The following is a 55872-nucleotide window of genomic DNA, read 5'->3' on the forward strand; positions in this document are numbered from 1 at the left end:
TTTAGACTCGATTTGCAAAACGGGGGGAAAACTAGCTGAGTGGAAAATGTTCGGTTGGAAATAAACGGGGGCTCTTCATGTAATGGTACCACTGGTGTGTGTGCGTGCGCGAGTGTATATGAGTGTGTTAGAGAGAGAGTGTGTGTGTGTGAATGAGGGGGCGAGAAAGGTGTGTGTGTGTGGGAGACATACAGCAAATGTGTGTACGTGCACGCGGTAAAGCGTTCTTGATAACGTGCACGTGCCATGTAAATTTCTGTAGTGACCAAGTAAGCATTGTGATGACGGGACGCTGTTTACCCTGCAGCAGAATTTAGGCTGACAACAAAAGGCTGTGTGGGGATTTTAGGTTAAGAAATGAATTGTCTATAGCGTTTTAAATCAGTGTGTGTGAGTGTGTGAGGCTTTTTCGGGCGGCAATCAGGAAGCGGATTCAGTGTCAGGTGGAAAAGGTGTCTGCATGAGTCATATGCATGCTTGTGCGTGATTAAAACAGAGAAGGATGGTGTTTTTAATGCATCGTTTTAATAATAAAAAAAAAGCCATGGGTCTAGATTTTCCTAAAGATCTGCAGCATCTTCATTCTCACATTTTTTATTTATTACCTTTTATTTATTTATTTTTAGTTGACAGCGCTGGTGTTGCTGTCTGCTAATGCTGATACTTAAGTAGGATTTTCCCCCTCCTTTTTGATTTTACCCCGGAAGGTGGGCTGTGGCCGGCGGGAGCAGCAGAGCTCTGGAGCCGGTCTACCCCCACAGGAATGCGGATTGTCTCGGATCTCCGTGCCGCCCCCCTCGCCTCCTTTCTGCCATTCAAAGCGGCTAATTGTAGGGGACATAAAGCGAGAGAGACTGCAGAGTGTCTGCTGCAGGAAGCGGGCCTTTTATTTCCAGGGAACCTGGAACCAAAGGCACTCAAACTGAATCTCCTTTAATAGATTTTAAAGTAAAAGAAAAAGATCAGCCTTTAAACAGGTCAGGTGCAGCATAATAATAATAATAATAATAATAATAATAATAATAATAATAATAATAATAATAATAATAAGGTTTTCATAGATTAATTCTTAAAGCGGAACATAGACGCATGTCATCATAAATTCTTATTACAATTAACTAAATTTTCTCTTGCAATCTTAATATATCGCCTTAATTTATTTTTAAATACAGGACTGAACCAGTCTTCCCTTCTCTGATCCAAATTAGATCTCTCACAAAGCGTTTGGCATTTTCTTCATAAGAAATATCTAATAAAACTGAGAAGGAAATCATAAATAACAGGACAAATAGGTAATAATTGCAAATGAAAGCCGTTATAATTACATTAATCTGAATATCTTGCAGATGAGATTTACAGCCTTGTGAGAAACTGTCACCTGAGGCGTTTGAGTATTGTTTAGCCTAGGTTTAGTCTCTGTGGTTATCATCAGCGTAAATGAGGTTTGAAGTGAACAGAGGCACTGAAGGGAGGCGGGAGGTTTCAAAGTTCCATTGTCCATTTAAACGTTTAATAGTCTTCCAAAAAATGCAATAAATTACATGCACACATTTACACATTTTAGACGTTTCCTCTATGACTGGCATCAAATACATTGCATATTCCTCTGAAATGTGAACACGAGTCCCATAGAAGAAGAAGAAAAAAAATGAAATGAACAACAGGGTGTTTATTTTTCCTTTCTTTTGTTTTTTTCTTAATATAACGTCCCAGCTCCGAGAGCCAAAGAGTGCTGTATCGAGTTCGGCGTCTGAAGGTGGGAAGTCATGGAGGTGCCGGGGGACGTGTACCACGAACCCGTGTTTTCCAAAAAGTTTGAAGCCGTCGTGTTGATGTTTTGTGGCTGCAGGCTGTGCGACCTGGAGGGGCCCTGCGTGTCCCAAACGGCCGGGGATTGTGGGGAGTTGCAGGCCATGGGGTCGCTGGAGCTGGGGCTGTGCTCTGGTGGAAGCTCGCCGTTTTTCATGATCTTCTTAATTTTAGATCTCCTATTCTGAAACCAGATTTTGACCTAAAAAAAAAAAAGAAAAAAAAAAGAAAAAAAAGAAAGAAATTTAACATTTAGCATTTTCACCTGACAAGCAATCGACAACAAAACTAGAACAGTCATCATTTAAGTTTGTATTCATTTGAAACATTATCCAATATCAATATAATTTCAATATCTTTTTAAAAAATTTAAACCCCACCTGTGTTTGCGTGAGTCCCAGAGAGGCTGCCAGCTCGGCTCTCTCCGGCAGCGCCAGGTACTGCGTGTTCTGAAACCTCCTCTGCAAGGCGGCCAGTTGGAAGCTGGAGTAAATTGTTCGGGGTTTTCTCACTTTCTTCGGCTTGCCATTCACCATCCTTACCTCAGGCTCACTTATCTCCTTTTCTGTTGAAAATATCCAAAGAAAAATAAGCATGAGTGTCTATACATGATAAAAAAGTAATAATAATAATAACGCTTGTGGGTTTAACATATCCCAAAATTAATAAAAAAAATGTTTTTTTTAAATAAACTTTTATTCTATTTGTGTTCATATATTATAGCATTTGAATTAATAACTATCTTTGAATAAATACATAGATTTTTCCAAGTAACTGGCTTTCGTTTCATATTGTTTAAATGTAAAGAAACAATCCGATGGGCACATAAATAATAAAGTCTGATTTAATATTGCTGGAGGGATATTCCAGTACTTCATTTAAATTTTATTTTATTATGAAAAACGTTTTGGCCCGTACCTTGTGGGCTCGGCTGGGCTTGCACTCTGCTGTAAGTCCCGGCATACTGGTGGTAAGCAGGAGTCGTATACGAACTGTAATCACTGTAGGATTTTGTCGAGTAATTTCCAGCAGATCCGTTTACACCCGGGTACTGGTACTGATAGGCGTTGAGAGGCTTCCCGTACGAGGTGGAGCTGGGCGAGCAGTAGCCGTGAGTGACTCCACTGGCTGGACTATAGTAGCCAGAATCCGTGGCTGAGGATTCGGGTAAAGTAGGAGATTCCTGAGATGGATGATGCATGGTGGAGAGTTGAAAGGAGCTCTGAAAATCTGCAGGTTTTACACTCGGGATCCTCCGATCGAAAACTCCAGTCATGCTTCGAGACGGGTCGTCGTGGGTTTCTTTTTTTCAGTTAACCAAAAGAAAAAAGAAAAAAAAACACAAGGCAATCTAACTCCAAAGTGATATGAAGACTACACTCTCATTGTGTCGAGACGTGCTCAGGCCGTCGGGTTCTGGTGAAGACTGCAGCCAGCCCCGCAGCAAAGACTTGGTTAAATCCTAAATCGCGCTCTTACGCACTGCAGGGAGGATCTGGTTCGATTGGCCAAGGCGCGCACAGACACAGCTACACCCAATTCACTCCGCCAGCTTTCTTATGAGGAGGAAACCACTCTGGCTACTTGTCTTTGCGTGTTTTTATAATATTTATTAATGGAGGGAATTAAAGACCACCAGTTTATCAGGGGGATAAATCAAAACGACAAAACATCTTTACTTTAAAAAGGTTCCGGCTGCATAATTTGGTCTTTACTTATATATATATAAGATTTTTATATTACAGAAAGTGAGAGCGGGAGAGAGAAAGAGAGAGAGAGAGAGAGAGAGAGAGGTTCTCAATGTCTTTCGGCTTATTTAATCAGGCACACGTTAAATGCAAATTTCACGATTTTCTTTTATCATTTTCATCGTTTGACCGTATTTTCAATTTTAACTGGCATAAAACTTGCTGGGAATTCTAACAGCTCTTTAAAGAATTCAGTGAATCTAATATATTATAATTACATCTAATATAATACATGTGCTGTGAAGCTATACATGCATAATTAAAGTTTTTATTTAGAATTTCTTAGCCTTGAGGCAGTAGGTTTTTACCCCCCAAAATATTTTCAACCTACATATTCAGTGGTGAACAGCGCCGACCAGTGGGAAAACCGAGAGGTAGCAATGAGGTTTTATTAAAGCACACAATTAAATATTAAAAAAAAAAAAGTAGGGCAACAGGTGTGTGGATATTATTACAGTGCATTACATATTTTCAGCATTCCTAATGAAGACATTCTAGCTACGAGCCAGTGTGTTTTCATAATCACTTTGGATGTGTGTCTTATGCACAAGCCATTGTTTAAGGACAATATACCCTACCAAAATATTTAAAAAATAGCCTATAATCGAAATTTGTCTATAAGCCTAGCGTTTCTCGACTACGTCAAGCAAAGAGTGAATGAAACTGAACTACTCTGCCTTGTTGGACATTTTCTGGGTCATATCAACAACTGAAATAAACGTAAACGAAACAACAACAACAAAAATCCCCTTTGGCAGTTGACTCCATTTAATACCCCGGAAATACTTCCCCTGCCGGGTCTGTGAACTTATTCCTGTGGTGGTTTACAGTATATTTATCTGTCATATTATTAAGTCACACATATAATACCAAGCGCATGATGTAGCGCCTATATGTATTTAGCTGTTATGATAAAAAATAAATAAATGCCTTTGAATCCCGATCGACGCTGAAAGCGCGCAGCGTGCGTCTGACGTCACTGAAGAGTTTCACCAGTGAGAGGAGTACCCCCACGATCTTCCATTAAAACGTAAACGATCCCAGAAAGTGGATTAGCAGTGTTTAAGCATTTAAAATGGTAAAGTAAAAAAAAAGAAACAAATTTATTGAGTAAGTGTAACACAAAATTTGATCTACATAAAGCGAAAACTACCATGCATGATAGGCATTCCTTTTAAAATTTTTATTTTGTTATTATTTTTATTATTATTTTCGTTATTTTTATGTTCGCTTTACTAAGTGTAACAAAAGACTTGTTGCTATATAACTTTAAAATAGCTCACCTGGCCGGATGGACACTTTTTCTATGGGATAAGAACAAGGTGGCATCTTCAAATAAAAATATTTGCGCTCACTAAACGGAAATGGCCAAAAGCGGAAGTAAATTGGAGGGAATCATCTTTTTCTCTCACAGGTCTTTTCTGTGCTATCTTTGCTCTCGGCTCCCGTTTTGTGTGGTGGGGGGATGGGGTCGTGCCTAGGATGAGAGACTCCAAATAACTATATATCTTTATTTTCGAACTGTGTTTCCTCCGCTTGTGTTGGACATCTAAATACTTGTCGGCTACGCATGAGTTTATGTGAAGTTTAGCTTATATAAAGTGGAGTATCTGTACGTCCACAACACGCGCTTAAAAAGTCGAGAAAATGTATTCTGCTGGAGGTAAGTGCTGCAGCTAACATTAGCATCAGCTAAGTGATGGAGCTAGCGAAAATTTAATCACTAAGTATGTGTTGTGCTTTTTTGCTACATTGCAGGGGGACGTTGCTTAAACATACTCAGTTCTTTGGAATGCAAAGCTCTTGTTTAGCTTAACTCGTTATTTTAGTCTTTACAAATCTTTTTACGAAGATAACGTCCTTGTCTTAAGTTAAGACATAAGTACCAGAGTCAAGCTTAGCTAGCGTTCAGCAACAACAAGCTGCTGTTAGCCAAGTTAGCTCCACCTCGTTTTCCCAACTGTTTACCAGTTATTTTCATTCTGTAATTAATCGAAGTAAAGATTATTTTCACCAAAAAATACAAATGTAAAGACTTATATATATTTTTTAACAAAGAAATAATAACATTGCGTCTAAACACTTGACATTTATTAATATGATATGGAGCGGCCGGCAATGCTACCTAATCTCGTCACCAATCCTACCCATGGTCAGTCAAACACTACACAACTTCAATTTTAATTCGAATAGTTTGAAAGCGGTATGCGTTCTTATACACGATCAAACCACATCGTGGTTGCACAATTAAATTTATACAATTGAAGATTAACCGTGTAATTTAACCTTCTAAAAAACGTAATAAAAACGTGACGCTCTGTAAAATGTAAACAAAACTAACTGGGTATTGAACTTTCTAGCTGACTTTTACTCAACTGTGTGGCCAATTTTATAGGAATAGTGCTGCTTTTGACATTACTATTTAACTGTTCTTTTTCAATATTTGACTTTTTAGGTTGTTTTTTTTTTTCGATGGTGAGGGTTAAAACAGTGGCAACAAAATATTTATAATTTCACAGGGACTGTTTTTTGTGATACAGAAGAACTCTCATTGCACATTGACAAGTTGAACGTATGATTTAAAGCCTAACACTATTATGGTATTTCCAGGAGAATGGGTGGCTTCATCCTTGTTAGATTGCCAGCTTGTCCGATACTCTCTGTGAGCATATTGATAAGGGCCCCCTGATTGTGGGAGATGGTGCTGTGGAAGTGATAAGAAACTAAGTGTTCAGAATATGAATATCCAGTAGAAATATGAAAAGGTATTTGTACAGCAGACTATAGCACATAAGGAAAATTATCTTAACTTTTATAATAGTGAAACTAGATTTCTAGTCTATGTTGAGTGTGCACCACCACCACGCCTGTGTAAGTACAGTATGCTTCAAACAAAGTGAATTTTTAAACAATTGTAACATGTAATTTTTGTCCTCTGTAGCTGCTGAGATGCTTGAGGGACCCCGTTCCTCTGGGTCAGTAAGCTCTGGTAAGCTTTTCCCATATTTGGACTTAAAGGCCAAATAGATGTGGTATAAATGGAAACACAATGTTTTTATACATCATTCAAGCATCAGTGTGTACTTGGATGAAGTACAGTTTAACCTTTTGACTCAGTAATGAAATTATCCAGAAAATAGGTCACAGGTTGTTTTGTTGTTGTTGTTTGTGTGCGTGTGTGTGGAATACTTCTCATTTTGTGCTCAGTTGAAGCCCATTCGTGAATTTTTTTTATTTATTTACTTTTTTAAAAGGTCAACTATACACTAATAGGTTTAAACACCTCACACACCAAACAGATGGAAAGAACCAGCAGCCATGTAAGCCACTCCTCTGTCTTCTGTAGTTGTCTGCATCCGGACAAAAAACGACACCAACACAAATGTATCATCTACTTCTGCAAAAGACAATATGGGAACAAAGCAGTATTTGTATAAAGTTAATTTATTATTTATTCAGTTTTTAATATTTTTGTTTTCACTCTAAAACCGACATTTTAGTTTAAACTTGCATATCATATCGGTATTTTACATATTTGTATTTATTAGGAAATTTAACCGTGGTGCATGGAAAAATAACACCAATTATTGTTAGTTAAAGCTAATTCATAATGCAGAACAGCCAGTAAGAGTGATCTGTTTGACTATCAGACCCCAGGTAAGTTCAACAATTTGAATGTTTTGATATGTTGATGGTGATGCAGACGGTGCAGGACGCACCAAAGACCAGCGGCAAAGACATTCACCAGAGCCTTTATGGGTGTTCATCCATTTGAATGAACAGAGCTGGGATACAAAAATAAAAATATATGGTTAGATTGTGCTAATACTGTGACATACTGAAATACCTCACCATACTGAAATGTGGAACTTCTCAGATGAGCATGGCCACCAGCAATGGAAATTTTGGTATGTCTTTTTCAAGAATAATTCAAAGACGAAACACAGCTAAAGTGTCTAACAGGAAGAAGGCTCTCATTTGCAGTTAGGAAAAGAAAATACTCATGTACTGCTCTAAGATAGCTGGCACAGCTGAAGTTTGAAATGCACTGCTGATAGAAACTAACTCAAAAGCCTACTTTGATACAGAATAGATGTCTGAAACTTATATTCATATGATGAAGTGAGTCAGCCAGCTGGAATACCAAACATTTAAAAATGTTTGTTTGAATGATGATGCTATAACTCACTTAATAATATTTGTGAAAATTTTAAACCAAGACAAAGAAAACTGTTAAAAGCACTGCCTCAAAATTCTACTAGTTAAAAGCCAGTGGTTGAGTCATTTGGCCAGTGCCCATTATTCATTGTCCAGATTCAAACAAATTCTTTAGTTTAAGAATTTATCAGGTGTTTGATTTGTGTTGTACATGGATAATAATTTCCTCATGAAATACAAAAGGCTTGGCTCATATTTCTTAATGCATTATAAAGTCCTGCTCTATGTGAGACTACATAAGATTTCTACAATATTTTTCCAGGCATTGCTCTAACTTGGGAGTATAGAATGCATTTATTTTCTATTGTCTTTAGAAAAAATACACATTTTCAAGACAAAACGATAATATTAAACACATTAATTGATCTGTAAGGGGTGTCTGTCTTTCTAATGTCGTTCTAACTTTGAGATTTGTGGCTTTCTTTCATTTGACTCACATCTTTTTAGACCCCCCATCTTCCCCAGTGCCAGAATATGTATTTAAACCACCATCACGACCTGACTTTGGCACCATGGGCAGGACAATCAAGCTCCAGGCTAACTTCTTTGAGATGGAGATCCCCAAATTGGAGGTCTATCACTATGACATCGACATTAAGCCTGAGAAATGTCCAAGGAGGGTTAATCGGTATGTCTAGACTACATTTAATGAGCAGATGGGTAAGCGAAATCTTCTGTACATTGTAATGATTTATCTAATTGTGTTCACAGTGAAATTGTGGAGCACATGGTCCAGCACTTTAAAACTCAGATCTTTGGTGATCGAAAGCCAGTATATGATGGAAGGAAGAATCTCTATACTGCTATGCCTTTGCCAATAGGCAGAGACAAGGTCTGTATTGTACACTGCAACCTACACATTAAACTTCCACAATGCATTTAAACAGATCTGTTTGAAAACAGCCATCTGAAAATATCAGTATGATACATACATTTTGTTCTTCTTCACACAGGTGGAGCTTGAGGTGACAATTCCGGGTGAAGGCAAAGACCGCAGCTTTAAAGTGTCAATCAAATGGGTGTCCTGCGTTAGCCTGCAGGCTCTGCATGAGGCGCTATCAGGACGTCTGCCCAGTGTTCCCTTTGAGACTATTCAAGCGTTGGATGTGGTCATGAGGCATTTGCCATCTATGAGGTAGGTTGTAGTTGTTGCTGTTTGTATTGTCATTAGCAGTCATAGCCTAGTGTCCAGATTGGCTTCAGATAATTCCTGTGTAATGCAAAGCCAGCTCTTAGTTTGTTAGATGAACACATGGAGTGGCTTAGTTTTGAGCATTTAGTACAGATGTAGTTTATTTGACCTTTTTGCTTCCTTAAAGCATTCATCAAATAGCTAAGTGTAAACCTGCAAGATTAGAAGCAATTCAAGTCCATCGAAAATTTGGCCACAATAAATGGGTTGTATTCAGATAAACGGACTGCATACAGATGATTAATGTGCTTATCAGTGTTTCTGCTGCCATTATACCACCAAATAGAAACATGCACAGCTGAACAAGCTGAACCTACCATCGTTGTTGTAATTTCTGAGTTGTATTACAGCTTAAAATAGATCCAGTATTCTTTGTAGGTTTTATTGAGACGTTATCTGCAATCTGAACTTTATGCATATTTAGACCGACTCTACTGAATGAAACTGTTTCATCAGAACATGTAAAAACTTTAACTGTTTTCTGTGCAGTTTGTTTTGTTTTGTTTTTTAATCACTGCTTTTCGGTCATTTATAGAAAGTTTAAGCAATTTAAGTTTGGATATGTGGTGGTATAATGAAGACCCGTGAATGTGTTGAGTCTTTCTAGCCAATTGCGTCGCCAAAAGTGTCATTACTTGAGGGCCCATTTAACTGCTCATTTGGTAGTACTGACTTCTGCTGATCATTTGATGTCCAGCAGTCCACATGTCAATATGTAAACTACACACCGATGGATATGTAAACATAATGATGCAACTGTGTTGTAAATTAATCTATAAATATATTAAAATTAAGTAATTATCTATCGATCGATCGATTGCAGATTAGTTATATCTTATGTTATTGGAATATATCATATCAAAATATTCCCAAACTGCTGATGTCTTTTGCTTTCTTCAGTGTTGTATGTGTCACCTCGAATTACACAGAGCATTTCTTGCATTTTCTGCGGCTTTTTCTGCAGCTCAAATCACACAAGGCATTGGTGTGAATTAGGAAAAAACGGGGCCTTATTTCTCTTTGGTCACGTGATACTCAGGAAAATATTACGGGCCCCGCTGCCGACTACGTTTAGATGCTTTACACAATGCAGACTTTGGGGCTTTGAAATGAATGAAATGAATGAAATGAAATGAAAAATACTTTATTAATCCCAAAGGGAAATTCAATATTGTAGTAGTAGTAATTTTTTAGTAAAACAATCACATTAATTAATTAAGGGCTTTGTTCTTCAGCCTGATAGCTGCTGGAAGGAAGGATCTTCTGTATCTCTCTGTCTTGCATCGGACTTGAACAAGCCTCCCACTGAACACACTCTGTTGTTTCGTCACGGCGTTGTGTAGAGGGTGTGAAGGATCTTCCATTATCTTCGTCAGCTTGTACAGAATTCTTTTTTTGATGATCAACTCCAGCGGCTCCAGAGTTACTCCAAGCACAGAACCGGCTTTCTTGATCAGTTTGTTAATTCTTTTCAAGTCTCTGGTTCTGATGCCGCTGCCCCAGCAGATTGCTGCAAAGCTGATTGCACTTTCAACAACAGACCTGTAGAACATTTGCAACATTTTGGTGCAGACGTTAAAAGATCTCAGCTTCCTTAAGAAGTAGAGTCTGCTCATTTAAGAAGTAGAGTCTGCTCTACTTTTGTGTCAGACGTAACATCACTACTTTATAGCTGAGTCTAGCTGTCACGTGATGTATAAATATGGTTATTTGTCATTATCATGCATCATATTTACACTGTAATGCTGTAACAGATAGGTTATCTGTTATAGCTACAAAGTTCATGAAAACACGACTCAGCAGAGCTGTTTTTAAGGCTGAGATTTACACCTCGTTTAATAAGCTTGAATCTGAGTGCAAGTCGAATCAACTGAAGTTACAGCTGTGAAACTGTGTCAAAACAGAGTCATTGTTATTTATAAATGGATGGATGTGAGTTGGGTCGGTGAATGTGAAGCTGGGGAAAATCCCTGTTTGTTGTAGCTTCTGTTTCCTAAAACATGTTAATCACGTTTTACCACAGGTATACCCCAGTGGGACGCTCTTTCTTCACTCCTTCTGAGGGATGCTCAAACCCACTTGGGGGTGGCAGAGAAGTATGGTTTGGTTTTCACCAATCTGTCAGACCTTCACTGTGGAAAATGATGCTCAACATTGACGGTAATCTGAATGTGGTTTGGAGAATGACTAAAATTAAGTTGTTACCATTTATTTAACAACTTTATGCTTGTTTTCTTTGCAGTTTCAGCCACGGCTTTTTACAAAGCCCAGCCTGTAATTGAGTTCATGTGTGAGGTTTTGGATTTCAAAAGCATTGAAGAACAACAGAAGCCTTTAACAGACTCTCAGCGAGTGAAATTTACTAAGGAAATCAAAGGTAAGTAATAGTCAGGACAGAGCCTGATTGTTAGTGGCTAGTGATGTCTGAGTATTTTAGTAGTTTTTTATCAATTTGTCTTTTTCTCGTATTTATCACCTGATCTGAATTGTTAAAAAAAAAAAGATTCTTGTCTTCTTAATGAAGTCTGACATTTTTCAGTTTCCTTTTAATTTCTTTTTTAGCTTAATTTGTGTTTCAAATAATCCATTTGTCTGATCGCCATTTAAAATGTCTTTTAATTTTTATACAGCATGTTTGACCTCTGTTATCCTTTGTGTTTCACCCATTTAGGCCTGAAAGTTGAGATTACTCACTGTGGACAGATGAAAAGGAAGTACAGAGTTTGCAATGTGACCAGAAGACCAGCCAGCCATCAAACGTGGGAATACTCTCATATTTTTCTTTAATCATGTCATTCCTTTAGCTGAGCACACAGTTTCACATGAGCTACGAGAAACCTGTTTTTGAATGAAAAGTGAGATGTAATGCATACTGGGGTAGACTTTTCTAAGTCATATTTACTATTCACAATTTTAAAAAGCATAACTTTTTGTTTCAAATGACTTTGCAACAAAGGAAGTTAAGTTGTGACATACAGATGGGAAAATTGTCCCACCAATTATTTAAAATGTCACATAGCACAAGCATGCTGAGTTTCTTCTCTTTATTCCATTAGATTCCCCTTGCAGCAGGAGAATGGCCAAACTATTGAATGCACAGTAGCACAGTACTTCAAAGACAAGTACAAACTCATCCTGCGATACCCTCACCTCCCATGTTTACAGGTGGGACAGGAGCAAAAGCACACCTATCTCCCTCTAGAGGTAAACGTCGGACTATTGTGCTTCCAGTGTTTTATTTAGTAAAAATGACCCCAGTCACTATTGATTTCCTTTGAACATATTTTACACATTGCATTTCAGGTGTGTAACATAGTAGCAGGACAGCGCTGTATCAAGAAGCTTACAGACAATCAGACCTCCACTATGATCCGTGCCACAGCCCGATCAGCACCAGACCGTCAGGATGAGATTAGTAAATTGGTAAGTTGAGTAATAAATGTTTAATGAATCCAGAAGAGACATCTGGTATGTGCTTTAAAATCATTATTTACAGACTTTAATTGGCAGCAGTTTTTAAAAACAGTGATCTCCACAAGTTTTATTCAGTTACGGCGACCGTATGAGACAGGAAGCAGAAAATGTTTGCATTTTACTTTAAGCTACATGGCAGGATTAATCTGTCAGTTTTAGTAATTTGTAGTCAACTGCTGCTTCTGCTTTAATTTCTCCACCCTAGATGAGAAGTGCCAACTTCAACACTGACCCTTACGTTCGTGAATTTGGAGTGATGGTAAGGGATGAAATGACAGAAGTGAATGGCCGTGTCCTCCAAGCACCTTCAATACTTTATGGCGGCAGGGTATGTAAATAATAAGTTTAAGTGTATTAATGGGTGTATGAAAATACACTTATTTTTATTTTTATCTTTTTTAAACAAAATGTTCTTTATCAGTTATATAGTGATAATCACTGAGATTTGTCGGTCATACAATTTCCAGAACAAAGCAATAGCTACACCAATCCAGGGAGTATGGGACATGAGGAACAAGCAGTTCCACACTGGTATTGAGATCAAAGTGTGGGCCATTGCCTGCTTCGCCCCACAGAGACAGTGCACTGAACTCCTGCTCAAGTAAGTGAGAGTCTCTGAGTGTGTCTGCTCCAGTCTAGTGCACATGTATTTAATTTCTTTCTTTATGTCATTGTTATCATTGATAGCAAAACTGAATCATTAGCAAGTGGTGTCGGTGGAGTTGGTCATTGGAGTGTATGCAAAGTGTGTGCAGCAGGCGCCGTTCAAACACACACTTTCTGAGCTGCCATATTAAATATACACCTGTATGCTTATCTGTTCTTCATTCACATGCCAAGACTATTTGAAAGCTACAAGAAGCATTTGAAATTATTCAACCCAATCTTAATTCTTTAAATTAAGTTCTTTAAGAGAAGGGACAACTAAGAACAAATTTGTCTCCACCTCATCTGTGTTCTCTCTCTCCCCCTTTTTATGTATTTATTCATATTTTTTACAAGTTTTCCTTAAATTTTTTTCTTAACATTAGATGATTACTTTAGTTGTAATTATAAGTTCAATATTTGATAAAATCTAGACCTTAAAAATGGGATAATTTGTGCTAACCTTTTCCTGCTCAGTGCCCCTGCCTTGGCCCCCCCCCATCAACATTTTTCTAGACCCACCCCTGTATAAATCCTTCCTACTACATGTCAGCTATGTTAGAGAAGGATCCTGACAAGAACAATACTTTGGGGGTAAATTTGTGCAGGTGTGAACCATTAACCACAAGTTTTCTCCTTATATGCTGAACAATAAATGCAGCAAGAGAGACGCTGCAACAAAAAAAGAACGATCAGTTGATCACGGAAAGCCAGACACAGAACAACCGGATAAGGAGGGGGAGAAGAGGAGACCAAGCAGCCACGTTTATGCAAAAAATTTTTTTAGATTTCTAAAACGTGCAGTAAAAGTGCAGGTGTTGAATCTTCTCACAGGGAAAAGTGTGGGTGTTAAAACACCATCATCCTCTAGAGGTGTGACACCTGTGGGTTGTTCCATCAACGTCCTTTTTATACCCAAAGCCATCCATAGAGCTAGACACCTCCATGTCCCGCCATCGTAACGGAGAAACAAGGGATGTATGTGTTAAAAGTGTTGACACAGTTAATTACATAATTAGTTTCTGTTGTTAATGTGTTATTTTTGACAGCTTTAATCTTTTAATTTCAAAATCTCGTTCTGGGGGGTGAAATCTGTAGTTCTTGGAATTGATTCTGTGGCATTGCACCACACATCGGTGTATGTGTGGGGAAACCCTGCTTTCATTTTTTTCAGTTGAAGTGCAAAAATACATTGTACTTTGATTTGTTACCTCTGAGATTTCTAAAACAACGCACTTGGGGTTTTTTATTGTTAATCGGCTTTTACATACAGCTGTTTATCTATTTACAAAAGCAAAGCTTTCTTTGCTGAATTCATGTCCTCAACTGGATGTTTGCAAGTCAGCAGATTGTTGCGTCGTGTGAATTACAGCTATGACTGGTAGGGCTTATTTTTATCAAGCTCTGAAGAACTAGCCACAGGTTCTTTAGTTAAAATAAACATAATTATTAAAGAAAAAAATGTATTAGAGTGAAAAATTAAGATGAGGAATCTCATGCCGCCTTCTTGCAGTGTGTGCAATTTAGTCTCTGCTTTTAACAGTCTTTCATCTACTCTCGATTTTGTTTTTATGTTAGTGCATTACATCAGTTGTTTTTCTTCAAATTCATGGCTCAAATTTCAAATGTGTTTCAACCTAAACCTCTAAACCTTTTTAATGAACAAACAACATTTGTCAGAGCTTTTACAGATCAGCTGAGGAAGATCTCTCGAGACGCAGGGATGCCCATCCAGGGTCAACCTTGCTTCTGCAAGTACGCACAGGGGGCAGACAGCGTCGAGCCAATGTTCCGACACCTCAAGTACACCTACCAGGGCCTCCAGCTGGTGGTGGTTATCCTTCCTGGGAAGACACCAGTCTACGGTAAGGGGTTCACTCACACATAATCTTATGACACAAGAACTGATGGTTTCCTGGTTAGTCCTGTTACTATGTTTTGTTATTGTCCCCATAAGGATGTCTCTGTTGCTCCTTAAAACAGACAATAACCATTGCCACCTTTCAGGTAACCATAGCAATAAAATGTGAATGACTAGTCAAACTGTCTTGGGACTGCTGGGACTACCTGGCATCAACTTTGGACCTTCTTTACAGAGACTTTGAGCTGATTTGCTGCTTCATTCCCAAATTAATGGGACTTCTTTGTGATTGTTGAGGTCCCCACAAATATTTTAAAATTACTGAGGAATAAGTCATACAGATCTATTCATTTATTGTCTTCCCAGGTCTATCCTGCCAACGAACCAAATAAAATAGAATTTAGGTTTTATTTTTATTGATATATCTCCTCTTTTGTCTTTTATAGCTGAGGTGAAGCGTGTTGGGGACACGGTACTTGGAATGGCTACACAGTGTGTGCAGGTGAAGAATGTACAAAAGACAACACCACAGACCCTCTCCAACCTCTGTCTAAAGATCAACGTCAAGCTGGGTGGCGTCAACAACATCCTCCTCCCGCAGGGGAGGTAAGTGGGAATCAGAGTATAGAAATTATTGTACAGTCATAGTTAAGACGTCAACACTCAGACACAATTAAGATCTGTTGTTTGTGTTATTTTTTTATTTATTTTTTGGGGGGGCGGGGTCTACATCTGCTCTGTGTATTCCTGTTCAGGCCGTTGGTATTCCAGCAGCCTGTGATCTTCCTAGGCTCAGATGTGACCCATCCACCTGCAGGAGATGGAAAAAAACCTTCCATTGCTGCTGTAAGTAACATCACATTGTAGCATGAAAATCTGTTTCATTAAAAAATAAAAATATAACAATGCATATTACAGAATAGTACTGGGATCATTAGATAATTATTGTCAGCTTTTGCACCAACCTTGAAAGCGAGCTCACTGTTAAAATTTTAAATTCTCTTAAAGATGGGGAGCTGTGCAACCATTTTCACTTGCCATAATTAAAGATATAGCTGGTTTTACTGATATAAGCTTATTCAGCTTTATTCCATCTTATCATTTGAAGGAGTGCAAAGTGAACCGTTTTGCTCTCAGAATGATAACCTTTTTTATTCCATTGGTCAAGCCTGAAGCTAAGGTTGACATTCAACTGATTTATTTATTTAATTTACCATTGCCTGAGTTATACCTTCATTTTGATGAGCGTTGCTCTGCTGCTTTAGGTGGTAGGTAGTATGGATGCCCATCCCAGTCGATACTGTGCCACAGTTCGGGTTCAGCAGCACCGTCAGGACATTATTCAGGACCTGGCCAACATGGTGAGAGAGCTGCTTATCCAGTTCTACAAGTCCACGCGCTTCAAGCCCACCAGAATCATCTACTATCGAGATGGCATCTCTGAGGGCCAGTTCAGCCAGGTAATATGCAGATTAAAGAAGCTGCAGACTAAAATAAACTAGAATGTCAAAATATTTGGACAATTTTATAAGAAAACTTTTGAAGCTGGAAGTAAATGTTGATTCGCTGCATGTGCATGAATGTTCATCTTTGCTTTAATTTGTGAACTAGGCTTTTAAGATTTTTTTTTTTTTTTTTTTTTTTTTTTTTTCCCCCCCTCATGCAGGTTCTTCAGCATGAGCTGCTGGCGATCCGTGAAGCTTGCATCAAACTAGAGAAGGATTACCAACCTGGTATTACCTTTGTGGTTGTTCAGAAGAGACACCACACAAGACTTTTCTGTATGGATAGAAACGAGAGGGTCAGTATTGTAACCAGTTGAGTTTAGTAATGAGAGCAAGTATACAAGTTTATAATAACATTTTATGTATTTATTGATGGTTACCTACTAAATAGAAAGACATGTTCAGATTTATTAAAGCTATAGTCAAGTACAGATGTCAGCAAACCACCTGCTGTGGTCCCCCAGTAATTTGATCCTAGCATTTATTTACCCCCAACTTTGTCATTCCAGCCTTTAGAAATCAAATTCTATTTTTCAGACTACAACAGGAACGTCCATTTAGACAAAATCAGCTCAACAGAGAATTTTAATGTGAATTATTTTTCACAGGTTGGTAAGAGTGGGAACGTTCCTGCTGGGACCACAGTGGACACCAAAATCACTCACCCGTCAGAGTTTGACTTCTACCTTTGCAGTCATGCTGGCATTCAGGTAAGAGATGGAGTGTGTCACATACAGCAGCATATGTTGTGTTGGGTGTCATGGGTCAAAGTTTGAGAACCACTGAACTAAAGGCCCATCTGTCTGCATTTTATTTATTCAGGTAGAAAATTCTTTCGTATGCACATATGTAAAACTTGTCATCCATTATTATCCTTTGCAGGGAACCAGCAGGCCGTCTCACTACCATGTGCTCTGGGACGACAACCACTTCTCATCAGATGAACTGCAGGTTCTCACTTATCAGCTCTGCCATACCTATGTGCGCTGTACCCGGTCTGTTTCCATCCCAGCACCAGCCTACTATGCCCATTTAGTGGCTTTCCGGGCCCGCTATCACTTGGTGGACAAAGAGCATGACAGGTACAGATGTGGACATTGTTTACTTGGCAGACTTTTGTCTCTTAACAGCTCTGTGCACATATTTTCAGGAATAATCAAATTTTATATTAATTACCACTCTCTCACTCATACTAATTTTTTATTTTTCTTTTCAGTGCTGAGGGCAGTCATACATCAGGCCAGAGCAATGGGCGTGACCACCAAGCCTTGGCCAAGGCCGTTCAAATCCACCAGGACACCCTGCGTACCATGTACTTCGCCTGAGAGCACACAACCCCAGGTTGGGGTGGGTGAGACCCCACTGATGGAACATGTTACTCCTTGCTGTCTCACGGTCAGCTGTAGATAGCATCACAGTGGCTTTGGATCGTTATCTCCCCTCCCGGCAAACCTGTTAGTTACCCATAAGGCTAAAATTCTACTTTAGCCCTTAAATCCACCAAAATCAAACCAGCTAATAGTGTGAGATGCAAAAAGATGCATATAGCTGGGAGAGGTTTTTTTTGTTGTTTTTTTTTTATGTGTTGTGTATTAGTGTGTGCTCATTTGTTGCGGGGGAATATGTTGGTAGTTATGAGAGGAAATGGCAAAGTTTGTACACTGCTTAAAGAAATGTACCATTTCTAAACTAGTGGGCAATAACATTATACAGTGGGTGTTACAGTTTCGATGAAGCCACTCGCCATCCTCTTCCCTTTATGTTTGCTAGGGCATTGGTGCTTAAAGGGAGAAGAAAATTGAAAATATGAGGGTGTCCATTTACTCTTCATATGCCTGATGATTTAATCCTCTGAAGATGATTTATCAGCCAATTAAAGCAAAGTGCACTGACCAGATGGGTACTTCAATCAGGACAAAAGTACTTAATATATTGAGATTTTCTATTTTTGTTGTTTTGGCCCCTCCTCCTTCCTCCTCTCTCCTTCCACATAGGGCACTATGTGATGAAAAGTGCCATGTGAGACTATCTTTATTTTGTCACTTCTGTAAAAATCAGTTAATTATTTGGCCCACATTTTTCTGGGTGTTGAGTACTTGTCCTTGATTGCCACCAATGAACATTTCTGGTGACAACTAGAGGATTCTTCTCATCAGATTCAGTCATTCATTCCTTGAACCAGTACTCAGTTAATTCTGGATGAGGGCATTTAACGTTTAGAAACTGAAAGAACAGCTGTGTTAATCCTTTGTCATATTCATTAATCTGAACCAAGAAAGTCACACCAGTTATTCTCACACCCAGAAATGGTGTATGGGACTGGTTCCCTATGAGGACACCTTTCTAATGTATTCTGAGCCGTGCTGATGAAAGACACATGATTTAGAAGTCAACAGCAAGGAACACAATGAAATATTTTTGGTCCCCTTTGTTTTTATAGTAATTTTTTTCTTTTTCTTTTTTCCCCCCTCAGTCATTTTTCAGAAAAGTGTGCATGTAGCTGACTTATGTTTTAGATGTATATGCGTTTGTAATAATTGTTTATTTTTTTCCCTTAATACCCATCAACCCCACTTGTATTTTGTATTGTATATAGCATCAGAAAGCAGTATCATTGTCAGAGCAGGGTGTTTGTGTGACTTCTCAATAGCCAGGCATTCGGTACAGTGGGGTTAAAGCAACACCATTTTACATTTGATCTTATTGAAATTCCCTTAAAAAAATCTCTTTAGAGTTTGCTACAAAAATGGGTAGGGCTTAGAGTTTATGCAAATTACTTTTTGTGAGTCTTTTTACTATATAGTAATGTTGCTAATAAGATATATTTTGAATAAGCTCTCAGCAGAGGCTGCTGAAAAATTTTAATGGACTTTTTTAGAAGACTGGCCCACTTGTCTAAATTAACTATTTGTATACATATTTTAAATGAAACATTCTCTTGCCTTCTAAGACTGTCGCAGTCTTATTAATGAAATGAATACATAAAACATCCTACTTTAGCGACTACGGTGTCTGCAAATGTTCAGATTATCTTGATTGGAGGTGAATATTGTATATTTTCTAACTATGCATAATTTTTAACAGAGATTTAGCATCCTACATGAATTTGAGTCATTTTTAGAGGTAGACAATCAGGGCTTTTGTTTTTGTTTTATTTTTTCATATTGTATTGCATTTAGTAGCGTCTTTTAGTGCTTATCAGCATCTTCATGCCTTTCTAATAGGATGAAGTATTTATGTGGTCATTTGTAACATTGTAGATTTTTATAGTGTGTCCTTTTGTAACTCATAATCTTTCCTAGCCAGACAAGATTACAAACTTTTACATGATTAATAATCAAAAGAGATAGAAGCACAAACGGACATTTTAATTCTAGGTGCTAAAAAGTTTCACTGTAAACCACCTTAAATTCTCACTGGACTGGCCAACAAGGCTTTTTATTTTTTAATTGCGTGTTTAAAAGATGCTCCATCATTTTGAGGTTCATTTCTCTCCATTTGATGACCTCGATGTTTCCCTTTTTACTCATTACCTGTAAAAAAAAAAAAAAAAAAAAAAAATCCGACTGACTGTGTTTGTGGGGCATTCTGAAAATGATGTACTTGATATTTACTGTTATGATGTCAATATTGTTCCTATCGGTGCTGGTCTCACAACATGTAAATTTGGATGCACTTTTGATAGCAGAATATTGGTATGACTTCTACAGATGTGTATTTCTCAGTTGAAACAGGAGGCTCGGCCATATTGTTTGGTGTAATTGCATGGAAATGGCCGTGTGTTCTACCTCTTGTTACCTGTTTTAAGTGTTATGGTAACATCACACTGCAGGCCATTTCTGTATAATTACCCCTGCTATCTATCTAATTGGCATTGTTTGAGTCAGGCATTGACAGTAAAGCTTTTCAATGCTTAGTGTGTGCATGAACACCTTTTCTCACATCATGTAGTTGCATGATTTTTTTCCTTAATTGTTTTACTGAAGCTAATGAGACAGAATGTTTGTTTTTTTTCTCTTAAATTTTGCGCATTGAGCTGTATGACCAAATTCTTGAACTGTGTTCATAACTACACGAGGCTTTCCCTGCTTTTACGTCCTTTTATTCTATGCACCACTAAAATGACACTTTTTTTGACACCTTGGTTTTCTACCTGAGCAGTAAATGACAAATGCAAAGCCCTCATTGGTCAGGACAAAATACACGTCCCAGTGGTGCTGTCAGTCAGACTGCAAAAGTTGCTTCTAAGTCTAAAGGAAACTCGATAGAAAACGCCATGTAAAAATTATTTAGTATCTGTGAATAGAAGCTGAAAAAAAGTTTGTAAGGCAGAAAAGTGGAAACGTGAATGGCTTTGTTCCTGTGCGAATGCAGGTCTTTGTAATGTTGCTACATTCATCTTCGCTTTGACTCTCCAGCTCTTAGATCATCTCTCACAGTGATACTTGAGTATTTAGCATATTAGACAGTAGATATCCACTGTGAAGCGTAGAACTTCTATGTGACAAAGTCTAACTTTTTCCTTGCAACACCTCGTGCATGAAAATCAAACTGGTTTGACAACTTTAGTGAGTCATTTGGAGAAGATGGGTTTGCATTTGTTGTTGCTGCTTTATGTTTTACATTACCTACACCAGCACCTTATAAGACCAGATCAGAATGGCTTTGTCTTTCCAGTACATGAAACCAATTTTTGACAATGTTAGTTTTTGCACTAAATAACCAATAATGGACTTTGTAGCTATTCATGCATTAAGTATATTTATCAAGGGGACAGACTTGCTACAGTTTCTTATTTAAAATTTTCTTTCTTTGGCATTGATGGCTCTTAAAAGATGCAACCGGGCTCATTGTGTGCACTCGCCATTCAGAGATAGCCAATCTGGTAAGATTCCATCTAGCAAGCCAGCATTCAGTATGTCATTTTACAGAAATAACCTAATGCCTTTAAAACATTACTAAAAGTGTGATATATTTAGTTAAGTGGGTGGGTTGCCTTTGTACAGTGATGTTGACTATAAAGGTGTTTTTATGCAAAACAGACCAGAGTTGAACGGAGCTGATAAGCTGTGGGTAGTGAGACTGTTGTGATCCATTCCTGTTGGATGCCAAAGTGCTGTGAGAGGATAGACTGTACTGGAAGTTTTGATGTGGTTCTCGTCAAAGACTTCAATGTGCAAATAAATTCGCACTCCAGATAAGCCTCCTCAAGCCAAGCATCCCTGCTAACTAACTAATACATATCAAAACTCAGGGGAGGCTTTTTGTTTTCACTGAAATTTTTGTTAGAAGTTCAATCAAGAATTTTTTATGAAAGCAACAAACACCCCTAGTCTGGACGAATGTGGCACCGCTTTACAGGTAAATTGGTGCACAAGTTGCTTATTGATGCATTTGAAACGCCTGAAGTAGTAACATCTGTAGACTTTACAGGATTTTATTTTCTCTTTAATATGTAAAAACAAAACACACACATTTCTCCTCAGTTTGGAGTGGCCATAATCTGGACAAAGCAGGTTTTTGAAATGTAAAGGAAATAGCATATCATAAATTAAACCAATAATTTAATTCTGTTTTTATTTAAGCAGGCTTTTCTTTTATGGTGTGTGCAAAAAGTTTTTGGTTAAAAGGTGCTGAGATAAAACACCTTGAATTGTAAACCAGCCTGCTTTTTTTTCCCTCCCACTTTTAATTTGTGTTTTCAATGGTCTTAAGATAAAGAAAAAATTATAAAATCTATTAAAAACTAATACATTGACTTATTCTGAACCATTATCCTGTGTATAACCATGTCGCTCCTCTCTGCTGCTTATGTCTCTTGTAGAGAAACTATTGCTTACTTAAATCTTTTGTAGATTAGAGCCTATTTTCCCAGCTTCACATAATGATGAATGTAATTAGTCAGTGTGGTTTGTTATATAGTGAAAGTTTGCTGTCTAGTACATTTACACTCAGCTTTGCATCTTGTGTACAGCTTTTTTGTGTGTTTTCTCTTTATTTATATTAGATAATTCATTAACTCATACACCACTGCTGATGTTGCTGATCTGTCCATCGATCAAGTCTTGTTTAAGAGGTGAACGTTTTTTACAATGGTGCAAAGAACATACCATCTATTCAGCTCATACATGTAAGGTGCTGTAACAGAGTGATGTGTGCGTGTGTGTGTACATATACATAAGTATGAGGGTTTCTTAGGTGTGCAATCTTGTTTGCTGTTAGATTTTCTGCTTGTGCTTCTGCCCTCAGTCTAATATTCCTACCCAGACCTTGCAGAGTTGTCCTGTAAAGTCCTTTTGAGTTTGGATTATAGTGCAGTAACAGTGCCATGTGAGAGAGAGAGGAAGCTTTTTCTTTGATCGATGCTTACATTTCTTACACACGTCAGTTGTATTGTAACCTAGCTAGTTTTACAGATGCATAAGTTATCATTTGATTTGCAGAGTACTTTCCTGGCTTTTGCAGGCGTTCCTACTTTTATCTGAACTTTTCTGAAGCATCACTTAGTCTCCGGCAGTTATCATACCCAATCACCGACAGCCATAAGATGGCAGTGTAGTGTTGACAAAATCTGCAGTTAAATTCTCCAGTGTTAATGCATTTTGCTGGAAGTCTCAACTATAGAGGACAAGCTGAAATGGGATACTGACATACCTGAGGGAAAGACCTGTTAGCCGTTACAGATGCTGGATGCAGCTTGTGTTTTGTTGTCTTTGGCCTATCACTAAGACGTAGACCATCTTTTAGTTACCTGTTTGACATTAACCACATTTTCAGAAATGCTAGCAGGATGGATTTACAATTGGGGCACCACCTAGTTTTTGACCTTAATATCTCAACAACTACTAGATGGATTACTAATCATTTTTCAGGCATTCATGACCCCAAAAAACAGTTCATAATGAGCTATTAGTAAGCTAAAGTGTCACACAGAATTTAACTACATCACATCCTTTCTGTGCTTTGTAATTTCTCAGTCTATGATGTTTGTGCAGACAATTTTAGCCCCTCAGAAACACGTGCAGCTATTTAAGGAGAGCGGGCCAGAGGAAAGGCATGAGTGAAAATGAGAGCTAGAATATGATGCACCTGGTGGACGTTTGGGGTTAGGGTTTGTGATGCAATGGATCAGATTTTTGCTTAGAACTGTTACAGACCTGCAAACCAATGCCATCAAGCTGATCTAATCGTACAAAGCCAATGTGGGTGTTTGTTTAAAATGTATCTTTTCAAAGCATTTTAGTCCCGGGAACTCATCTTGGCTTTTTATTTACCAACTTGGAAATTACTACCTCAGAGCAGAGTCGGGTGCTTGCAAATATTGTCCCTAATTTAAAAGGATGGTAAAAAACAAAAATATTGTAGTGACCAAACCAGCACAAGCCAATGTCACAAGAAAGCGCCGTTTTGTTTTGTAAACTTGTAATCAAAATAAAAGCCAACAAATCACGTATGATTGGTTGGTTGTTGTAGTTGGTTACAGTTGTAGGGGACCAAAGTTTTATAATCTGGAGTCATTTTTTTTGTGAAATTTTTTTTTTTTAAAAGACAGCAACAAAAAGAAAAACCTGCACAATCTCAGACACATTCATGTGATTTCTAAGCATAGTAATGATTGGATCTTTTTAAATGTGCCATCATAATTGTAATTCATTTGATGATCATGTGGTATGTTTGTAGTGGCAGCAAAGAATTAATATAGGATGGATGTAAAGCAGATAATGCTGGCTAATGAGCTATGGATCTTTTGGTACTTTGGGCCTCTGCGGTGTAACAGTCTCTTGATCAAACCAGTAATGTGACTCTTAGCTGACAGAAGAAAATAGCTTTGAGGTCTTGATTTTAGAACCAGCTTCTCACCTCTTTAGTTTTAACCAAAAAGCTTTGGTTTTATAGTAAATACAGCCACGCTACACAACCAGGTGTATTCTTCTGCCGTATCAACCCAAAGCTGCAATAAAAACAAGTATTCAGTTCTCTTCTACTTTTCTGACAAGTAGCTACACTAGACATAATTTTGTAAGGGTATAAGATAACTAACAAAGGGAATATAGACTTTACAGCGTATCAGATCATTCGACGAAAGGTACATACTTTGAGGTTGTGGGTCAATTAACTACAGAATTAGCCTAAAGTGAAAACATCCAGCATATAAGTAGTTATTTTATGTGCCTTTTGTCGGATTTCTCCTCTCAATCTGCCCAGACATTGGGTTTGTGACACTTTTTTTTCAACACAAGTTGGACAAAGTCTGCCATGCTGCATTTAAAAAAAAAATATATATCTGTTTTTAATTATCATGCAACCTTGAGTGTAGATGCTGCAAAGAACGATCAGTATTTGTGTTTGCACTTTGAGAGTAGTTTTGAAAAGAAAAGGTAAATTGCCCATATGAGGTTGGGCAGAAAGTAAAAAAAAAAAATAAATAACTGACGAGGTATTTTATGTTATCAACAGGAATTATAAGGAATAATATGACTTTGAAAAGCTTTTATAAAAAGGTTGATATATCCATACACATATATAAATATATTCATGAAGTACCTCATAAGCCTGATATATGCTGCATTGACTTTTTTTTTTCCTCTTTAGTGTACTTCATATTGTCCAATAACATTATAATGTTTCCCCTCGGGAGGTTTGAACGTCACAACAGACTACGCTCATGCCGCAGTTCACCCAATAACATGTTACACTTTGTGGCCAAAAGATGTCTAATTTATGCAAATAATAAGTAAATCTTATCAAACATATTTTGCTATTTTTTTTTTTTTAAAGATCTTTCCCATTTGTGTGTGTGTGTAGCCAAAAGAAAAAAAAAGACTCAGGTATTGCCGTGAAAGGGCTTTATCTGTTTACTGCATCCTTGTCCCACACCCCTCCCACCCACACCTTTGTCTTAAGATAGCCTTAGAGTTAAACGTGAGGTTATTTGGCCTTAAAAGTTGGAGAAATTATGCACTAGAATATCACAGACTTGACAGACAGCTCCATTTCCTACAGATGGATTGTTTTAAAACGTGTCGTGTCATTGCCATGTTATCTACCTCCTATGAATGTAGAGTCTGTCCTGGACTTGTAGTTGACCGACAAGCTTCTCTTCTTTAATTTACGCTAGACAGACAATCATCTGTTGATGAATAATCTTAAAAGTTTAAAATTAATTTCCCCTTTTTCTTTGTACTTTTCTTTTCCAGTATACTTAGTTTTTTGGGGTCCCCCCCCCCCCCTACTGGTGACCAAAGTTTCTTGGCAAAGGCAGCCCTGCAAGGCTGTGTGACTTCAAACCTCCCTTCATTTGTGTCATTTTGAGCTCAGTTTTGAGTTTTATATATAAAAACACAAATCCTCTCTCTCCATCTTTTCTCCCTTATTTAAACCACAACATGCCAAATCTGAATTTGTTGTCATTCCTGTTCTGGTGAGGGTCTTCACGTTGCTGAATTAATTTGTTCACATCCACTGCTAAGCTCCTTCTTCTTGTTGTAATGTTGTAAGCTTTTGATTTCTATTTTACATTTCTTTATTTTGGTAACAATTATGCTTACAGAACACAAGATATGCTGTAAACCCTGTTAGGACATAATGTGAATACGTATCACTTAATGTAGGTTACTCTTTGGCTTGACTGTAAGTTGCGTTAATTAATAAAAATGTTGAAAACATGTTGTTGTGTTGTGATTTTAATATTTGGAAACTTTTACCAACCCCTGGATGAGTAATGATAATTAAAAGGGTCAAGAATGTGCAAACAGTTGATTATTTGCACAGGCAACACCTTAAAATAGGAATCATAGAAAGATGCTGCTGGCAAAAAAATGACCTGTTATATCACAGCAGTTGCCTTGAGATTAGGTCTGGACTGCTTAAAATTTTATTTATACCTCATAAAAACCAGGTGAATGCAATAATTTCTCTTTAATCCCAGTTACACTATATCAAGAAGAGAAACTAGCAGATAAGAGCAGATTTTGCATGCACCCTTTTGGGACTTAAATCTGTATAGGGCCAGTTCTGCTGCGCCTATTTCAACTTGGCACAATTGGAAAAGCAACTGTTACTAATCAGGAATCCCAGATAAATCTGCTGATATTCACCTCGTGGCTGTGATTTTCAGTAAATGAGATAAAGGGTAGCGCTGATCAATATTAATTTGGTGAGTCCAGGTTACTTCCTTCTGAAATTATAGGCCAAATTTTTGTTGGCCTATATAAGCACAGCAAATCATTAACTTGGTTATACTCAAAGTTTTCAGAAATATTATAATTGAAAGGATTATTTTATGTAAACAGGTTATTTAAAAATAAATTTACGCTCCTTTCATTGTAGTGTAATAAAGGGCTGAAATGGTTTAACACTTATTGCTCTGTTATTTTTATGAATGAATGTTTCGTTGTTTCTATAGCATTAAAGAAAAACTAAATGACAAAAACCATCTTCATCGGCCAAATTATTATTTTTCACAGTGAAATAGACCCAGATTTTGACAGTCGGAGCATCAAGAGTTACTAATGACATTAGTGCTTTCTTTTGTGACTGCACCCTGACGCTGAAGCAGCTGAACTTAATTCTAACTTTCACAATTCAATTTATCTCACTAGCGATGTTATATACCAAACTGTTCTGTAAACACTTTGAAGGCCGTTGCCGTGTCACTCACCACAGCTCACCTCCAGTCCAGAACCAGTTTTAAAGCTCAGCTTGAAAGGTCCTCTGAGCTGCTGGTGAATAGCACATGTATGAGCTGAAGACAGGTGATTTTCAAAGAATACTCTGGCTACATGCGTTTTGACACAGTGAATGAAATGTATAAAGAACAGTTCCTACTTCAGTCGTGTATTTTTCTCCTTTTAAATTTGTTTATCTTTGTAATACAAATAGAAATGTTTCAGTCCTTTTAGGGGTGAAACAGTTTATATAAGCTCAATATCACATCAGATGATCTGTCGCCACATAAAATGCTCAAAGTCCCTGAAGAGGATTTTCTAAAAAAAAAAAAAAAAAAAGAATCACATTTTGGTTTATTTTAGATTTTTCAAAAAAATTACCAGTACAAGGGGTCTTTTCCCCCAGACATTTTGATACAAGGCTGTCAGTAACAGACATATGACCAGCTCCCTCCTTTCCCAGCAGTGGTAGAAGCCTGGAGATGGATGAAACTTATGGTCCACATTTTAACATGAATTTTAACACACATTAATCACAATTAAAGCTTTTTGTATGTTTTCAAGCACTCATAGATCTGACTTGAAGACTAATAAATACCATGTCATACATATGTCTTGTTAAAGAATTTAAACATGTTAAACATAAAGAAGGTGATAGTTTCAATGTTTAATGATGGACCCATTCAATTTAACTGCCTTTTTCTGTACCAAAGCATATTGGGGTTTAATAGTCAGCTCTTTGAGGTATATTTTAATATGCAGCACATATTTTTCATTTATTTTTATTGAGATCTTTTTCAATTTTATTAATTAGAACTTTACTAATAAAAAATGTACAAACAAACACAAACATGGGGTTGATGAGGAAACACTTAGACTGCAGGTCTGGCACACATTGATCTCGGGATTTTGAAACTTACATTTAACAAATAATGTCATACAAGATCAGTTATTTGCTTTTTTTTTACCCCTAGAAATGCAAAACAGTTTCAGAGCAAATAATTTGCAAATGAAACTGAAGTTGCTTGATTTTTCTTTTTCTTTTTTGAGAAAAACATACAAAACAGAGGACATATAGCAATGCTACAGTTTTAGCATTTGGCAGTTTGGCTTTGCTGTATGCATGTATCATTCAAAGTCACATTATTTTCAACCGGTTCATTGAACTGTGGGTTTTAAATTTTATTTGGAGCCCAGTTCAGGACTTTGGCATGCTATGACACTCAACATAAGAACCGTTAAGGACTGACTGGGGTGTGCTGCATTCACAAAAATCAAAACATGAAAGAAACTGGCTTGTGAAAACGGTAAAAGATGTCAGGCAATGATGCTTTAAACGTCACTTAAAACTAAACAGACAGGTCAAGTGTAAAGCTGAGGATCATCTGAGACCAAACACTAGACACTATAAATCACACTGATTTAAAAAAAAATAATAAAATTGTGAAACAAAACTAGAAAAATGAGAGAATTTGATATTTGAAAAACTACTTACTAAATAGTTTTTCTTCTGCACACTGGAGTACTTTTGCACAAACAGGTTTTAAAACTCTTGATTAACCCAACTGATCCAGTGAGGGACACAGATTAAAAGGTTCGGGGCCAGCGACTTAAAAACACTAAAGAATTCAGTGGTATCAAGGTGAAAATAAAACAGCTACAGTGGTTGATCAGGCATAGCTTTGACATGTAAAAATAACTTCTCCAAGATCCATAGCCTTTACTTGTCCTCATCGTGGAGCTTTGGTGATCATGTGTGTGAGGGAGAAGGGCTGACAAAACTTTAAATAGAACCACTACAAAATGACACAGAACTACAACAATAAATTAATTCAAGAACATGGCCCACATACATATTTTCTTTGTTTCATTCTCAGTGAAATCAAACATTGAATAGAAAGATCTTTCATAAAAATGTATAAAATAAATAAGCACTCTTTCCCTTTGAGTTTTGAGTAGAAAAAGTTGCACAGTGTGCAGGCCCAAGAGAAGAGAGAGAGATCAAATTTCATCAATTATGTTATTTTCATTGGTTTCTCTTCCCTCCTTTCTCCTCTTCTTTGGCCTTTGTGGTCAGAAGCACACACACACACACACTGATGGGTCACTGTGACCCATGCAGAGCAGAGAGTGGAAGCACTGGTGCTGGTCCTCAGTATACCCAGTTCACTGGGACCCACTGGGGTTCATTGCACAGTTTGTCCACAGCAGCCTGTAATGTCTCAAAGGCCTTATCCAGGTTGTCATTGACGATGGTCAGGTCGAAGTAGTGGCTGTAAGCCCTCTGGATCCGGGCACTTTCATCCACTGTTTTCCTCAGATCCACATCCTGCCAAAACATGAGGGTCAGGTCAGTAGTGTAAATGTTTACAAGCTTTAATTCACACATGAATTAAACAAATCTGACGTGTGTTAGCAGTGTTGCTATAGAGAGTAATAAAAAATGGAAGAAAGTCGTTATATATGACAACTTCCAACAACCTTGGAACCAGTTTCAGTGCCTTTTTAATTGGACTTGGAAAAAAGTTCATTTTTGACTTTATTTAGGTGCTACAAAGTGATTACCATGTGTTTCCAATACCCCCATTCGTATAGACGCTAATACAGGGCTTCATGTTGTACATAAACTCCATATGTACTGTATGTAATGGCTTCTCTCTGCAATCAAGCACGGATGAGCATTGCAGACGCCGAAGGACACAGCAACTCATGGACATACAGAGGTTTGTACCTTCTAGTTGGAAGATGACCACCAGGCTTATTCTAGGCTTGTTTTACTTAACTACTTAATGTGGAGAATGTCAAGTATTTATTTCAGGAACAAAATAAGAAAAGATGTGTAGCAGCACATTTGGTAGACAACACCTGCTCTATATACACTTATCAGTCATGACACTTGTCTGATATTGAGTTGGTCCTCTTGAAGTTGTCAAAAGAGTTCTGAACACTCAGAGTGGACTAAGAACATTTGAAGGTGTCCTTCAATGTCTGGTAACTGGATATTAACTGGATCTTTTGAGACCCGTTGTTACTGGGTTGAGGTTTCCACAACTATCATCAGATCAGTATCTTCTTAAAATACATCAAACTTGTCCCATCTTAAACATTTGATATGTTGTCTTTGTGCTATTTTTAATTATATTTAGAGTTTAAACAATTTAGGACGGAAAGGAATAAATGCAGATTGGGAACCTCTTTTTCTCTGTGGGTATGTATGTGGTCTATACAACCCCTGGCAAAAAGTATGGAATCACCAGTCTTGGAAGAGTGCTCATGCAGTTGTTTTATTGTGTAGAACAAAATCAGAAGACAAACATGACACAAAACCCTAGTCATTCCAAATGGCAACTTTCTGGCTTTAAGAAACAATAAAAGAAACGACGAAAAAACATTGTGGTAGTCAGAAAAGGTTACTTTTACTGACCAAGCACAGGGAAAAAAATATGGAATCACTCAATTCTGAGGAAAAAATATGGAATCAGTCTATTTTCACAACCAAAAACAAAATTCTAACACCATTAATACTTAGTTGCACCACCTCTGGCTTTCAGTCTCTGAGGCATGGATTTGACGAGTGACGAACAGTATTCATCATCAATTTGGCTCCAACTCTCTTTGATTGCTGCTGCCAGATCAGCTTTGCAGGTTGGAGCCTTGGTATGGACCATTTTTTTCAATTTCCACCACAGATTCTCAATTGGATTGAGATCCGGACTATTTGCAGGCCATGACATTGACTTTATGCGTCTTTCTTCAAGGAATGCCTTCACAGTTTTTGCGCTATGGCAAGATGCATTGTCATCCTGGAAAATGATATCATCATCCCCAAATATCTTTTCAATTGATGTGCATTTATTGAGGAAGTGACAACGGTCATTTCCCCGGTGCCTTTACCTGACATGCAGCCCCATATCATCAAGGACTGTGGAAATTTTAATGTTTTCTTCAAGCAGTCCTCTTCATAAATCTCATTGGAACGGCACCAAACAAAAGTTCCAGCATCATCACCTTGTCCAATGCAGATCCGTGATTCATCACTAAAGATAACCTTTATCCAGTCCTCCACAGTCCATGACTGCTTCTCCATAGCCCATTGTAGTCTTGTTCTTTTCTGTTTAGGTGTCAATGATGGTTTTCGTTTTGCTTTCCTGTATGAAAATCCCATTTCCTTCAGGAGATTCCTCACAGTGCGGTCACATAGATTGACTCCAATTTCCTCCCATTTGTTTTTCATTTGTTTTGTTGTGCATTTTCTGTTTTTAAGACATATTTCCTTAAGTTTTCTGTCTTGACGCTTGGATGTCTTCCTTGGTCTACCAGTGCGCTTAGCTTGAACAACCTTCCCATGTTCCTTGTACTTGGTCCATATCTTAGACACAGCTGACTGTGAACAGCCCACATCTTTGGCAACATTGCGTGTAGATTTACCTTCTTCAAGAAGTTTTATTATCCTCTGTTTTGTTTCAAGCGACATCTCCTGTGTGGGAGCCATGATTCATGCCAGTCCCCTTGGTGAAACAGGTCTCCAAGGTGTGGTCACAGGTGTGGTTTTAACTGCAGACTAACAAGCAGATCTAATCTGAAGCAGGTGCTCATTTAGGGAAAGGAAATCTCCCCCCCCCCCCCCCCCCCCCCCCCCCCAAAAAAAACAGACTGATTCCATATTTTTTTCCTCAGAATTTAGTGATTCCATATTTTTTTCCCTGTGCTTGGTCAGTAAAAGTAACCTTTTCTGACTACCACAATGTTTTTTCGTTGTTTCTTTTATTGTTTCTTAAAGCCAGAAAGTTGCCATTTGGAATGACTAGAGTTTTGTGTCATGTTTGTCTTCTGATTTTGTTCTACACAACCAAACAACTGCATGAGCGCTCTTCCAAGACTGGTGATTCCATACTTTTTGCCAGGGGTTGTATTACATTGTGTAATCATGAACTAATTAATGCTTCATTGTCATTGTACATTACCATACCTCAAAATTGCAGCATCTCTCCTTAAAAGAACAAACCAACAAACATTTCCCTCCCTCATAAACTCTCCAACAAAATATATTTAAAAATAATCTATATTCTTATCATATTTTTGTGCATTAAAGTGGTTGACTTACTGTGAGCTGTTTAGTTGTGAAGCCTGCATCCACCACAGCTTTGTGCATTGCTTTGAGAGTATCAAAATCAGGTGCTGCAATGAACACCACGAAGGGCATGAACTCTGCTGTTTTCAATACCTTCAGAGCCTGGAGAGAAACATAACGTGACATCACAGTAACTGTAACACTGCTGATCGCTGGTAGTAATTTAAATTTACCCACTTTTCCTGCTTCAGCTATTAGAATAAACTAAATTCACTGTAGTATAACACTATAATAAATGCAGCTTGTATTCACTGTTATTTTAAAGGTGAAATTCTTCAAGTTTTACCTGTGGGTTTACATCCAAGATGCAGGTGCGCCCTGTGGCGACCACCTCATGGATGGAATCGATCTTTGTGCCATAGAGGTTACCATCGTACTCGCCGTGTTCCAGAAAGCGGCCAGCTTTGACGTCCGCCTCCATCTCCGTCCTTGAGGTAAAGTGGTAGGAGTTGCCATCTAACTCCTCATCCCTTGGCCTCCGTGTGGTGTCTGACAGAAGAGATGATTTAGTTGCTTTTGTCTTTGTCTTAGTGAAACCATTTTGTGCTGCATTACAAACAAAATCCAAGCATTGCATACATGGTATGGTGGTGCCGAAGCGAGTAGGCTGGAGGACCATCAGTCGGTTTTTCAGGCTGCGTCGACCTACTCCCTGAGCCCCGATAAGAACCAGGGTCTTCCTCTGGAACGGAGGAACTTTTGCTACTTCCTCATAAATCTGTAACTCGTGCCTATCAAATTCTGTTGAAACATTTATTCAAACTGTGTGAGCTAGTCATGGATAAAAAATATCAAGATGAGAATCATCAGAGAGTTTTGTGACCTGCATTCTTGGCTGTAAGATACATCATCTTCTTCTTCTTTTTTCCAGCTATGGTGCCACAAAGAATTCCTGCAAAACCAAACAAGACTAACATTTTTGACTGTCTATATTTGCTGTTGCAACAGTTGACCTGATGGGGGCAGGCATGGACTATTATCTAAGTGATTAAATTCTGAGCTTGTTGGTAGAGCAGTAGAGGATTGATAGATTGGCCTCCAGCATTTAAACCGGTCTGCAGTCACTCCTCCGCCAGCAAAACTTTAAGAGGCAAGGGTATAACTTCTGAGAATTTAAGCTCTAACCAAAAGAATCATTCTGGTGTTCACACAAAGTTCAGGTATAATCCAAAAAGGACATTTAGAAACCCACCTGATCCATCAAAGTCTCTGGGCACAAAAGCTTTCCTCTTCTCCTCTAAGAACTGACTGGGTATCAGTCCTGTGGCTCCGCCCACTACTTGGCACGCCTTGAACAGATTACAGAGCAATTTGAAATATTTGTGGTTGTGTAATCCTTACTGATGCTCAGTCAAAAACAGTGAATGGAGGAAGGCTCACCTGCCACCAGTTGGGATCCTCTCGGTTGACAATCTGGAGGATCTCACCCTTCTGGAAGGCCATTCCTGCCTCTCGACAAGGGATCAGATTGTCATTGGCTGGGTCGTAGTCAAAGTATGGCCGCACATACACCTGTGTTTATCAGATGCAGCAGTTAAATACACATTTACTTCTGTTTTGACATCATAAGACCTCATGAATTCAAAATGTGCTTGAACAACTAACAAAATACTAAACTGACAAAACAACAACTTCTAAACACCCATTGTGTCCCAAAAACCACACAGCACCTGACACTGCTTTTCATGCAGCCCCAACAGCAGAGGCGTTTGCCAGAATGGCTAAGTACTCTGGCAGATGTATTATATTAAACAAGCAGCCAGAGGAAGCAATAAAACAAGCCAGTAAAGTACACTGCACAGCGCTTTGAGCCACAGTTCTGAGCTCTAGATGTGATTTTGAATTGTCTCATTCACATTTACTTCTTTCATGTAATTTAAGCCTTTGAGGTATTTTCAGGTTTAAGTCAATTTGTTCAAAATCCACAATTTCTTCGACTGTTTTTATAGGGGAGTTGTTACTGGTGCAAGCATGAAAGAAAATGAGAATATCATAGCTTACTGTACTTTCCATGTGAGGGAGCACGTAACCACATGAAGCATGCATGTGTTATGTGGAGTGTGTGCATGAGATAGAAACTATTGTGACCTACATAGCATGTGGAGTGTTATTAATAGGGCTCCCAGAGTTCACATTCATACGCATGGGATTGTGGGAAGGCCAAATCACCAGCCTGGCGACACCACCCAACATCTGCCACTTATTATGAAAAGAAAAAACTGTTTACTTGTTTTAAGAGGTTATTGTGATGCTTTCTGCTTGTGTGTGTCACCTGTGGAGGTGCAGGAGCGTCTCGGTAGCTAGGAAGGATTTTCAATGTGATCCCTCCACTACAGTCTTTGAGCATCTCCTGCAGCTCAGTGGGGTTGTTGCCAACATCTTTCCCGTTGACTTCCTTAATGATGTCACCGACATGGAGCAGACCCTGTCTGTCAATCATACCGCCATGAAGGATTCTGGCAATGACCAGATCGTCTTTCTCTACACGAAATGTCACACCCTGAGAAGAAGATGTTGGGAGGGGAGCATTTATCCTCACATGCTTACACATCTTTAATCATTCATGGCCATTCTTGTACTCAACCCCCACCCCTCTAGAAACATCCATCCACGCACATCTATTCAAATATAGTGAGTGCTGGTCTATGCTCACCAGTGGCTCCCCAGCTTTCTTTCTGATGCCAATCATGCGCACGGCATCAGCCTGCATGAGAGCGCTGTTCACTGCTGCATCATTGGTCGTATCGGCCGGAGGAGGGACTTCATAACATTTTGATGCCACCATGTCGTGGGCCTCCAAAAGAGACTGAAAGAAAGAAAAGAGAATATAATGTAAAGCAGGACAAAGAATAAGCAGATTCTTCCTTAATGCCCAAACCATAAAATATGTCCTTGCTCAATTCATACTGCTTAGGAAATTTGCTGCTTTGGTCTGACTTCATCTGGTATGAACACATGTTTAAAGCTGCTGTGATGCTTAACGACTGACGTAAAAACAGATCGATGGTAGCTCTACAGACAAAACATGATGAGATAGGAAATTTAAAATGCAACAGAGACAAGCCCTCAACTTGTAAATGAATCATTTTCTTTTTAATTTTTCAAGACTCAGAAATTTCAGTGGTACCTTTATTACATGTATGTATGAAAAAAAGTCAATCATCTAATGGATCAAAAGAGAGGATTATTATTATGATCTAATCCCTTCATTTTTGGTTGACAGAGTTAAGTATCCCTCCAGCAGCTTTTATTTAAACATAATATTAGTGTCACTATTTTCCTAAAATATCTAACAAATATCAATAACTTACTTGGAAAAAATATCTGTAAACTCAAATGCTCCGTTGTGTGATGCAATATCTGTTTTCCCTTTCTACATAGCCTGCCCCCCACCCCCTTTCCACCATATCCGTCCTACTCAGTAGGTCAACAGGGTCTTATCCTTCAGCTTACAGCACAAAAGGCTCTGATTGGTGCAAAGGCGGCACTGGGCTCAGGAAAACAAGTCCTATTGGTCTAGTCTGCATAAAGCTGCTGGTAGGTCTGGTGATGGAGGTTAGTGTTCTACTGATGCATGACAGCAGGATAAAAAAAATCTAATATGTGCTACTGTAACTATTGTCAAAACATTAAAGTTGCACACTGGCTTCAACATCCAGTGTGTGGCAAAACATTTAAAGAAAAATATTCAAACTGGTTTTCTGGTAGTATAGTATAGGTCCTTAAAAAGGAGAGTAGACTCATAGCAATACAGGCAAGTAATGGCATTTGTTTCAAGTAAAAGCTACAAAGTACTAGGTATTTCAATGTGGCAAGCTGATTCCATATGTCCAAAATGACAAAAATGGACACAAGGATATCCACAATTAAATTTACACTCTATTCCGAGAGGGTTTCAGCAAAATAAGACAAGTGAAATTCCTCATTAAGCCCACAGGAAGACATTGTTTCCAGTCTGTCTGAAAGAGAAGGTGATGGAGATCATATAAAGTGGTTATGGCTTTTATGGTAAATGTCTGTGTCAGACCATTTGAGCTGTTAGAAGTCTGCTGTATTCGGCAAAGTCACCACAGAGCATAATATGACATGTTATAGAGAATTGGTTATTGGCTATAGAACAATCAGAGGGATCTTTGCGCACAACTGCAGCCAAACACCTTTAGACTGCCACCCTTTTACAGGAGAACCATCACTGCATTCACATCACCATGGCTCACCATGGCAATGAAAAACATGGTTTCCTTGTTCCAATCCCATCTGTCTTAATATTCCCTGACTGTTTGTATATGTTCTGTCTCACCTGGAAGTGCGGCTCCTGGAGAATCCTGGACAGTTCAGCCGCACTATCGTCTTTCACCTTGAGGCTGCTGATGTCACCCAGGATCTCTGTCACCAGCTCCACATTGTTGTCCTGCACCGCCTCCAGCTTCACTTCCTCCAGCTGCTCGTGAGCCTGGAAAGACAAAGAAACTCAGGGCAGGCTCCTCTCAGACGTAGACAAAAGGCAGCTGCTTCTAATAGCTCTCCGTTTCATGTTGGTTTTCATCTGGATGTGTAAAGACTTAGTGAATGGTAGTGATTGCTAACATAATATTGCATTCTGCATTTAGTAGAATGGGCTGTTTTGCTCTGTGATCAAGCCACTGTCTGTCTTGTGTTACAGAGGAAAAGAAGTTATCTCTCATTTCTACAAATTCCAGCCCTGCAGGGAGCAGTTGCATAGTGGAAAGTGACAACAGACTGTCTGGCAGGAGCTCCTGCGCAATTGTCCACTAATTCAACTTGCTGCACACTAGATTTCATACAGCAGTAAAGTGTCTTAAAGCAAGTGGTTTGTAATCAGAGATGAAGCGATACATGCACAACCAGTGAAAAAGTCACAGCAATGTAAATCTAAATCTGTATGTATGCATCATGTCTTCTGTGTGCTGCAGCATTTATTAATCAAAGCCTTACTGTATTTCAGCACCTCAGCCAGAGCAAGCAAAGCACTGCTGGCAGAAGAGCATGATGGGGGAGGACCTCCAAGCTGGCTACGGGTTAGTCTGCTAACTGCTGCTCACCCTGAGCTATGTATGTGTGCTACCTGAGCAAAGGAGCGTACAATGGGACTTTCCATGATGCCGCGCAGAAAAAGCAGGTCGATGTCTTTGGCACCCGCGGAGGTGGGCACCTCTCCCAGATTATCCATCACCTGCTGCATGGCTGGACGGACAGGGCAAAACACAAACATACAGATATACATAGAGAGACATAGGAAAGTGAGGAAGGGCTGTAAGATGTTAGAAAAAAAATCTGAACAATCTTGTAACATGTTAACACAAACATCAAAGAGGTGTGGACTGCTGGTATGACCCAGCTAAAGCCCTAATGCCAGGGTCTCAAAGCTCATGTAAGCCCATTTAAGGCACTTAAAGCCCTGGGAACATCTGTCTGTGTGAAAGCATGTGTCTGTGTGTCATTATACACTTATGTGGATAATAGGTATGCCCAGTCAGCATTTATATTCAGTAGACTAAGATTTCTCTGTGTTTTGCTCAACTAAACCACTATTATTATTATTATTATTTAACTGTGGATCATATGCTGTGTCATCAAGTCACAGTCTAACCATCAACCTGCTCTTTAGAAAAAAAAATGTTGCACAGTCTAAATTGCTACCTTGGTTATATAAATGATGAAATCCTGATGTTGCTAATGTCAACATATGTTGTCTGGTAAATGCACTTGTTGAATGTGAAACAACTTAACAAACATGCACATGCAGATGAAATATATGGAATGCTTTAACAAAAAAGATTAGCTGCTATGTTACAATATAGTTAGACTAATAGCACAATTAAGTCATTTTAAGGTTTTATAGGAAAAGATGCACAGTGAATCAGCAGTGTTAGGAAAGTAGAGTCTGGCAGATATAATTTAGCCAAAATATGACCTAGGCAATCATGCTATAAGGCTAACTATATATGAAAATATTGGCAACAAGAAATTTTTTGTAGGTGTGGCATCTTTTTCTTTTTTTTTTTTTTTTTTTTGGGCTTTATTTTAAAAACTTAATGTGTATTCCAATAGAAACACAACTACTTCTAAAGATAATTAATGGGTTCATAATAGTCTGAGTTCATAATTTTGTAAAAATAACATGATGATTCCAACCAAATGGGCGTATTCCTGTAGTTTATGTAGAATCTCAGTTACTTTTTCCAGTTTGGTGCACAAAACCAATCACATTATTTCTCGTGCAGACAAAAACCAAAATGTTTTGTTAAAAAAAAAAAAAGGAGTCAGATTGATAAAAGAAAACAAAGACAACAGAAAACACAGTCAGACTGCATAAACAGTAGGCTCAATGCAAAACAAATCTTAAATATTCATGAAGGACAAAAAGGGGAAGGAGTTTAAAAACTGCACTGTAGTCTATTAAACTTATTACATCCATGAAGCATTATATATATTTTCTGCTTGACAGCACAAGAACACTAACCTTAAAACTCAATTTGGATACACAACTGTCAGTATGAGCAGGATGTTTAGTTGCTCTAAGGACCACACGCACTTCTTCAGAGCAGAGGTGTAATTGTAGTAAAGACCACACACACACACACACACACACACACACACACACACACACACACACACACACACACACACACACACACACACAAACAATAAACAAGCACTGACCCACCCTCTTCATTTTAGTGTGCTCAATTATACAGTGAGTCTTGGTATGACCTCCAGTTCTTCCAATTTTCATAATTACACATTAGAGCCTGGACTTCAAGTACATCTAAAACCTTGTTCTGTTTTTGTGAAAGACAGAAAAATTCTGCTTTGCTGGAGAGAAATACACAAGCTTGACTCTTTTTTTCCACAACCAGCTTCTGAGAAACACACATTAAAGGAAAATCAAAAATCACATTTAAACTAGTTGGAAAAAAAGGTGCAGAGCGTACAAAACAGCTGTTCATATATTATATTATATTATATTATATATATATATACACACACTACCGTTCAAAACTTCCCTATTGAATCCCATGGCACAGAGACCCCAAACTTTTGAATGGTAGTATATACATATACATATATATATATATATATATATATATATATATATATATATATATATATATATATATATATATATATATGTGTGTGTGTGTGTGTGTGTTTTTGTGCATGCATCTGTTGACCTTTACTCATTGAGATCACTGTCATCCCGTCCTCGACCACAGGAATGTTTACTTAATCCAAATCCACCCCATGCAGCCTGTGTACTTGTGTGTACTTTACTCATCCCAACAAGAAGTCACAAATCTAGTAACAGATTCCGTTCAAACGATCTATAAGCTCGTGAAATATGGCATGGAGATATGAGCCCATAAAGTTACTTAGTTTGGCTTAAAGGAATTGAGGAATATGAAAGATGGTAAAACTAGGCAGTTATTATGGTTGGCTTTTGCAGCAGTTTAATTTGTCCACATAATGAATCACTTTTTTTGTTTACCTTTTTTTAAGTTCCTTCCTTTATCTGTTTTATCTGCACTCCCTCCCTGCATTTAGCCACTGCATCTGTTTCTACATCTACCAACACTGTGTGCTCTGAATGCCAATGCAGAGGCTACCTATATAATAATTTTATTTTTCAAGGGATGCAAAACCCATCTCACAAGAAAAACCCTGACAAAATGTACCATGTGAAGTGTGGCATATGAGATGAAGATCAGAGAAACACAAAAGTGGACACCTTCTTTATAACTAAATACATTCCTGTGCATCTATTTCAGTAGTGCAGGTTAAGTGTTGCTCTTCCAGACAAAATGGGCTACAGGTAGCTCTGCTTCAGAGTGGCTAATCTACCAAAGAACTCAGAAGGGTGCGCTAAAAACAAACACAAAAAGAAAAACTGCACATGACTGGGGGAAAAAAACATAGTTGTACACAATAGTTTGACTGTTATACTGAAGCATTATTGTTGGGAGTGAATGTGCATGAAAACTTAGCAAAGGAGCTAGACAGTTAGCTAAAAGTATAATTCAAATGGCTTGTAAGCTAACAAACTGAAACATGCTATAGCTATAGAAAAATGTTTTAATATCAGGTTAAATGTAAAAATTGTAACAGTTAATATCTCAAAATCAATGGATAAATAGTTCAAACTGATACTGATTAGAGGACATTTAAAAACGTGTAATCCTGTTAAAACCTGATAAAAGTCAGCTGTACTGGATAAATAACAGTTTTTCTGTGCAAGCTACATTAACTTAAACACTGAAAATGACCAATATATGCATACTTTCTAATAAGTAACACTAGTTTTAAATCAGGTTAAAACGCCCTTGGGCAATACGTTAATAAAGGCAATAAAGAATAAATAATAATAACTAAAATCTAAACTACACATATGTTTGCAGCTTAACATTTGCCCAAAGTGGTCTCTCAATCAAAACACAATCAAAATACTTGATTTTGATAATGTTATGAATTGGTGATCAAAATCTAAGAGTGAAAGTGATTCTTCACCCCCATTACCAACAATGATTCCTGCAGAAATGATGAATCTGAAGTTTTAGACAGGTCACATTTTGTCAGACTATGAACACTCAAACTGCGTGGTTAGCTGTATCATCACTATCAGCTGTCTACACCTTGCACAATTTACATCAGAACCACCCAGTTACTGATGCTAGTCTTATGAGGAAAATTAAATAATAAAAATAAATAAGCTGTTATCTGTGGTTGCATTATTTTACCACAATCTAACATGACTTTTTATTTCTAATGATGTACGATTGTTTAATTTTTTCCTCTCTCTCATGTTCCCTGCCGCTCAAGTGTTTTCTGGCACTCACCAGGTCAACAATGTATATAAGAATTTGTTTTTAATGTTTTTACTGGGTAAAAAATAATAAACGGATTGAATGTTCCATTGCTGCCACACACTTTAGCTTAGCTTATAGGCACACATTAGCTCTCTATTAACCAAAATTGCCTGCAAATTTCTGCCAAAACTTTATTGAAAAACTTTTGGATCCATCGATACATTTGAACTCATCTTACATGGTTGTGGGAGTATGTAAGTAAAGGAAACATTGCTTTTAAAAACTTTGTCAGGTTTTTTTCATCTCATACTGAGAAAATTGCCACTGTGTAAAAGCTAACTGAAAGGTAAAACTGTTTTCAATCAATAAATATTTAATAAGGAGCTCAATGAATCCCTCCCGCTCAAACAACTAAACACAAAACCACTGCATCTTTTTTTGTATACCAAGCCACCTCTTCCTCCTCCTTTCCTCACCTCCAGATGTATCTGCTCCCTGGGGGGACTGCACAGCTGGGGGCCCCTCCACGCCAGGTTGTCCTGAGGGCATCTCCTCCTTCTCCTGTACCCCATTGGGACAAGGATCGTCCATGGTTGTGACCATCGCCAAGCTCCCACAAGTATGCTAAGGCTAACCACTAGTAAACCACCAGTAGTAGCAACTATGTCTTCTGTCCTCCAAACTTGTCTTGTCTGGCACTGCTGACTCTTTAAATAACAACAACAACAAAAAAAAAAAAGTATAGAAGAGAAAAAAGGGATTGGGGTAGAGAATTAAGAGAACAAAAAAAAAATGGGATTAAGATCAGAGAATATTAAGAGACAAGGAAGGGAAAGGGGAATGATGAGAGAGGGAAAATGAGGGGAGAACTTTAAGGAAAAGAAAATAAATTGATGTATAGATGAGTTAGGAAAGACAAGCGTGAAATGAGACAGAAAGAAGTGGAGAGCTGGATTGCATACACAAATGTGGGCTTGCATTCAATGCTTGTCAGTCCCTCCCTCCACTCTGACTTTAATACCTTCCCATACTCACCCCCACCTCTTTTTATGTTCATCACACACACACAAATAATCCCGCAATCCTCTCCTGCTGGGCTTGCTCGAGTACCCCTCCTCTTGTATCCCCCACCCAAAGTCAAGTTACCCTTCTTGTCTAGACAGAGGCATAAAACACACATACACACCAGTTGAATATGTTATTATGTAAGTAACCTTACATAAGTGTTACTGAGGGGGGTTTGACCCTACATTCCCATTCCTTTTCTCTTCCTTTCTTCTCATTCATACAAATCCTACTCCAGTTTGGGCTTCCCGCTGCTGCAATGTGCAGAAACTCTCAGCATGTGCAGATTGTGTTCAACCGTTTTCCTTCAGTGGTTGTCAACAAAGTCTTACACTAGTTGAGAACTAGGAGTCTTTTCTCTTTCATTTCCTTTCTTTGGTCTTTCTCCCACTCCTTCGTACCCTAAAATTAACGAGTCCTTACCACCTCCCTTCTCACTAAGTCTGTAGTCTTGAGGTGCTGACAGAATTATGCACATTTTTTGTTGGCTGCAGTATAATACAGCTGCTCCAACTCTGAGCTTAAATGTTTCTGGATAAGATTCTCTCTGCTTGACTGAAACCTAGTCTTACATATTTTTCTCCCAGTGCTAAATTGTACTGTAAATCTATGAATACATTACAGCAACATACTCTTTAAAATAAAGAGAAGAAGACATGGGTAGCATTGCTATCAGATTTGTGCGAATCTTTAAGTATACCATTTGCTCTGTTTTCCGTGAATATTTTCTGCAATCATGCTAATGCTAACTAGCACAAAACAGCTGAAATTGGCTGGAATGCCATTAGCTTTCCAAATATTCAGCAGTAAAGTAAATAAATAGGTAAAACTTTTAACATTTTAGTCAGTAAAGACTAAAAACCACAAAACCACAACCGTTTTATGCCCATCGTGTAGTTGGTGTGATTATTAGGTATCAACAGCGATGGGCCAACTGATAGAAAGCTACACCACTAGTATGGCCAGAAAACAACTAGCCAGAAACCCTTCGAGTCAGCGCAATTACAAGAATGAGTTACTATTTCCTGTTATTCAAATCATTGTGCAATAAAGACCAAGATTAGAGAAGCACAAGCAGAAAAAATTTAAAACAAGCTCCTCCTCTTCAGCATCCTCCAAGCCCCTCCCACAGTGACACAGCTGGGCAAGGAACAGATCAGAAGGCTTTAATCCACTCCCTCTAGCCCATCCTTAACCCTACCATTCCACCCCTCCCCCATCTCAGGACCCAGGATTTTAATCTGGCTATGAAAGCATGGGATTACAGCATCTACCTCTCCCTCTTTTACCATTATCTGGTGATGAAATGTCTCTGCCAGTATGATATATTGCCTGCTTTGGTATTAACAACAGACGGGATAGTATGTACTTAAAAGTGTGGATGGAGGGAAGCCATCAGTATAGTGTTACAGCATGTGTGCCCCACTGAACTACAATTAATTTAGGTAAAACTTAGCCAAGACACCAGAAGAGTAAATATTTTGTAATTTAAAACAACTCAAACTTCAAAAGTCTTATAGCAGTTTGAGAATTATGCATTTATACACCATGTAATTTATTTGCATCAAATGGTTAAATTTGGCACCAAACAATACATGCTTCATGTTGCAGCACCATGTGGGAACACAAGGCCTGAAGTTAAGTAGAATGATTGCAAAGAATTGCTTTTCTGCAAGGTGGCCTGGTTCTAATAAGCTTTAAGTTTAGGTTCATGGTCAAAATTTATCTCCAAACTAAGAGCACACTGACAACCTGCTGTTTACTGCAGGTAAGACACTTCAAAAAAGCCCTCTTAGGAAAAAAGAATATCCCTTTATGTGTTCCTCATTATAAAATAAGAAGATGGGAGGAATTCATTATTGGAGCCTGAAGAATCAGCAGAAAAAAACAAGGTCTAAGAAAGCATGATAGGAAATTAAGAAAAGATTTAATAAAAATAAAGGATCAAAGCTCCAAACTTCTTACAGAGCATAGTAAGACCATACAATATCTTTATGAAAAATAGATTAATAATGAGAAATTCCTTTGTTATGTACATAAAAAAGGAAAATTCAACAAACGTGCTTTCTGTTAAGCCTTTGAGGTTAAAGATTAATGGTAAAAGTTTAAATAAAGACATCTTAGTAATATAAAACCAAAACTTCCAGTTTACATTTATAGATTAATGTTAGCATGGCCCTTTCAAGTTCACATAAAGTACTATCAAATCCACAAGGACGACCAGCTCCTTTCATACTCCTTTAAAAGTGAGGATTTTAAGACCAGCAGACTTCAGCGCATCTTCGTTTTAACGGCTGGAAATTTTCCAACTGAACTGACCAAATCATGTCTGCGTGTAAAAATTATTTTCCCAAATGTTTACAGAGAAATTAGTGCTTACCTGTGCCAATCGGAGTAGCTCAGTCCTATCAGCTGCTCATCAGTCAACTGTGAAGACCTGCAGAGAGCGGTAGAGTGTGGCTGTCGGAGAAGCTCATCCTTGTGAGTCATGATTATTCAGCTCTACTTACATTTCTGCACATTGGTTTTCATCCTTCTTTACGTGCACTTACATTCAGAGACATTCAGACCTTTTGCAACAAATGTTTCACTCCTGTGGATTATCTGTGTCATCAGTTAACGTCATGCCTGCCTCAACTTCAGACTGAGTCAGTTGTTGTCTCAGAATGACACACACAGTCATCCCAAGAAACTGACTCTGCTTAACTATTCAAGGATGCTTGCATCATGAACTGGCACGTTGTTGTTAACATAATGAATGGCCATTATTCTCTGGAAACAATGACAAAGGTTGGAGTCTTCGTTTATTTTTTCTTGAACAACACACACATGCTACACGACCTTGTGTGCGTCTAAGTTTACCAATATTTAGCTTTATATTGATTTCACTGATTTCTCTGCGTCAGTTACATATAACAAGTAAAACAAAAGGAAACTAGAAAAGAGAATATCATCTTAACCAAAACTAAAAATTTAAAAACCTATATATATATATATATATATATATATATATATATATATATATATATATATATGTATGTGACTTTTGAACTGACTGATTTCCCAATTAAAAACCCTCTGTAGCTACATAAAAACTGGTTCGTTCTAAGCTACCACTTGCTTTTAATGCTGCCTATTGCACCTTGTTTGATCTAAAACTTTTTTTCTAAATGCAAACAAAATGAAGTTCTTGTTTTCTTAAAAAACTAAACCCTTCAGACCTGTAAACCATCGTGTTTCAGGATTTTGAGTCCGTATTCCAGTAGAAAGGGTTAACAGCAGGAGAAAAAGCAAACTAAACAATGAAATTTTAACTCATGATCACACAGGATTTATGATATATTTACAAAATGCTTACACATGTTGAACAATTTCTACTGTACAATAGTCACAAACCTTAAATCCCTTACCCCCCATTAGACACTGCAAATAAATATTATCTATGATATCACATGATACATTACATATAAATTACCCACTGTGGTTCCTTGAGCAAGGCCCTTATAATAATAATAATAATAATAATAATAATAATAATAATAATACCTCCTATTATCCAACTTGAGCATGAGTTATTTATTGCTTTATTCCCTTCTCAGATACACACCCACATCTTTCAGTGTAGTATGAGAAGTTGTTCTCATAACTCTAATAACAAATTCCTTTCCTTCGTGACTAAAGCGTGTGGTATTGGGGTTTAATATGCTAAGAGGGTTTTATATGCTGGTCCCTCCATTTGGAATCAGCCATTAACCATCTGGATATAAAGGAGCAGGTCTTTCTAATGACCTGAAGAAAATATTAACAATGAGAGGAGGACACATGTGGCTGCCAGTATTGTTTTAGACATGACTGTGATTATAACTCTTTTATGTTTCTCTATTTTTAATGTTATCTTATATACATGTAAACTTATTATCCAAGCTTAAGAAGAAAATGTTTGCTCCAAAATGAGTTTTTAATCAGAGAAATATATTTCTGCATTTGCACCAAAAGCACCATTTTAGATATAATTTCTTTGCTTTTTCTTCTCATTTCTATTCTCAATGGCGCTTGAATGAAGCCAGAGCAGAGAACTTCCCTTCGACCTCCACTGCAACCTCCTGCATCATTAGAACAGTTTCTGAAATCCAAAATATTAACAAAACTATAAAGCACAGACTGCTTGTTATATTATTCCTTTTTATGGTTCTTGTTTCATCCATCTTTCTAGAAGTGACACGACCCCAGCTATACAAGAGTAAGGAAAAGAAATAGAGAGAACAAGGGGGTCGATTCATTACGCAACATGGATTACAATCACATTCGACATGCTCATTGGAAGTGAAAGTTATCCCTTGGAAGAATGTTAATGGAGGCAAAGCCACCAAGCAATTCTTTGCCAAATCATCCACATCACAGAGCAGGAGCCAGGATGGGCCAATCAAAGGTTCAAATGAGGAGGGAGGAGCAAAGGTTGTGCTGGGGAGAAAAAAGAAATAAAAAAAGAGGAAGGGCTGCATCCTGATTGTAAGGGAATGTATAAAAATGGGCAGAGAGAACATGAGAATTTCAGAAGAGTCCAGGGAGAGATTCAGGCCATGAGAGCAAGGAATAGATAAAAGGGAGTTTGAAGGAAGAGAACAATCCTTATAGATTAGACTGGGTTGTGGGAAAAGCCTCTAAAGTCTTGGAAGAATGAGAGGAAAGAGATGAGAGTCTTTAAATAAAAAGTGATGGTAGGAATGATCACTGAACAACTTTGTAATCTGTTTCTTGAAACTACCAGCTAGCTAAAATTCTTTTAGTGATGTCTACAGCACACAAACGTGTGTTAGAGACTGATTAGGAATGCACAATTGGGGGGAAAAAATGCATGACAGAATAAATGTGGAATAAGTTTATTTGCATGAATAAAACACCTCACCCGTAACTGGGTCTTATCATGATTTCATTTTATTGGCCAAGTTGATATTTGTCACAAGCGTGCCCCTTTCTCAGATCTTCTGATATCTTAACACCCTGACTGTCCAGTCTATCTCATCTTCTTTGGACAGAGGAGAAAAAAACAAAATGGTCATTCACAATCGTGTCTGCCATTGGCTGGTCTGTATGAAAGGATGAGCCAACAAAAGCCCTCCAAGAGCCCCTGGTTGCCAAGCGCTCAGATGATAGACAGCTCATGGAAGAGGGATTATGAGGGGAGGATCAGAGGGTTTGTTTTCCTCAACAAAACATCACTGCTGCTACACTAATGTTAAAGTGCCTGTGTGCGTTAAACACAGACAAACTTCAGCTTGGTTTTGATATTCCTCCATCTCTGGTCAGGAAACTTTACCCAAAGACTAGAGCATATTTTATAAGCCTGTAGTCTTAAAAGATGTACACTGCTACATCTCTTGCTTTTACACAAGCAAAGCCTGGCCTGTAGCATCCATCCTATAAAAACCTTTTAGCTGATATCTATAATCTCAAACAGTAGACTCCATGCTATGCAGTGCCACGGGCTCTGTGATGCACAGGCTACTGAGAGCAGCTGTCACTCCCAGTTTCTCTCACTGACTTGAGAATCACAAAGAGAGAACGTGGAAGTCCAGATGTCACTTTGTTGGCTGACTCTGGAGCAGCAAAGACAAATTTGTTAACTTTCTTGAGCCCCAAGTTGCTGCACTCAATGGTTACAGCTCCAGTGTGAATGCTAGAGGGGCACAAGATGTTATTGAACAAAGCTTTGTGTAGGCCTAGTTGTGCACATACGTGTATATGTCATACTAATGACTGGCTATTCATAAAACCCCGCCCCTCCATTAACCACCCTATCCTGTCACGCATCTCACACATCACCCTTTGCCTCCAGACATACCCTATGTAGGTCACTCCATGTGTTCATACAGCCGCTCAATAAGAGGATTACACTACTACCCCTAAGATGGGCATCTTATCTGATCAATATCTGCATAATATTTCAGCATGTTCTTTAACCAACCATTACTCTATTACAGATGCTGCAGATGCTGAAAAAAATACAGTTGATTAAACCTGCTCGGTTTCTATTAATCTGACTCTAATCTTGAAATTACCTCTCTGTTGTATTCTGCTGATTCATGCTTCCTTTTACTCTACCTGACTGTGAAATCCAAATCACCACCATTTAACCCAATCAATTATTGCACTGGCAGAGCTCCCAAACATCATCAGTGAACAAGACCTCAATTTCCTCCTTGATGATGTTCCAGCTGGTGGGATATCTGAGTTGTGCCTCGCAGCTTGGGGGTGATACAATTATGCAGGTCGTCAAAACCTTTCAGTGCTGATAGCACAGCAGTAATAATGAGCACCTTGTGACATAATCTGTACCGCCACATGGCTGTGCCTACTTCTTCTCTGCCTCGCTCTCTGCCCAATTAGTCTGAAGGGGAAAAGAGGGGGGGATGCATCAGCACTTAGCTTGACTGCAAAGTTGAAAAGATGTGGAAAAAGAGTGGGTAGTAAAAGAACGTGATGTTATTCCAGGAGACAGAGTGGGGAGTATGGGTGAAATGGGAAATAAATGAGCTTGTCTTGTCAAATCTTTAATTATATGCTACAACATGCAAACACATTTAGCTTCATAGTAAAGCCTGGGGTCTGATCTGGTAAGATCACATGATGAATTTATAATTTTATTGAAAATTTCAAACATGCTGTTGAGCTCACATATGATGTTTGTCATCACTCCTATCGTTATCCCTCACTCGTTGAGGAGTTAAAAAGGATTTTTTCTTTAACTTATCCAATCAATGCTAGAAAAGAGTGTCCTTTCTTTGTAAAAACCAAACAGCACTGACACGATTTTATTGAATAACAGCAGTGATATCTCCGTTGAGGCCTTAGTGATTGATGGAATCTGGTGAATCAGCAGCAGAGCCTGCAGCAAAAAACTGCCAAAGATGTTTGTCTTGTCTTCACTCACCTGCCAACAATTCTAAGACCAAGCTCTTGAAGTTGTTCATTTAGCTGTGAATCTTTTTGACAGGTGATTAACTCATGACAGTTATTGTGGCGTCAGGTTTTTTTGTTAACTGTTGGGTGGCGCAGCCGGGTGCAGGGCTTAGTGTGTAGATAACAGCTCTCTGATACATGTGTTGTTCATAGCTGGGAGGCTTGAGTCACTCCAGTTTCTCCACTTCATGTCTCCTTCTTTCTCTCTCTTTCTCATTCTCCACCCTTCCTCCTCTTTTTCTGTACGATCTCTACTATGGGTGTGTATTAATAATAAAAAAGGAGAAGCTTCAGAGTTTTGGACTTGGATTCTGAATGGCTCACTGACAACTCCCATATGTTCCAACATTGAGGGCATGTGTCTAACTTGAAATTAATGTTGTCCTCTACTCTGGTGACAGGAAGAGGAAATGCATGCTCTTCTTACTTCAGAAACAATAAAGGTCACTCTGGATCCTGACTCAGAACTCTTACTGGATGTCACTGCCCAGGGACAGAAGATTTACTGTAATGCGAAATACGGCTTCACTTTCCATCCTCCTTTTGTTTGGCCTAATATATTCAGCTAATGTGATTATTCAGTTGGAAAGTATAAGACACATCAATTTAAGTTTAGATGCAACAAGATACACAAAACCCTCTCAGTGGTCTGCTAGTCTCAACAGTCCCTCCCAGGAAGCATCCCTAAGGATCTTGCGTATGTTCACGGGCTTTCCCCATCACGTGCGTGAGGCTAAACTGCTTATAAACCTTTCCAAGTGGCCCTGTGCTTCTAAGAGCAAGGAAGTCCCAAGATTCATTGAGAGCTGTAGACAGTTGGACATGTTGGAAGTTTAATGTTTCCATTAAGCCCCCGCAAACAGCGGCTCCGACATCGTATAAACGCATTATTATTGGACGACGAGCTCATTAATGTCAGTGGAAGACAAAAACTAAAAATCAATATGACTGTCTGGCTGAACCTCTTGTCGGTTAGTCAGTGCCATCCCATTGGAAATAAAACTGTTAAAGTTTTCTACCCAGAATAACAAGAAAAGATGTTCTACCTGCTGCTGTCCAACCAGCCTTGTGTGGTAAAACTGCTCCGTGTTTATTTGCTCAGGCTTACCACTCTTTGAGGGTGAATGTTGTAGCCTCGGGGCAGTGGTGCGTTCCAACCTTCTCATCTCGTCAGCTCTATAACCTGCAGCTCTTTCCTCTGATCTTCCTATAGTCGTGAATAGACGCCACGGTTCTGACGCACGGCAACATCAGTGCGCCTGTTCCGCGCGCTTTAACCGTGCATGAATTCCGTGCCAAACGCTTGCACCGCTTTGGCTGACCAGACAACTAAACATTCACACCGATCTTGCCTCACGTGCGGCCATTTTTTTGTTACCCATCCGAGCCATTGTGGCGTGGGCGCGCTTACAACTACAATCCGCTGTATCATTTCTCATGATATCCAGGAAAAAGGGGGAGGACTCGTCCGGGTCCACGTTAAGACTCCAGAGCAAACGGATACATGTCTGAATGAAGCTTGTTCTGGCAGCACAGTGGGCTCTATGGGGAGGTGGGGACGAACCTTTCCTCCTGTCAAACTCTGCTGATACACCTCTAAACGAGCCAAGAACCATCTAACATTTCCCTGCCAGCTGATGAATGAATTTAGAATCTCTACATTTCGGAGTAAAGCACGAGACGTGACATACCTGTGTATCGTGCGTGAGAGTTCGCGGTAGTCCACGGACTGTCCCAGTTGGACATTCAGAGCCCCCTCAGCTGTCTGTCCTGGTCCCGCAGCAGACTACCAGAGAACTGGCTGCCAATCAAATCAGTACTCCCCGCCTCCTTGACAACGTCACATCAAATAGACCAATAGCAGCAGTGACTAGTTACGACCTTCACTGAGTGATAACAATGCAGAAAGTATTTTCTTTTTAGGGCAGTATGATTCTGCCCATTCACATAAATATATTTGGATATAAAGTCAAATTAATGTAGGATTTTATTTATGATTACTATAGAAAAGTACCGGTATAATGAAGACAGAGTGAGTTAGCTTACTTTTAAAGTCTGTGAGGCAGTATTTTTAAATTAGTGAAACCTATAGAATGTTTTCTGCATTAATCTAACCCCAGACATCATCACATTTGCACACAAAACGCATTTAATGCAGGTTGAAGCCAGTTGAGAGTCTGACCAAGTGAAAGCACATTGCAGTATACAAGGGTATCATTAGTATAAATGAAATAGTTATACTGGAAATATTTCAAACTAATGATATATATTAGTTGTCCTGGGACTAACCCCTAGGGTACATCTTTGGTCATGTCAGAAACATTTTGCTTGCACACACTGACAGGTAGTTTTCAAACCAGTGGGTAGTATGATCTTGGTTCCACAGTGAGAAGTGTTTGCCTTAGTAATTGATTCCAAAGTTTAAGAGAAGTCAATGTAAAACAAAAGCAAAGTATAGCCTGCTGTTGAGAGATTTCATCAAACAATTTACCACTTTAGTTCAGCTCTAAATTTTTCTAAAAGGCAGACTGATTGATTGCATGTTATCAGTTAACAAATATTTTTTCGCTTTTATACTAACAAGAAATCTGAAAACATTAACCAGAACAGGAAATTTGGGAAGTCGTCTTTAGTTATTTAAGTCGGAGGTTTCACCTCCTTTAAATACATGGAAAACTAAGGAAGATTTCCTTAAGGAAATGTTAGAGGACAAAAATAGATTAAACAGATATGTTAATGGTATAAAAGTATATAAAGTACAAAATTAGCTGCTCCAATCCAGATCTGCTGATTTTCTGGTGTCTTACGTTTTTAAGGCTACACCACAGATACTAAAATCTGGTTAAAAATAAAAGGCTGATTCACCAAATTTTGATTATTTGAGCAAAAACTGAAAGTATAAAGAGGTTTAGAGAATCAAACTAAGAATTAAAGGAGAGTATATGCATACCAGAGTAGCTAACTGTTAAATATTGTCAATGATTTTTTTAAGACTCTGTAACATTACATGCAGAAGTTCAATGTTAATATGAAATTATTATCATAAAGCAGCACCGATTCACAACTAGGAGGATCAGAGGAAACAGCTGCAGGTTGTTGTGCCGAGGAGATGATAGAGTTGGAACATGCCACTGCCCTGATGCTGCAACATTAACCTGCAAGGGGTGGTGAGTCTGAGAAAATAAACATCAAGCGTAGTTTAACTATAGAAGGTTACAGAAGGTAGAACATCTTCATTTAGTCTGCTGAATAGAAAGCTTTCACAGTTTTGTTTGCTCTGGGTTGGCACTGACAACCGATTAATATTTCTATCTATTAATTGTTTTCCTGAGTCTCATTAGATTTTTTTAATTATATGAAGTCTTAGTGAGAAACTATTGAGCCTTTGCTTTTCTGGTACAAGATACACATCTTTCTGAACAGCACCCTGTCTGAATGAACTTTTCCTCATGCATTAAATTTGACAAATTAACATCAAACCATTCATTATTTTCCCTTTTTACTTTGTATTTTCAAAGGGGAGCATGTTTATTGACAATACTAAACCTTCATAAATTAATGGTTTTTTTTCCCTCTGCACCTTTAATAAACTAGATTTGCCTCCCAGTCAAAAGATCACAGAGAAACCCTTTATCTGTAATGCTAGGCAATAATGTATGCTTTGGTTTTGAGAGTTTTAAAGAGCACAATGATCACTGATGTCATTACAGAGGTAGTTGAATATTTACAGGAAAAATTAGTCAAGGTAGGTTTGAATTGCCAGGAAATTCGGGGTTCAGTATTTTTAAGACCAGAATTAAAATTGAATAATCATTTATAAAAGGGCTGAAAAACACTCAAGTACCACTGTATAAAAAAAATTAAGGAGTCTATTTTTAAAAAAAATCAACTATGTATGGCTCCTCAATTTTTAACATCAAAGAGATTAAATAGAAAAAAAAGTTGAAAATCAGCCTTAAGTAGCTTACAACGAAAATAACTTGCATAATAATCCATTAATGTATTAACACTGTACTGTTCAAAGCTTTAAACACCTGGCCTTAGTGTTGGCAGAGTCAAATGAAGTACGCTAATGTGATTGATTTTCCTTTACCTGATTCAATGAGTGTTTGCAATTACTGTTGGAAGAGAATAGAGTCCATAAACATGTAACAGTAAAACAGAAAGAAACAAAACAGTGTACGGTTCAAGAAGTGATTCTGTTACTCTTTAACTGATTCAGGTTCAACATTTCTCTGATACACATGGTGAATTATGGGCTTGCAAGATCCTTTCCTGAAATGTTTTTTGTACTTTGGATTATACAGCCTCTATTGCAATTTATATGTAGATGCTGTTGTTTGCTTGGATGTCATAGCTTTAGGTTTAGAAGCAATTATGTAACTGCAATAGTATCCTGAAAATGCCTTTTCTCCCTCCATTTAGTGTCAGATTCGGTACGTAGACAAATGGCCACAAGAGGGCGCCATTAGACCCCAATTTGTCACACGCAGCAGTGGGAAGTTTGTCACCACGTTTCATTTACTGAGCCATTCATGCTTGCCAGATGCTATGCAAATGTGCTTTTGGTACACTTGCCCTTTTACCCGGTCTCACAGAGCTACACCAGCTGCAGCAACTGTGAGTTTCAGCTTGGAGACAGGGTGTGGCAGAGCGGGTTTCAACTAGATCTCCTCATGTGGTAAAACATCAAGGAGTATTTGAATGCATCTTTACACCACTTTAAAAAAGAAGAAATCCAACACATTTTACCCATCTTAACCCTTTAATGTCCTCACAAATAACAACATTTATTTATTTATTTATTTATTTGTCAATATGTAAATGACAGCAGAACAATGAATCCCTGCGTTTGGAGGAAAATCAGCAATACTTTGTGAAACCCCGCAAGAAATTAAAGTAATCTACAGTAATGCTCAACCACCCCTTTTTGTTTTATCCTAAATTGGGACATTGATTAGGATAATAATAATAATAATAATAATAATAATAATAATAATAATGGATTAGATTTTTATAGCGCTTCATCAAGGTACCCAAAGCACTTTACATTGTGTATCCATTATTCATTCACACACACATTCACACACTGATGGGGGAAGCTGCCATGCAAGACGTTTAAACACTACCCATCATGAGCAAATATTCATTTTAATAAGGTTCCTCTACTTCATCATCATTATCACTGAGATCAGCTTTGGTTTTCAGTATTTTTTGTTCTAAGGGCCAGAACTGTACGTGGCCTTGTCATTTATTCAGCATAATTTTAAAGCCAGAGAGCAAAAAGGAAAAGAAAAGAGAGCAAGACACACACGAATGCACCATGACTCAGTAAATACCTGTTAGTACCTGTGCAAGTGTTATAAACTATTTCCAAATACCATATTTACAGTATACTTTTAAAACACTGAGTATTTGTTTTTCTTTCACTGAGTATCAGTTTTTTTCTTTCATCAAAAATACAATAAAATTACATCTCATTTAATACTAATACAATAGGTGATGTTCTTTTTCTGAAGGTCATGGGAGAAATTTTTTTTCTTTCTTTCTTTCTTTCTTTCTTTCTTTCTTTCTTTCTTTCTTTCTTTCTTTCTTTCTTTCTTTCTTTCTTTCTTTCTTTTTTTGTTTTTACAAATATCGCACAACCGTGTTCTTTATCCTTAGGATTTCTAATTAAACATTTGCTTTTCTCAAAAATGAATAATAGGGAAAAAAAATCCAGTTGTAGCCAAAAACAAATTTAAATGTCACAGAAGTCACAAAAGTCTTAGTTTGACTATTTTACTTTTTACAACAGTCCAATTTGGGACATAGTTTTTTTCTTTTTTTTGTTTGTTGTTGTTGTTGTTGTTGTTGTTGTTTGTTTTGGTTTGTTTTTTTGTTACATCCCATATTGAGAATTTTTAATTTCTTTGGATACTTTTATGTTTCCTCATGATTACTTTGGACATCTTAATGATTATTTGTGACTTGTTTTTTTAATATGAACACATCTAACTCACAGTAACAATTTAGTCTTTTTGACGTAATTTTGCATAATATAATCATCTTGTGTCTCTGTTGTTCTTTCTACATACTCCTTGAAGCTTGGTTCATTAGGCCTGTGATTCCCCAGTAATTGCATTTGTTTGGCCCCTCAAACAGATGCTAAAAAACATTTTGTTTAAACATTGGACCTTTATTAGCACAAATGTACAATACAATCGACATACCCCTCCATGACTTTCCTCATATGTTTCACAGATGTTATCTCTGAATAAACTATTTACAGTTTTATGGCACACACTATAAGTAGTGTTGACTGCAGCTGATGCTTAAGAATGAATGGCTGGATAGCCTATGCATGAAGGCTCAAATAGATCAAAAGGGCGGAGGCAGAATAGTCGTTGGGTGTAGGAGGGTGCGAACTGACAGACATGGAGGCCAGAATATCAGCGGTGGCACATGCAGGGGTGAGTTAGAGCCAACACTGATGACATCATCACCACAATGATGGGTCATATCTGGAGAAAGAAAAGTAAAGGTCAAAATCAGCTTCCTGGGACAACTACAGAGATGTCACTAGTTGAACATACATACACATACACACCTTGACTGTGGAAGTGTGTCTCTGCTTTCCTTTAACAGCAGCTCTGAGACCAGTGTGTCCAGAATCTCAGGACTGGACCTCTTCCCATACCTGATGCACACAAACCAACATAACACAGATGATGGTTGAGAATCCAAAGGGCTTGAAACCAGCATTTTTGAGTTTTTGTTGTCACATGGAAAA

General features: G+C 38.1%; 4 protein-coding genes across 6 annotated transcripts in view; 1 reads left to right on the top strand and 3 right to left on the bottom strand.

Moving 5' to 3' along the window:
• Window positions 1-1083: 1083 nt before the first annotated feature.
• Window positions 1084-3257, bottom strand: dlx5a (distal-less homeobox 5a). The gene is made up of 3 exons (XM_041967182.1): window positions 2728-3257; window positions 2190-2374; window positions 1084-2011 (listed from the first exon to the last, which is right to left on the bottom strand). The coding sequence occupies exons 1-3, from the start codon at window positions 3083-3085 to the stop codon at window positions 1697-1699; spliced, it is 858 nt and encodes a 285-aa protein (XP_041823116.1). The 5' UTR covers window positions 3086-3257; the 3' UTR covers window positions 1084-1696.
• A 1736-nt stretch (window positions 3258-4993) lies between these two features.
• Window positions 4994-26110, top strand: ago2 (argonaute RISC catalytic component 2). The gene is made up of 20 exons (XM_041967178.1): window positions 4994-5220; window positions 6499-6546; window positions 8223-8403; window positions 8487-8607; window positions 8729-8910; window positions 10991-11127; window positions 11210-11344; window positions 11639-11726; window positions 12024-12171; window positions 12271-12390; window positions 12647-12769; window positions 12909-13042; window positions 14767-14951; window positions 15394-15553; window positions 15703-15793; window positions 16213-16407; window positions 16614-16748; window positions 17061-17162; window positions 17335-17534; window positions 17669-26110. The coding sequence occupies exons 1-20, from the start codon at window positions 5205-5207 to the stop codon at window positions 17775-17777; spliced, it is 2610 nt and encodes an 869-aa protein (XP_041823112.1). The 5' UTR covers window positions 4994-5204; the 3' UTR covers window positions 17778-26110.
• Window positions 26111-27449: 1339 nt separating this feature from the next.
• pals2b (protein associated with LIN7 2, MAGUK family member b) lies at window positions 27450-50892 on the bottom strand. Of its 3 annotated transcripts, XM_041967179.1 has the most exons (14): window positions 50792-50892; window positions 44521-44577; window positions 41552-41782; window positions 37355-37455; window positions 36551-36703; window positions 34904-35056; window positions 34523-34750; window positions 33631-33762; window positions 33443-33539; window positions 33074-33142; window positions 32830-32991; window positions 32537-32739; window positions 32224-32352; window positions 27450-29448 (listed from the first exon to the last, which is right to left on the bottom strand). In XM_041967179.1, exons 3-14 carry the CDS (start codon window positions 41676-41678, stop codon window positions 29272-29274), a joined length of 1731 nt encoding a protein of 576 aa, XP_041823113.1. In that variant the 5' UTR covers window positions 41679-41782; window positions 44521-44577; window positions 50792-50892; the 3' UTR covers window positions 27450-29271. The 3 variants fall into 3 exon arrangements, with proteins under 3 accessions (XP_041823113.1, XP_041823115.1, XP_041823114.1); XM_041967181.1 differs by lacking the exon at window positions 41552-41782; XM_041967180.1 differs by lacking the exon at window positions 44521-44577 and having other exon boundaries at window positions 50792-50884.
• Window positions 50893-55263: 4371 nt separating this feature from the next.
• Window positions 55264-55872, bottom strand: part of npy (neuropeptide Y) — a 1665-nt gene continuing 1056 nt past the window's right edge. The window contains exons 3-4 of the mRNA XM_042012395.1: window positions 55690-55779; window positions 55264-55603 (exon numbers count right to left, since the gene is read on the bottom strand). Of these exons, the coding sequence (XP_041868329.1) occupies window positions 55582-55603; window positions 55690-55779 (112 nt within the window). The 3' untranslated portion in view covers window positions 55264-55581. The remainder of the gene's footprint in view (window positions 55604-55689; window positions 55780-55872) is intronic.

This window comes from Melanotaenia boesemani, chromosome 17 (genome assembly GCF_017639745.1).
Source record: "Melanotaenia boesemani isolate fMelBoe1 chromosome 17, fMelBoe1.pri, whole genome shotgun sequence".
Taxonomy (NCBI): Eukaryota; Metazoa; Chordata; class Actinopteri; order Atheriniformes; family Melanotaeniidae; genus Melanotaenia; species Melanotaenia boesemani.

Excerpts from the sequence above, each read along its gene's own strand:
- dlx5a (XM_041967182.1), bottom strand. The coding sequence starts at position 3,085 with ATGACTGGAGTTTTCGATCGGAGGATCCCGAGTGTAAAACCTGCAGAT. Across the intron at positions 2,375-2,727 it reads AGCCCAGCCGAGCCCACAAG|AAAAGGAGATAAGTGAGCCT; the intron begins GTACGGGCCAAA and ends TATTTTCAACAG. Across the intron at positions 2,012-2,189 it reads TGGGACTCACGCAAACACAG|GTCAAAATCTGGTTTCAGAA; the intron begins GTGGGGTTTAAA and ends TTTTTTTTTTAG.
- ago2 (XM_041967178.1), top strand. Across the intron at positions 12,770-12,908 it reads CAATACTTTATGGCGGCAGG|AACAAAGCAATAGCTACACC; the intron begins GTATGTAAATAA and ends TACAATTTCCAG. Across the intron at positions 14,952-15,393 it reads TGGGAAGACACCAGTCTACG|CTGAGGTGAAGCGTGTTGGG; the intron begins GTAAGGGGTTCA and ends TGTCTTTTATAG.
- pals2b (XM_041967179.1), bottom strand. The coding sequence starts at position 41,678 with ATGGTCACAACCATGGACGATCCTTGTCCCAATGGGGTACAGGAGAAG. Across the intron at positions 33,540-33,630 it reads AGGATCCCAACTGGTGGCAG|GCGTGCCAAGTAGTGGGCGG; the intron begins GTGAGCCTTCCT and ends AATCTGTTCAAG. Across the intron at positions 32,740-32,829 it reads CTTCGGCACCACCATACCAT|ACACCACACGGAGGCCAAGG; the intron begins GTATGCAATGCT and ends CTCTTCTGTCAG.